Consider the following 72,089-nt stretch of genomic DNA (forward strand, 5'->3'; position numbering starts at 1 on the left):
CATCAAGGCATATGGATCACGGGCAGGGCCGCATCCCAGGCGGAAACACGTAGGCCTGGGCAAGGCGCTGACACCTGGGCAGGTGCGGGGCACAGCCCATCAGAGCTGAGGGGTAGGAAGGGACAGAACCACCCGTAGGGTAACGGCAACGGCCTGGCTTACCCGATGGGGGCAAGGGACAAGAAGGGACAGAACCACGCGAGGGGTAACGGCGACGGCCTGGCTTACCCGAAGGAGGCGAGGTAACAGAAGGGAGCTTGGTCCAGGGTGAGCAGCAGTACTGCCGTGATACACCGGGTACATTGGGAAAGTCAACCGACAGCGTGACAACGCGGGCAAGGCGAATAAGGCGGAACAGCGCGACCAGCGTACGAGAGAAGCAGGGGAACACGACCAGCTGGACAAAACAGATAATGAACAGGCCGGCAAACAGCGCAGAACAAGATATAGAGCAGGGCGGCTACAAGGGTAGAACCAGATCCGGACCGGCCGAAACAGGTACACAGCAGGATTCAGATCCGGTGGACCAGGTACAGAGCAGGTGCGACAACATACCGAGATTAGGAGGGAGGATGTACTGGAACTTCTGAAAAAATACATTAGGATAGATAAGTTCTCTTTTGTTGTCGGGAGAATCCCTGGGTGACTGTGTGAAGCGGTAAGCCCTACTTAATTGAGAACATTCTTAGAAACAGAATTTAAGAGAATTCGGAGATGTATTACCTGATTTGGAAGAATCAGTATGGCTTTGTGAGGGGAAGATAATGTTTCTCGAGCCTGCTTCAATTCTGTGAGGATGTGATGGTCATCCTTCAGTTAATCATTTCAAAACGTTAGAAGACTTGGTATCCTGGAAAAGTTGGCTGGTGGATTCAGGAGCGACGCCCTAGAAGGCAGAGGATAGTTGTGAATGGAACGTTTCCTCTCTGGATCCTGGTGCCCGTGTTGTCCTGCAGAAATTTGTTCCGTGAGCATCGAATTTTAGTGCTTTAAAAATTATGTAAATAAGGAGGTGGAATGGTGGTTTATTGCACATGCAATGATGTGCAAGTTGGTGGAATTATGGATGGTATAGAAGGTTGTCACAGATTACAACAGGACAGCTACAGGACGCAGAGCAGCGCTGAGAAGTTACAGATGGAGTTCAACCCGGAAAGGTACGGAATGATTCACTTTGGAAGGATGAATTTGAAGGCAGAGGTGATACTGTTAGGGTCCGGTCCGGTTCCTTCAGCCTACCGTCCTTTCCCTGCCTGCATGGGGAAAACCTGTCCAGAACACCAGCCTAAAATTCCTTCACATTTCCGTTGTGCATTTCCCAGGACGTATCCGTTCCTGATTGACACGAGGTTGTGGGGACACAGCGGGGCATTGAGATTACTTGGTGACCAACGCAGGCCTGTGTGATTAGTGTATGTAACCCTTTTATGAAAGGAGGGTGCTGGACCCCTTAAAAGTTGCCAACCGACGCAACCGATCGGCAGACGGCGCAATAGCCGCTGATCTACATATCGCCCTTACTCATCCGGAGAAGGATGCTTAAGTGAGATTGCTATTATTGGACTATAGTTCAGTATTCAACACCATAATTGCCCCCAGGCTCGACAGGAAACTCAGAGGTCTCGTCCTTGACCCCGCCTCTCAGATCGCCAGAATATTGTAAGAATGGGTTCCCTCACCTCCACCCCTCTGACTTTCAACACAGGGGCAGCTCAGGGCCATGTACCGAGTCCCCTCCCTTACTCCCTGTATACCCATGATTGTATCGCCACCCACAGCTCCAATCTGTTAATTAAATTTGCCGACGATAGTACATTGATTGGACTAATCTCAAAAAATAACGACGTGGCCTCCAGGGAAGAAGTTATCTCTCTGACACAGTGACGTCAAGTAAACAACCTCTCCTTCAATGACGCAAAAACAAAGGCGCTGGATGTTGATTACAGGAGGAATAGTGACGGGCCAACCCCTATTGACATCAATGGATCTATAGTTGAGAGGGTAAACAGCTTTAAGATCCTTAGCATCCACATCACCGAGGACCTCACGTGGTCTGTACATACCAGCTGTGAACTGAAAAAGTCGCAACATCTGAACGAGTTTAACAGAGGTTTATGAAAATGATTCCGGGAATCAATATTTTGTCATATGAAGAGAATTTGACGGGTGATAGAATTTGAATATATCGAATGTCCCCGATGGGCTGGATGATGTCGGAATGCGTCCTGTGGTGGGAGATTCTTGGACCAGAGGAAACAGTTTCTGAATAGCGGGGCCACCATATCCAACGCTGATGAGGTCAGCCAGAGTGTGGGGACAGGCAGCTGTAGAGGCCGAGACTTTCTGCTTATTTAGGACAGAGATTGATAGATTCCTGACTTGTCAGGACATGAAGGGATACAGGGTGAAAGCAAGCGATTGGGTCAGAGACGAAAGTTGGATCAGCCATGATGAAATGGTGGTGCAAACACGATAACCTATCTCTGCTCCCACGTCTTTTAATCGTGTTTAATATCTATCCCTCAGTTGTATTCTATCGGGCTGATCTGGTTCATCAACTACCAGCTCTATGGCAACTTTCATAACTTTGCTCTGCACGGATCCTGACTAAAGTTCATATTTATATCTTTAGAATATAGTGAGGCTATTTAATTAATTATGTTACCTTTAATGATGAAGGAGCGATCGAATGTCTATGCAAGGTTTGTCAAATAATGATGATGATGGATGATGATGATGAAAAAATAATAATAATAATAATAATAATAATAATAATAATAATAATAATAATAGTTATATTTTACTCGTTTCTTAGATCAAGCTGGTACAACTTGAGGTACAGCCATCACGAAGCACACTCATTTCTCAGTTTGCAAGGAAATTGTGTTCTCAAATCGCTGGGATGTCTTCTATGGACTGACATGAGTGGTTCACTTGATCTTCCATAGTGACCATTTCCTCATGTTTCTGGATTATGCTCTCATTTGAGTTTAGTGATCTGTATTTTGTGTTAGTTCTGAATGGGGCAAATTTTATATTAGTTTTACACATGCCGGCATGCAGTGCTCAATTCTGGTTTCGTTAAGAAAAACATATCCTGAGGAGATTTTTATTAATTAACACCTCTCCCCTTCTCCCAGTGTCACCGATGATGTACCGCTTTTTTATTCTGTCTCCCCTGCCCACTACACCTCTTACCCTGACTTATCATCTTTTTCAGAAAAAGCCAGTAATTCAAGAGTATCGTGGACAGAAGAGAGTATGGATGCTATTATTAATGAGAAAATGTGCTTTGGCAGCACAGGAAAATGCCATTGGGCCAGTCTAGTCTGTGCCAAGCCATTAATCTGCCTAGTTCCAGCAACCTACATTCCCTCCCATCCAAACATCTCTGAAATGTTGGAAGATCAATCGTGCCATTGCTCTGGCAGCACATTCCACATTCCCACCGCCTCTGAGAGAAGAAATTCCCCCTCATCTTTCTCTTAAAGAATGAGTAATGATCTTTCAAGAGTGTCTCTATTTTGGAAAGCTTTTGGCGAACTAGGAAATTTCAAATGTCACCCCACACTTTTAGAAGGAAGGGAGGCAGAAGAAAGGAAATTATAGAACAGTTAGTCAGTGGTTGGATTCCATTAAGGATGATTTTTAGGAGTATTTAGCGCATGTTAAAGTAGGCCAAATTCAGCTTGTTTTTCTAAAGGATATATATTGTCTGCAACTCTCTTGGAATTCTTTGAGCAAATAACAAGCAGAATAGACATAGGAGAGGCCGTGGATGTTTGTCTTCTGGATTCTCAGATGGTTTCTAACGACTTGCTGGACATGAGGCTGCCAAACAAGATCACAACTCATGGTATTACCGGAAAAATACTGGCAAGGATCGAAGATTGGTATACTGGCATGAGATAAAGAGTTAGCACAATGCGTGCCTATTCTGTTGGCTACCGGTAACCAATGACGTTCCTCTGGAGTCGGTATTGAGATTGCGTCAGTGCATTTTAAAATGAACAATTTGGATGACAGAGTTGGTGGCTTGGTGACCGACTTTGTAGTTGCTACGAAGATAGGAGCCGGACAGGGAGCTTAGAGCAAAGTGGGTGTCTGCAGAAGGACTCAGACAGATTTGAATAACAGACAATGAAGTGGCAGATGAAATACAGTGTAGGGACTGCGGTCTGTGTCAGGTACTCAGGTTCGCTCAGCGTAATGTTGCACGAACATTATTAGCAAAACACTCTGACGCGATATGGGTTTCATTTTGTTACAGACAGAAATGCCAGTTTGGTTCTACATGTAAACTACATTTCCACATTGATGGAGCAGTGTGCTGGCACCCCTCGCTATCTGTAAAAACTGTGTCGGGATCCAAAGGTGTATTCAATATGGACTGTGCCTTTAAAAAGAGGGAATGGGTGTACACCGATTCAGAGGGAGAGAGCACCGAACAGCTCGTGAGTCTCCATCGTTACGGAAGGGCGTAGCTGTGTAATGGACAGCTGGTGTTCAGCATACTTGGGATGTATACAAGCTCAGCTGGCTGTTCAGACCAATACACAGACGCTGAAGACACGGACAGAAATACAAACGAAATAGGCACTGGATGAGCTTTCAGTTCCCACGGAAGGGTTTTACTCGCAGTGTGGAAAAGGGGGGACCGGTGGAAGGCTATCGGTGTGTTGAACCCTTGCCTGGGTTGATAGCTTCACCGCGTGAAGATGCTAACCTTTTGTGTGGTCACAGCTGGTAAAATTAACAGGACTTCGGAGGACAACAGAAAGATCGACGACATCGGCTTACTTGGAAAACAAATCACTTCTCGCTCTCTCTCTCTCCTCAATTCTACTCAACTTGATATCACGAACTGAACTGACTTCATTCCTATACTGTATCATTTACCAACTAAGCTTGAAGAAGTTTGGTGTTTTCTATTTACAGATTTATATATGCATAATCAAGTAAAGTCAAGTCAGTTTTATTGTCATTTCGAGCATAACTACTGGTACAGTGCATAGTAAAAATGAGACAACGTTTTTCAAGACCATGGTGTTACATGACAGTCCAAAAACTAGACTGAACGACGTAAAAAAAACAGCAACAGCAACACAGAGAAAATACAATAGGTTACAGACCTACAGAGGACTGCATAAAATGCATAAAACAGTGCATATATTGCAATAAACAATTAACAGGACAAATAGGGCAAGGGGTCTGTGCAGGCTTCGGGTACTGAGGAGCCTGATATCTTGGGGAAAGAAACTGTTACATAGTCTGGTCGTGAGAGCCCGAATGCTTCGGTGCCTTTTCCCAGACGGCAGAAGTGAGAAGAGATTGTATGAGGGGTGCATGGGGTCCTTCGTAATGCTGTTTCCTTTGCGGATGCGGAGTGTGGTGTACGTGTCCGAGATGGCGGGAAGAGAGACCCCGATGATCTTCTCAGCTAGCCTATCAGCTGAGGGGTCTTGCGATCCGAAATGGTGCAATTTCCGAACCAGGCAGTGATGCAGCTGCTCAGGTTGCTCTCCATACAACCCCTGTCGAACGTGATGAGGATGGCGGGAGGAGAGTGGGAGATAAACTTCCCTCAGCCTTCGCAGAAAGTAGAGACGCTGCTGGGTTTTCTTTGCTTGGAGTTGGTGTTGAGGTACCAGGTGAAATTTCCGTCAGGTGACACTTTCGTGCTTTTTACGATCTCCACAGAGAAACCGTCGATGTTCAGGGGGGAATGGTCGCTCTGTGCCCTCCTGAAGTCAGCAACCATCTCTTTAGTTTGTTCACATTAAGAGACAGGTAACAGGTCTCTGCACCAGTCCGTCAGTCGCTCTGCTAGCATGTTTGATTTGTTCTGGTTTTATATTGCTATATCACGTAGGTACTAATAAATAGTGTTTTGTTTGTAGCAGATTTCAGAGAGACATTGATCGGATGCAGGAGTGGGCTGAGAAGTGGCAGATGAAGTTCAACACAGAGAAGTGTGAGGTGGTACACTTTGGAAGGACAACTTACAAGGCAGAGTTCAAAGTAAATGTCAGGAAACTTGGTATTGTGGGAGACCAGAGGGATCTGGTGTTAAAATTTAAGGTGGGAGGCCGGGTTTAATGGTCGGCACAACACTGTGGTCTAGAAATCCTGAACTGTGATGTACTGTTCTATGTTCTATGCTCTAAAATCAGACTCCAGTGTGTTCCATTTCTGATGGTTCTTTTGCCTCGTTACGGGGTATGTTAAAAATTGGGGGCTCGTCCGGTATTAATAAAAAAAAAACTTGATTGGAGCCATTCTAAATTTGTTGGATGCTTAATTGAGTGATTAGTGGTTTATCCTGAAGGGGAATAACTCTTTATATTTCCTTTCGTGGAAAATCAGCAGCAATGGAGATTGAGGTTGGTACGTTTCGTTGGAGCCATCCCCTGAAGTATGAGATGGTGCTAAGAGAAATGTGCATTTGTGAATTACTCATAATCTAAAACTTAAGGTGAGCACTAGAATGAGGACGTACATAATACAAGCGTTAATAGCAAAGCAATATACATCCAAGGGAACCGTTGAAGAGAATATTTTGGAAATGCTGTTTAAAGTAAACCTACTGAGGCTAAAGTTCAGCTTCGGTTAGAAAAATTAAAGGGGTAGGATGGGAAAGTGGCTGAGAACCAATCAGGGTCTGATTAGTCAGCAGACGAGTTTGCTTTAACCCATGAGGTTAAGTTTTTCCTGAATGAGAGCCTCGAAGAGAGTAGCTGGGGTAATCAGGGTGAACTGGAATTTGAATTTGGGGCTAGTAATGAAAGCGCAGAAGTGGCAGATTGCCCGATTTTCTGTGTTTAGGTTCTTGAATCAACTGTGAATTTATAGGGTATTGCGCCTTGTCTTGGAACTCAGTTAAGGCCTGAGGTGTTGAAAAGGAATACAGTCCTTTTGTGTCCGCTGGACTTGGTTCAGTGAATAAGGGGTTAACCTTGTTAGCAGTGGAGATTGAGGATTCTCAGTCAGCTGAGTTAGGCAGTGTTCTAAATGTTGGTGATGAGATGAAAACTGGTGAGGTGAATGTTATTGAAGATATTGAGAAGGGTGCTGTCTCCGGACTTTTGAATAAAGTACCTGTGAAGTGTAGATTGGGTTGAAGACTTTTGACCTTGCTGACAGAAACAGCTCTCTCAGATGCTGAGACAGTACACGTAGGTTCGCTTAACTATGTTTTTGAATTTAGATAAACAACGTGGTGATGTTGTTCAAGTTTGGGAATTGGAGAGACAGGCTTCGGAGACCTCTCAAAACAAAGGGAAGCGTTGTGTTGACCAAGAGAGGCCATCGGCAGGTGTTCTAATGGAAACATATAGAACTAATGATCTTGGAGATAGAATTAATGACTTGTTTGGAGCAAAGGATTTCTTTGAAATTTCAGCGAGTGGGCTTAGTTTAGAAAACACGAGTGAGTAGTTACCTACTGTGCAGGATAAATTTCAGGCGGAACGTGAAAGCCCTGTTGGGTCTGAGCACGTGATGGTTAAATATTCTGTAGTGAAGTGGAAATGAGAAAATGTGTGATCAAGCGCCATTTTGAAGATAACGGGGTTTTGGTTTTGCAGGAATCTGGTATTGTAACAATGTATGTGAAAGGTAAAGACAATGGCATGGTGGATTGACTGTCCGGACGTTAAGTTTAAGAATGAAATAGAAAATATTTTATACACTTCTCTAGTCTGCTATATATTAATCATGTATGTATTGCTTCATATTCTGTAATCATATGTTTGACAACAATTTGCTCGCTGATCAAACTTTATTTTTCTCAACAGGAGGGAGGTGTTGTGACAAGATGCTAAGCGTTATTCAATATGAATGTGCCCTCTAAAAAGGGAGAGAGTGAGTGTACACTGATTCAGAGAAAGAGAGAGAGAGAGAGAGAGAGAGAGAGAGAGAGAGAGAGAGGGAGAGAGAGAGAGAGAGAGAGAGAGAGAGAGGGAGAGAGAGAGAGAGAGGGAGAGAGAGAGAGAGAGAGAGAGAGAGAGAGAGAGAGAGAGAGAGAGAGAGAGAGAGAGAGAGAGAGAGAGAGAGAGAGAGAGAGAGAGAGAGAGAGAGAGAGAGAGAGAGAGAGAGAGAGAGAGAGAGAGAGAGAGAGAGAGAGAGAGAGAGAGAGAGAGAGAGAGAGAGAGAGAGAGAGAGAGAGAGAGAGCACCGAACAGCTCGTGAGTCTCCATTCTTAAGGAGGGGCGGGGTCATATAATGGGTAGCTGGCGTTCAGCATGTTTGGGATACATACAAGGTCAGCTGGCTTTTCACACAGACACACGGACATCACGGACAGAAATAAAGAATAAGTAGACACTGGATGAGATTTCACTGCCCTCTAAAGGGTGGGTTTTGCTCGCAGTGTGGAAGGGGGTGACCAGTGGAATTCTCTCCGTGTGTTTAACCTTGGACTGGGTTGATAGCTTTACCGCGGGAAGACAGTACCCTTTTGTGCGGTCACAGTCGGTAACGTTAACAGGTCTTCGGAGGACAACGGAGCGTTCAACGGCATCGGCTTACTTGGAAAACAAATCACCTCTCTCTCCTCAATTCTACTCAACTAAATATCACGCACTGAACTGACGTCATTCCTATACCATCGTAAGACTGTATCATTTACCACCTAGGCTTGAGGAAGTTTGGGGTTTTATATTTACACACTTATATCTGCAGAAACTCTGCTAACCTGTTGGATTTATCGGTTTTTCTATTACTGTATTATATATAGAACATAAAACATAGAATAGTATACCACATTACAGCCCCTTCGGCCCACAGTGTTTTTCCGACCCGCAAACACTGCTTCCCACATAACAACTAACACCCTCCCCCACATTAAGTTCCTCGATATACGTGTCTAGTCGTCTCTCAAACATAACATAAGAACATAAACATAAGAGATAGAAGCAGGAGTAGGCCAATCCCAAGATATCCTTGGGGTTTTCCTTTACCCTACTCACCAAGGCATTCTCATGCCCCCTTCCTGCTCTTCACAGCCCATTCGTAAGCTCCTTTCTTGCTACCCTATATTCCTATAAGATTCCGGAACTTCAGATACGCAGGGGTGATAACTCTCCAACGGCCAAAGACCGACCATTTCCGAAAGGTAGGACCACTCGGACACGTGGAGATCTGGAACATGGGGATCGGAATATGATGAGAGGCATTGACCGTGTGGATATTCAGAGGCTTTTTCCCAGGGCTGAATAGGCTGCCGGGAACAGTGGTCGAGGCGGATACGCTTGGGTCTTTTAAAGAGACTTTTGGATAGGTACATGAAGCTTAGAAAAGCTTAGAAAAGAGGGCAATAGGTAGGCCTAGTCATTTCGAAGGTAGTGACATGTTCGGCACAACTTTGTGGGAAGAAGGCCTTGTATTGCGCTGTAGATTGTCTATGTTCTCTATGCTTCTATGGAATACCTTGCCAGTGTAGACTGTTTTCCCGGATAACCCCTTTTCTCTTCATTGACTGTTCATGGAGTGTTCTGGTTTCCAGTAGGGTGCACATAGGATGAGAGTGTGTAAATCTACGTGCTTTTAGTAGAAATTATAAAATATACTTGTTGGTAAATACAGATTCTCTGTATCTCATTATTCGTTGTTACAACGGATGAATCATCTCACAGTGGCGTCCATCATTAGCATTGCCCACTAACAGGATGTGCCTCTACACAGGGTCACCATCGGAAAGGACTTTCAGAAGCCTGGAAGCTCAGGCTCAACGATTCAGGAACAGCATTATTTCCCCGCTGCCACGTGTATCTCGGTTTTGTTTTCTCTATATTTATTTATCCTGTATTTCATTGTACTGTTACCAGAGAGTTAACAATTTTGCGACGTATGTCTGTGATATTAAATCTGGTTCTGATTCTTTAAATGTACCTTTGAAACCTTTGATTCTGATTCAAATGCAGGGGGATGTGTTGGATTGAATTTACATTAGTTTAAAGCCTTTCAGAACCTCATGTACTGTGCTGTAATATTCTATGTTCTTTGCTTCATCGAGCTCCATACTTGCTATAGTTCAGTGAATCGATTAATTATTTAGAGCTACAGCTCCTTGCTTTTCCAGAGTGTTCTTAACCGTCGGATAAAAAAGTGCAGGAGAATTTAAAAAACAATAGGCCATAAATTTCAGTACCGACCGCTGGATGATCTCGATAGCTTTGTTTGCAAGGGATTCGCCAAGAATTATGTATTGATGAATTGCCCTCCGTGTTCAGACTACGCTGGTCATGGGATATGAAGGGAAGTATCTGGAAGAGTCAGGACTATTAGCAATAGTCTGTATAGTCCTGTGCGTATGTCTGACTCATCTCACTGAACTTTACGAGGTAGTTACCAGGAATGGTGTAGAAGGCAAGGCAGTGAATGTCGTCGATCAGGGACTTCAGCAAGGAATGTCTCAAGGTTCCATTCGGGAGGATGCTGGAGAAGGTTCAGTCACTTTGCTTTCATGATGAACTATTAAATTGCTCTCACCATTGTCTACTTTGGGAAACTAGAGTGTGGTAATAAAGGGTGTCTCTTTGTTTGGGGACTTGTGACGAGTGGAATGCCGCACGGATCGTTGCTGTCATCGTTGTTTGTTGTTTGTCATCTATATTAACGATCTCGATAATGATGTCGTTAACTGGATCAGCAAACTGTCGGTGACAGCAGCATTACCTACATAGTTGACATCGAGGATGAGTACCAGAGCATGGTACCGGAAACGGGATCTGGAGCAATTGGAACAATGGTCTTAAGAAAACATCGGATTTAACACAGACAAGTGTTAGATGTTGCACTTTGGGAGGACCAGCCAGGGTTGGTCTGACACAATGAGAAATAGGGCACTGGGGAGTACGATAGAACAAACGAATCTGGGAATGAAGGTCCATAATTCAATGAGTGTTGCACCACAGTTAGACAGGGTTGTAAAAAAAACTGTTCAATACATCTCATGCTTTCTGGTCATATCCCCGTGTAAGGTAAATAGAGGGGAGCTCTGCCCTGTCGTTCTGACATGCTGACCCGCGGAGAGATCTGTCACCTGATTTGTTCCCTTTTCTAATATTCGATCCGGTCTGGGCTGTTCACGCGACTGTTTTTCTTTTTACATTGACATGAATCCTTCCAGCACATAACTGAGAGATTATGCCAGACCTTTTACCCAGGGAAGGTGCCAATGAATATTGTGGAAGTTTCACTTACCCGTGCCAATACCATTACACAGGTCAAAGATCCGCTTCCCGATCGGTCCCTCACCGTTCCCGTTTGCAGATCTTGTTTTTTTTGGGGGGGTGGTAAACAGGTCGGCGGCTATACAGAATACTCTAAATGGGGTGATCGAGCCCTTCATGTCTCTGTGTTCGCCTCCCAGTCTATTAACAAACAAACACTCCACGTTGTCCTCCCTTTCTGCAGCTGCGATACTGTCCCTGGTTCCTCATCGCAGTCCCTTTACACTCTGTTACCCGAGCCTTTCCATTCTTCAACATCTAAAACCCGGAAAGTCCTGAAGCCATCCCTGCCCTTGTGACAGTCGAGTGTCTGTGATAGTTTGAAACATTCTTCAATCAGAGTAACAATCACGCCAGCAGCATTGAGCGTTTGTATTGCTACCTACCTGAACCGTATGAAGCAAACAATCTTTTGCCATTTCAGCAATTTCCGAATGACCAGGCATATAATTGTTTGAATTAATGACATTTTTGCTAAACCTGTTCATTGAAAAAACAGCTTTATTGAAAATTCCGCTTACTTACCACTAAACACGGGTGTGATCTACACAGATAGCCATTCAATGTAAACACATACGTTATTCCATTCCTCAACTCTTCCCTGAATTTCCTCTGCGTCAGTGCATAGATACAAGTATTGGTGCACATGCTGAGTATTTCCAACATGAACCCAAATTGCTGTAGGATGTATACCGGGGAACTCAAATATCTGTTCTCGTAAAAATAGTTTTCCACTTGCCATTTCAAGGAATGGACTAAATAGGCCATCCAAAATAATATGAAATTTGCTGATATAGAAAACAGCAAAATCATCGATTTCCTGCGGTTTTCCACTTCGGCATCTTTCTGATTGTCGCCGCTGTGTCGAAGCTTTCTGCGGACTATATTTGCCACAACGATATGTCTTACAGTGAACCCGTTAAACAACAGGATTAATCCGATTGGTAGCAATGGTGTTAAAATGCTCTCCAGTAATTCGTATCCTCTCCACACGTCTGAAGTAGCGTATTCATGTGTGAGGGCGCACCGCCACGGCGTGTTGTCAATGATGGCGTAAGGTTCAATGACAAAGTATAACGGGACAGATTTTCCGCAGCTCACTATAACCACGGTCACCATAACCACCGTTGCTGTTCTCTCGGTGCAGTATCGCTCCCGCAGCTTTCCGCAACATATTGCGATGAAGCGATCGAAGGTAAAACTTACCGTAAACCAAACAGAACAATCGATCAATATGACCCGAAATACAAGTGTCAGAGCGCATACAGGAGTGATGAGCAGGGTTCTGGAATAATTGTGGATATAGTTGGTCTGTTCCACTAAAGCAACAACGATAACCACCATCAGATCCGCTGTTGCCATTCCAACCAGGTAACGGGTGATGCATTTGGAGAGTCCGCATTTTCCCCGAGATAGGATCACAATCGCCGTTAAATTAACTGCAAGAAATTTGAATAAAAAATAAATATCGTCAGTGACAACTCACTGAACAACCATTATAAAGATGCTATGCAGAATATGGTTTAGCTGCAACTGATCAATGACCACTCCCCCCGATCCCTGCAGGGTATGGTCTGTGGAAGTGGAAAGCGGGAATCCAGTGGGTGCGGTCTCCGTCGCTGCACTCCGGCTGGAGGACAATGACGGATGTGAGTGTCAGTGGATTGGCGACCTTCCCACAGTTTAGAGTGAGGCGTCCGAGTTCCACGACTCACGGACCGGTGAGTAGTCGATCGTTCCTGTAAACATCATTTCCATCATTAGATGTGAAGTAACAGACGGGATTATTTGTAGCGGTATCAAAGTGGCATCATGGAGATAGAAAGCACGAGTTCTCATTTACTGACTTACAGAAGAACAGACCTACGTGTCGAAAATAGACTGGGCCGTCATTTAAGTAAGCTGGCATGTAGTTATATGATTGAAGTGTCTGCTCTGATAGAGACTCGGGTCTGGAAAAGCGGAGAGCAGCGTCACTTCAGAAAGCCTAGCGATGCGCAATTATGAAACCGTGACGATATCACCAACTTAGTTGACAGAAGAGGAAAACACTCCGATCAAAAAATGAAAAATGGCAATAAAACCGTTAGATGCCTGAATCCTCCATTCCGGAAACACGTTTCAGCCGACGGTAACATCTGCGCTCAGTAAGAGTGCGGATACCGCAGCAAAGTTTCGAAAGCACTATACATAAAGTGACCAGCTCCGGCATCTTACCGGGGACACCAACCGCTACAAGTGTGGGATAGAATATGCCCGCGATGTAGTAAATCGCCGCATATCCCATATTCCGTAAGAAGAAGCGTTCAGTTGTACGGAGCGTTTCAGCTGCTCAGATGGACTGGGGATCGGTTTAGCAGACAGAAATTTATTGAGTTGAGAGCAATTCCACTGAGTCAATTTGCATGGCTGTCACGTCAGGGACATTAGTGACAACCAACTGCACAAACACTTACATTAAACTATTTTTACTGACTGTCCCCGTGACATTAATTTGGCTCCTAAAGGGATATTGCTATCTATTTACTTTAAAACAAAACATAATGTGAATTATCCACGATATTTTCCATGATACCTGGCTTCAGGTATTTAAATATGATTTTTTTAATATCCGTGTTGTTTTTTTTAAATTTCTTTCTTTTTTGTAATTTATCTTTTTTTATTGAAGTGTGTTGCTTTTAAAGTTGGCATGCATATTGAAGTCAATTTATTTTGTGACATTTGACGGAGCAGATTCGCTTCTGAAATTGAGGGAAGGAGTTTGTTCTGGCAGGTGAAATGGAGAACACTCGTTTATTAAAGGGTAATATCCGTTCATTCTTTTCTTTCGTTTGTTCCAGTCATTCCGGGCGGTGTGAGTGGTGGAATAAACAATGACAGCTGACATGTATTACAATAACACTGCACTTATATTCGTCCAAACAATTTAAAAGATCCACAACGATATTCCAGAGACCTGTGGTCAAAAACGGAACGAGTCCTCGGGAAATTAGCGGCGGCTGTGAACAATTTGAAGCAAAATGTCTTCCAACGTACTCATGGGCCGTTTGTCATGACCCTTACCTCTTCCAGTGAATGACTTGTACAGCCCATACCTGCAGTCGATTTAACTTTAAAGATATTCTCAAACCAGCCACAATTCTACCAACATTTCGCCATCCTTTCTTAGTTTGAACAAAAGTGACAAGTTAAATCAGTGACCATACCGCAGGGTTTCAGGCTGCCATTTATTTGCCACGAAGTTGTCTGTTTTTCTCCTGATTTGCTTTCCGGTATATTGTCTTTCATACAAACATAGAAACATAGAAAACCTACAGCACAGCATAGGGCCTTCGGCCCATAAAGTTGTGCCGAACATGCCCCTACCTTAGAAATTACTAAGTTTAGACATAGCCCATATATTTCTCTAAGCTCCATGTACCTATCCAAAAGCCTCTTAAAAGACGCTATCGTGTCCGCCTCCACCATCGTCGCTGGCAGCCCATTCCACGCATTCACACTCTCTGCGTAGAAAACGTACCCCTGACATTTCATCTGTACCTACTCCCAAGCACCATAATCTTGTATCCTCTTGTGGCATCCATTTCAGACCTGGGAAAAAGCCGCTGACTATCCACACGATCAACGCCTGACGTCACCCTGTACACCTCTATCAGGTCACCTCTCATCCTCCGTCGCTCCAAGGAGAAAACGCAGAATTCCCTCAAACTGTTTTCTTAAGTAACGGTCACTATATGTTTGTCCAGAACATCGACGTGTTCAAGCTCACCTGTCAATCACACTTCCTTCTGCTCCTGCAGTGCACCGCTCCGTGCCGATTCTGGTTATTGGAGAAAGTCTTATCACTCTGTTTCCATTGTGGAACTCGTACTGACATGCGGCCCTCGGTTGACTCTGGAAAGTGTCACCTCTGCCTTTAATTCCATTCTCAAAGACACACAGACACACGGAGGACACGGAGAGATATACAGAAGAAATAGACACTGGATGAGCTTTCACTGCCCACGAAAGTGTTGGTTTTGCTCGCAGTGTGGTAAGGGTGTGACCGGTGGAATGTTATCGATGTTTTTAACCCTTGACTGGGTTGATAGCTTTTCCGGGTGAAGACTGTACCATTTTGTGTGGTCACAGTCGGTAACGTTAACAGGACTTCGGAGGACAACGGAAAGATCGACGGCATCGGCTTACTTGGAAAACAAATCACCTCTCGCTCTCTCTCTCTCTCTCCTCAATTCTACTGAAATTAAAATCACGAACTAAACTGACGTCATTCCTATACCATCGCAAGCCTGTATCATTTACCACCTAAGCTTGAAGAAGTTTGGGGTTTTATATTTACAAACTTATATATGCATTAACTCTGCTAACCTGTTTGATTTATCTGGTTTTATATTTCTATAATACGTAGATACTAATAAACAGTTTTGTTTGTAGCAATACCAGACTCTAGGTGTGTTCCATTTATGCTGGCTCTTTTAACCCGTTACGGGGCACGTAACAAAACCGTTCCAACTCCTACATCGCACCGCAATTCTGTAAACCCCTTCGACCGCTACAGCACTCGGCATCTCTGCAAGACCTCCATCATCCAGCCTGGTGCATTCAGATGACAGCAGACCCGAGAAAGGTACAGTCGTGTCAGATTGAATGGTTCATAAAACACTGTTGGCCTGAAGAAATTACAGTCTGATCAAGGACAGGGATGCAGACAAACCAGCTCTCTCAGTTTCCCCCATTTTGTGGATTACGAACTTATTCTGGCACTGGAATAATTTAATCAGAGGAACTGAGTGTGGACACAGGGAGCTTTAGGTAATGATCTGCTAACCCTGAGACCATTCTCAAACAAGTCGCCATTTGTTATGTGAATGGCGTGGACTCTGAACTGATACTTGACTCTGGGACAATCTAATCAGAGCAATAAACCGAAGACAACGCTCAGAGGAGCAGTTACTTGTTATGTAAAATGCCAGACATATCAAAGAAACAATCTGTAGTCCCGTTACCCTCTGTCTGGGTTGCCTCATGTAACTGATTTGGACCAGTCAGGGTGTAAAGAGACGAATACACAAGGCTGGGGTGGGCAGAGCCACGTACAATATGTTGGTTGTAGCTCTGTACAATGATCAGTAACCAGGTGACCCAGGTAGGTCAGGTGACCTTGAGCCAATGGTTTGGGGATCCAATGGTTCAATTGATGAGGAACAATATAAGATTCTTCAGCTTCAAATAGGCAGGGGAGATAACTCACCAACGGCCTGAGACCAACCATTAGCGAAAGGTAGGAGCACAGGGACACGTGGAGATCGGGAACATGAGGATCGGAAAATGATGAGAGGCATTGATCGTGTGGAGATTCAGAGGCTTTTTCCCAGGGCTGAGATGGTTGCCACAGGAGGACACATGTTGAAGGTGCTGGGGAGTCGGTACAGCGGATGGGTAAGTTTTTTTTTACTCAGAGAGTGTGAGTGCGTGAAATAAGCTCCCGGCAACAGTGGTGGAGCCGGATTCGATTGGGTCTTTTTACGAGACGATTGGATCGGTACATGGAGCTTAGAAAAATAGAGGGCTATAGGTAAGCCTAGTCAGTCCTAAGGTAGGGACATGTTCTGCTCAACTTTGCTGGCCGAAGGCCCTGTATTGTGCTGTAGAGTTTCTATGTTTTCTATGTTTCTATGGAATGCTTTGCCAGCGTAGTCTCTTTTCCCGGATAATACCTTTTCTCTTCATTGACTGTTCATGGAGTGTCTGGGTTTCCAGTAGGGTGCACACAGGAAGATAGTGTGTAAATCTACGTGCTTTTAGTAGAAATAATAAAAGATAATTGTTGCTAAATACAGATTCTCTGTAACTCATTGATCATTGTTGCAAGGGATGATTCTTGTCTCAGTGGCGTCCATCATGAACATTGCCCACTAACAGGACGTGCCCTCTACACAGTGTTACCATCGGGAAGGAGATACAGAAGCCTGAAAGCTCAGGCTCAGCGATTCAGGAACAGTTTTTCTCCCCGCTGCCACGTGTATTATCTCAGTTTTATTTTCTCTGTATTTATTTATCCCGTATTTCATTGTTCTGTTACCGTAAAGTTAACAATTTCATGACGTATGTCTGTATTAGTAAATCTGGTTCTGATGTTTTAAATGTACCTTTGAAACCTTTGATTCTGATTCAGGTGCGGGGGTGGGTGTGTTAGATCGAACTTACTTTAATTGAAAGCCTATCAGAACCTGGTGTACTGTGCTGTAATATTCTATGTTCCGTGCTCGATCGAGTGTAGCGTTTCTTCCTATAGTTAAGTAAGTCGACTAATTCTTTACAGCTTTGACGCCTTGCTTTTCCAGACTACTCTCAATGCGTCGGATAATAATGTGCAGGAGAACTTAAAAAAGAAGCCATAAAATCAGTGCCGACCGCTGGATGATCTCGATAGTTTTGCTTGGAAGGGACTCGCCAAGTATTATGTAATGATGAATTGCCCTCGGTGTTCAGACTACGCTGGTCATGGGGTATGAAGGGAATTATCTGGACAAGCAGGAACATTAGCGATAGTCAGTATGGGCCAGTGCATAGTAGGTCATGTCTAACCAATCTCACAGAGCTTTCCGAGGTAGTTACCAGGAGTGGTGTTGACGGCAAGGCAGTGGATGCCGTCTACAGGGACTTCAGCAAGGAATTTCTCAAGGTTCCGTAGGGGAGGATGCTCGAGAAGGTTCAGTCGCTTGGCTTTCATGATGAACTATTAAATTGCAGTCCCATTGGCTACGTTGGGGAAGCTAGAGTGTGGTAACGGATGGTTGTCTCTCTGACGGGGGACCTGTGATGAGTCGAGTGTCTCAGGGATCGTCGCTGTGCCCGTTGTTATTGGTAATCTATATCAACTGTCTGGATAATAATGTTGTTAACTTTAACGGTGTATAATTGGCCGATGTCAACAACATTACGGGTGTATTTGACAGCGGGGAAGAGTACAGGAGCATGAAGCAGGATTTGGACCAGCTGGAACAGTGGGCTGAAAATGGCAGATCGGATTTAACACACACAAGTGTTAGATATTGCCCTTTGGGCGGACTAGCCAGGGTTGGTTTGACACAATGAGAAATCATGTACTGCGGAGTACGATAGGGCAAACGAATCTGGGAATGTAGGTCCATAATTCAATGAAAGTTGCGGCACAGGTAGACAGGGTCGTAAAAAAAGATTTTCTAACATTTGCCTTCAAAGACCAAAGTACTGAGTATAGGAGTTGGGTCGTAAAATTGCTGTTGTTTAAGGCTTTATTGTGGCCTAATTTGGAATATGGTGTGCAAGAAAGATGAAATTATGATTAAAATAATTCAGAAAAAAATTACACAGCTATTGCCGGAACGGACTGATTTTGTTTAATTGAAAGAAAGATTACATATGTCAGCACTTTATTCCCGAGCGGATAGAAGACTGAGGGGAGATTTGATAGAGGTATACAACATTATTATGAGGCGTATAGAGAGTGTAAATGCAAGCGGGCTTTCTCCACTGATGTTGGGCGAGAATACAATTAGAGATCATGGGTGAAGTGTGAAATGTGAAATGTTTAAGAGAAACATCAGAGGAAACGTCTTCACTCAGAGGGTCGACAGAGTGTAGACAGTGCTGCCAGCACAAATGGTAATTGAGATTCCGATGCCAACGTTTAAGAGATGATTCGAGAAGTACACGGATGAGAGGGATATGGATGGGCACAGTCCCGGTGAGATCGATGGCAGTAGGCAGTTTAAGTAATTCCTCAGTGACCTGACGGACTGCAGACCCTGTTTCTGTGCTGTAGTTTCCTATGGCTGTCTGACTGTGTATCTGGTTTAGAATTTCAGTGTCTCACAGCACCGACAAATCTAGAAAGTCGTTGGTACTGTTCTATCCCTCTGTCCTTGAAACACTGAAGTAATTTGGATGGTTATTCTGTATTCTCCAATTGCCTGCGATGGGTTTGAAGGGAGACAAGTGTGTGCCCGATTATTTGCTTTGCCTTCGCTGCGTTTTTAGTTTGTGTAGTTTTGTATGTTTCATTTATTATTGATTTCAGAGGGAGACACGGATTCCACACCGGCCATGTGGATTCAGGGTTAAATGGATCGAAATATGAGCGTATCTACACCCGATACGATAAAACCACGATTCAGAGGTAAATTGGCATTTGGATAAGTTGGTGTGAACTTGAATTGGGAATTCGGATTGCCATTTTGGACGGCTGGTTCTTGGCAGACTCGCAATAGAGTTGTGAAGTGTACCGGAGTTTTGACTCTCCATGTGGAACACGGCTGCTCTTTGTCTCCCAGGCAGAATTCACTCTGTCTACTACATCATCTGCCTTCTGTTAGGAAGACAATTCTGAATCAACGCAGCAAGGTTTCCCTGGATCCCTTGCCTCCTGACTTTCTGAATGTGTCTACTGTGGGGAACTGATCAAACGCCTGACCAAGATTGATGCACCCACATCGACTGTCCTGATTCTTCTGTTTCTTTAATATTCACTTTTTCAAATAATCCAAACTGACTCATTAAGCACAACATGCCATGTTTTCTCTCGGTAACCAGACGACGATTCTCCAAATACTCATAAATTCCTTCTTCAATAATCGTCTGCAGCAGTTTACCCACTACTGATGTAAGACTCCCTGGTCTATAATTCCAAGAAGTACCCCTATTATTTTTCGTCAACAAATGATTAACATTTCCCACCCTCCAATCATCTAGTTCTACTTTCGTGGCCAGCGAAGACACACATATTCCGTCCAAAAGATCAGCAATATCTGAGCTCGCCTTCCAAATTTACCTGGATTATATCTCTTCCGGCACCGGGAATCATGTATCATAATGTTTTCTAAGTTTCAATCGCATCCTCTTTCTCAGCGTCGGCATGTTCGAGCATACCTGCCTTTTGACGCTGTGTTCACATTGATCAATGTATTCAGTGAGGAGCTGCACCGCCTCCGTCGACACCAAATACGCTTTCCTCTTTTACCTCTGATCTGCCCATAATCTCCCCAGTCTCCTCCTGTTCTTCACAGTGCAATTCGCCAAGGATTTCTCAATTCCACGTATTACTCTGTTAAGACCATTGTTAAATTCCTTCCTGTCTACACGGTGATTCGCTATAGCCTTACCTGATCCTTTCTTCTGTTCTGTAAATATCGCTCTTTCTTCCTCTTAACGTGTTGTTCCAGCTTTCTTCACTCTGGTTACTTTACACTGTCGTCCTTTCCCTGCGTCACTGAGCCAAGCCTATACAGGACCCCGTTGGGGGGAGAGAGGATGGAGCCTGACCGCGGGCCAGAGTGTTCTCAAGTGAGGGGGGAGCCCAGTGAGGGAAGGAGTGAGGATCTGACGGGTAGACATGGGGAGTCCGAGGCAGTGGGTTCTCAAGTGAAGCGGGAGTCCAGTGAGGGGGAGGGTGGGGTTCGACAGTAGAGTCCCCCTTGGTGTCTGAGGCAGAGGGGCACGGAGATCTCAGAAAAGTAGACACCCCCCGGAGCCAGGAGAACCGAGTATGATCTGAACTGCACCTGGGTCTTGTGCCTTGCAGGAAGCACCGGGGAACTCTGGTGATGTCATGAGGGCTGGACTTTTGTTAGTGGGGGGTAATGTACTGCGTATGTAATTGAAATGGCTTCTTTGTTATGATAATTGCTTTCTCTTGCAGTTGGTTTAGGTTTAGAATTGCTGATAGTGGGGGATTGTATTCATTTGTCTTGTTGTCTGGGAGGTGGGTTTTCGCGGTTTTATTTCGGGGAGAGGGAACGAAGTCGCCGAGGAAGGTGTACGTGCGCGGCAATGCTCGGTTGACCGCTGCGGGTGGCCCCAGGTGCGAAGACCCGGAGGTTGGAGGAGAGCCAGGGGGGGTCGAACGGTTCGATAGCTGAGCTCCAATGATGTGCACCAAATTGACCGAACTCTGATAAGTTTTGGCACGTTTTATTTTATTTCCTTTTCCTTCTTATATACTGTACTGTACTGCAAGTGTAGATCCAAGATGGCGGCGCGACGCAGCTTGCAGCGGCCACTCCGGAGCTGATTATCTCTTATTTGTGAAGTGGGGTGCCGTCCGCAATCACACTCGATAGAAAACGGACGTGGAAGCACGGAGAAACACCGGGAAATTCCAGGAAGATCTTCTTCGTTGCTGCTGCTGCTGTGAGGTCCGGGACTCTGCTGGGAAGAACAGGCCCCCAGTCCTCGGGGTCGCGTTGCCGATGGCCGTTGGCGGGGCCGTCTTAATACGCTCGGCAGAGGATGGTGTTCGGAGAAGCTGTGCCGGAGGGGACGGTGGTCAGCTCGGCGTCCTTTCGACGGACTCAGGTCGCTTTCGCTGTGTGCTGCGTCTGGGAGGCTGAGTCGGGCGGCGCCGTGTAAGTCCATAGCGGGGGTATTCCCTTCTGCCGCCGGCGTGGGATGGCGAGTCTATCGGGACCCTGGGGACGTGTGGAAACTGTGGTGATTTATTTTGAACATTTTTAAATCTTGGGCTATATTTACTATGCCCATTGTCTGTTTTTTTTAAAATATATCAATTATGCTATTGTTTGCGCTGTTGTAACTATACGTTGTGGTTATGTGGTTTTGTGCAGGTCTTGTAGATTTACTTTCTGGTCTTGTTTTGTCTGGTCGATTTGGGGCTCCTTTCCGGGAAACGCGCTGGACGGTAGCGCTCTATTCATACGCAGCATCCTCTCCGGACTCCGGATTGGGGATTACCAAACGTTGCGTGGATTTTATGGTGTAGTCTGTTTTGTCGTGTGGTTTTGTGATATCATTCTGGAGGAACGTTGTCTCATTACCCTTCACCCCCATTGTCCATCATGTCTGTTCATCACTCATAACACGGACAAAAATCGGGGATCAGCTATAAAATATTCGATTATAGAATATTTTTTGTGAACATTTGGAAAAAAAAAGAACAATCTCTATCATTAGGAGATGAATGTCTCCAAATTTCAACCAGGCCAAAATCAATTAAAAAAGAGTTAACAAAACGGAAGCCCCAGTTTGGTTGGACTCTTGTCAATCAACGGATTTAAACAACAGTTGAAATCACGCCACATTAACAACATATGTTCAGTCAAATCCGGCAAGAAAGGAAAAACCTTTTTTTAAAAACAGGATCATCCATATTAGGTCCATATAGATTAACCAGGACCATTTTTTCTCTAACAAATTGCTCCTTTAACAATTAAAAATCTACCATTAATATCTGACACAATGTCTTTTGGATGAATAAAATATTAGATGTAATAAAAATAGATACTCCCTTTGTTTTATTCTGACAAGTAGCTTGAAATTGAAGGCCCGTCCACATGTAAAAAATCTGTTCTGATCGCTCGTTCTGATAGGCGTTTCTTGAGCAAAAATTATACCGGGTTGGAATAGATTAATGATTTTAAAAGTCCTCTTGTGCTTATAGGATGATTCCAACCACATACGTTCGAACATAACGTTTACCTGTTTAATTACCAGAGAAAAAGGAATATCTAACTCATAAACACACTCATACCAGCGAGGACTAATCAAAACTGTCTGTGATAAATATAACAATATACAAAACATGTATGCTCCGAACTTCGTAATGGGAAAACATATAAAAAGGTAAACTAAAATTAATCCTACAATTAATCTTATAACTCAAAACCAGTCCCTATAGAAGGAAAAGAAGAGAAAGACGCCGCCAGCTGCCCATTTTATAATATTAATTTTTAAAGCTTTCCATAATTCCCCCCGTTACAAAAAAACCCACACTGTCCTGAAATAGGAAAGCCCTACAGAGCGAAATAACAGTTTATACTTAATCCTTAAAAATAAGCTGGTGAATGCAGAAGCAGTCTCCCAAAGCGCTAAAACAATAAAATTAAACAAAGAGAAGAATACTACGTAATCTCTCATGAAGAGAAAAATCAGCGCCAATTTTCATTTAACTTACACGACCAATGAAAAACATTTTTTAGAAATAAAAACTCTTTTTCTATCTACTGAGTTCTCCCAACTATGCATATATAAGACAAAATCTTTAAGAACTATGAAAATTATCAAGTAATTAATGAAATAAAAGGAGGATAGCAACAAATAACCTAACCGGTTAACAATGGACCCGCTGTGTTAATTCGCTCAGTAGACCAAACAGATTTCGGAAAAGCCATTCATCACACATCATCTTAAAGTGGACCATCGATCAAGGAACAATTTAAGAAAAACTGAAATCTTCAAAGCTTATTTTCATTCTCAAATAGCAATTATTCATTAGTCCTAAAACTCGGCTGCAACCGAAATAGAGTTAAGAGAGAGTCCAATGCCTCTTTGGGTTTAAAAAAAAACAAGTGGAGTCGAATCTTGGGAAATTAATTTTAAACGGGCTGGATAGTGAACTGATGGGAATAATCCCTTATCATGGGCTATCTTCATGGTTGGAACGAATTTACACCGCAAGGCCATAACATCCAGTGGATAATCTTCATAATAATGAACCTCGGAAACCTTGAATTTAAAAACTCTGTGTTTCCTTGCATATTTTATGATTTGGTCTTCAACTTTGAAACGAATGAAACAGACCAAACTGACCTTGGCTTATTCGGATCCCGAGATTTCAAAGTCAAAATTCTACGCGCTCTTTCGATATCGGGAGGTTGAGGTAAATTATCGGAAACAGAGATTGAAACAATATCACTTTCCCCCTCTCTTCCCTTCCCCTCCCTTGCCTCGTGTGTATACTTCTCTCTACAGTGTAGCGTTCTCTACTACTTGCTCCTCTCTTTCCTCACTCTCCCCCATCTTTCCCCACAGCTGCAGATCCCTGTAACTCTCTCAGCCCAACCCCCCTTTCGCAAGGCACACACTCAGCCTTCATCCTCCTCTACATCCCATCCCACTACACGCCCATAATTTTCACTGCATCACTCCCTCCTTCACTCTCCCCTAGTCTCCTACCTCTCCCCTGCTCTTCTCGGCCCCTATTTCTTCCTGGCACCATTTCTCGCTGTTCCTCTTCCCCGCATGCTTTCTCCCTCCTCTCTCTATCCCATGCTACTGGCACTTCGTTGCTATTCTATCACTTCCCAGTTTTTTAATTCACCTCCTCTTTCCCTCACGCTCTCACACCTATCTGCTACGTTCATTCTCTCCCATCTCGTTACCCCTCTCTTGACCCACTGCTCCCTCCCTCCCCTTATTTCCCTCTGTCACCTTTCGTCTTTCACACTCCATCATCTCTCTCTTTCGTTTACTCTCCCTCCGCATCTCTCTCCCTACATCAATCTCTCTGCCCTTATATTCCCCCCTCTACTGTTCCCCCTCTTACAACCGTACTGCCCCGCAACATCCAGCCCCTTCCTGCTCCCGAGGCTCCGAGCCTCTCTCTTTCTTTTCCAGTCTCCTCTTCCCTCTTCCTCCCAGCTCTGCTTCCCGCATTCCGCCCCCCCCCCCCCTTCTCACTCTCTGTTTCTCCCTGTCTCTCTCACTCTCTCTCTCTCTCTCTCTTCTAACGTTTCCACTCCGGACTCCCTTCGCTGCCACCTCTCGCCTGCTACACATTCTTTCTCCCCGACGCAGTCCTGCCAATCGCTCCGCAATTTTCTCTTGGTCTCTGCACCTGTGGCGAGAGTGTTGCCGATGGGTTATTTGGGGGATTGGCTCTGGGCGGTCGGTCCAGAGGACAGTGGTATTATTTCGGGGAAGGAGACGAGGCCGTGAAGACAGCGCACTGCCGTGTGTTAGTTTGTCGATTGATACAGTGCTGTGGGGAACGGGGGGGGGGCGAAGGTAGTGGGATTAGTTTTCGATCGAGTGTCAGTGCGTGTGTTCCGTTTTATACGACGACATGGTTGGCTCAGTCACTGTGGGCCGAGGAACCTGCTCCCGTTCTTTACCTTTCTCTGTTCCATGTAGGTCAAACAGAAGGCAGAAGTTTATTTTCTCAGAGCCAACATTTCTCTGAATGATAAAGAACGTAAACATGATAAACATGGACACGTTTTCTACCCAGGACAAAATATGGTCCACTTCACCCAAAAAAGCTGATGATGGTTCCTCATCGGGAGTGGAAATAAGGTTACAGGGAGATGAGCTGTGATTACAATTGAGAGAGAATCGGAGTGAAGAGGGCGCTTTACTCTCGGTTTATATGCTCAAACGATGGACAAGAGTCGCACTGACACTGGGTGAAGTAACGTGAGGTGGGGAGTCGGGTCTGTTGGTGTTTGAAAAACAATATGCCCTTTGCCGGAGGAATGCCACTCGCAATTTGTAACTCTTAGTAACATCACAATTTCCATTGTTTGCAGTTTCAACATTAATTCACTAACTTAACCATAATGTCGCAACCCGGTGTTGCACTTCTCTGACGCAATTGGATTGTAAATAAATTAAAAGGTGTTTATTTTTAAACCAGTTGAAACATGTCCCTTGTGGAGTCGGTAAGTGTTTTTAAAACCCCAGGTATGTGCAGCCTTGACTTTGCATTCCGGGGGATCGCCTGTGGCACACGGGGACAGATCACTCATCAGAGAAAATGTCTACATTGTTTGAAAGGTACCGACATGTGGACAAAATAGTGAGCGTGTCCATTGTCGTCATTGGAGTTCCTGGTGAGTGAGCACAACTATTCGTATCTGGCACTTCATTCTGTTAACCGGTGTGATCCGATTTTTGGTCATTTTACAAGTTTCCCGCTGGACATTAGTGTCAGTAATATCCGCCAGTGATATCAACAATGCCTATTCAACATCTTTATTTTTCATATTTAATGACAAACGGAACTAAACCCCTGTCTCTCCTCAGACTCACGGAATCGACCCGAACGTTGTTCTTCCATTTGATGGAATTTTGTGCGGAGTGGACAAAATGCTGCGGACATGCAGCTCTCCGGGAATGTGAGACTAGGAATGTTATACATTGTGGTGTTGACCATTTGTGAGTCATTGACCGGAATTAATATCTGGTTTTCAATGGCATCCTGTCCAGAGTTGTCGCAGTGTTGGGAGCCGGGACTCGTCGCGGAAGTTGTGATTGGGAAATTGTAATGACACCTTGTCCATATTGTCCCAGTGTTGGGAGACGGGAATCATCCGGGAAAATGTGACTGGGAACTCTTAATGGAACCTTGCCATGTTGTCCCAGTGCTGGGGACAGGCAGCTCTCCAGGAAGGAGAGACGAGAAGACTTTCAGTGGTACCGTCTCCAGAGTTGTCCCAGACTTGGGGACGGGCAGCACTCCGGGCCTTTGTGACTGGGAGGGGTTTGCATTTTGAATTTATCAGTCTCTGAGTCACTGATCAAATTGAACCCCAGGTCCTGCGTTTCACTGCTCCCTGTGGAACCTGTCACAGTCGTATTTTATTTCCTGTTTGTCAATAACTCGTGAACTCGAGTCCACGGATCTACTGACGGGGGTTGTCGAAATGAGCTGCGCTGGAGAAGTAATCCATTAACGGAGCCACTCGGCATCTGGTTACTATGTTGTCCCGGCTTTCACTCAGAGACCCGACGTAAACTGGGGCGCTCATTTCCGCCCTGAAGAAAGGTCTCGGCCGGATAATTTGAGTCTATTCCAATGTGGCGATTGTTGCTGAGTTCCCCGGGAATTTGTGTGCGTTGTCTCCCTTTAGATACCATGACAGCATAAGACATTGGAGCAGAAGTAGTCCATCTGTCCCATCGTGTCTGCTCCGCCGTTCAGTCAGGACTGATACTTTTTTCTCCTACTCAACCCCAGTTCCCGTCCCTCTCTCCGTAGCCTTTGATGTCCTGTCCAATAAAGAACCTATCGATCTCTGTCTTAAATACACCCAGGGACCTGTCTTTCCCAGCTGCATGTACCACCATTGGCTGAAGAAAGTTCTCCGCATCTCAGTTTTGAAAGGGCGAATCTCTATCCTGAGGCAGTGCCCTCTTGTCCGAGTCTCTCCCGCCATAAATGAAATTAAGTTTAATAATGCCCGGTGTCTGTCCCCTTCTCTCTCCCTGCAGTGAATTTATTGGCGATTGTGATCCTGTCCCGTGGAAAGTGCGGCCTCTCTACCTGCTCCACTCGCTACCTGGTGGCCATGGCAGCGGGAGATCTGCTGACGGTAGTCAAAGAGGTCCTTGGACGTCAAGTCTTAGATTATTACTTTCCGTGGAATTTTCTAAGGATTTGCCCTGCATGCAGGTTTATCGAGGTACTGAGACTCACAGCCACATACTGCTCTGTCTGGTTCACCGTCACCTTCACTTTTGATCGGTTTGTCGCCATCTGCTGTCAGAAGCTGAAAACAAAATATTGCACCGGGAAAACTGCGGCTGTGGTTCTGACAACAACGGGCGTGCTGTCCTTTCTGAAAAACGTTCCCCGCTACTTCCTCTGGGAACCCAGAGAGATAATCAACAACGTACCGTGGCGCTGTAGAGTGACAGCCAACACTTTCACTGATCTCGGATGGGTAGTATACGATTGGCTAGACATAGTTTTAACTCCATTCATCCCATTCGCTGTGATTCTGCTTTCCAACGCTCTGACGGTCAGGCACATTGTTGTGGCCAGTCGAGTCCGTAAGGGGCTGAGGGGTCAGAGCAAGGGGGAGAACAGCAGAGACCCGGAGATGGAGAGCCGGAGGAGGTCTGTGGTTTTACTCTTCACCCTCTCCGGCAGCTTCATTCTCCTGTGGATGACAAACGTTGTAAATTTCATGTATTATGAGATCAAAGGAATAGGATTTAAATTCAATGATTCCGAAAAAATCTTTCACATGGTCGGAGCCTTGCTGAAGAATTTCAGCTGCTGTACGAACACATTTATTTACGCGGTCACTCAGTCGAAATTCAGGGAGCAGGTGATCAGCGCGGTGAAATATCCGGTCACCTCGGTGATTCAGTTCATTAATCAGGCCGCGCACTGAGCGGAGTCTGGAGGCGGCAGCAGTGTCTCCAGTCCGGGCCCCACATCCTCACATTCACCGCCTGATCTCTCATGTGTTATTTCCCGGGGAGGTGTTCAATGGACCGGCAGTACTTGGACTTTAGGAGCAGCAGAGGATGGAAAGGTGTGCATCGTGACCGTGGTAGAGAGATACGTGATTCTGAAGGGGAGACAGTGGCTGAACGAGGTTGGGAAGCGAGAGTGGTTCTCTTGTGGGCTTGGAGTGATTGGGAAAATCACTCAATCCAAAATTGTGTGTGTGTGTGTGTGTGTGTGTGTGAGAGAGAGAGAGAGAGAGAGAGAGAGAGAGAGAGAGAGAGAGAGAGAGAGAGAGAGAGAGAGAGAGAGAGAGAGAGAGAGAGAGAGCGAAATGTGGTCAAAGTGGCAAGTGTACAGAAACGGTTTATGTTTATGTTTGTGCAGTCGGGACATAGTGCTCCGTGTCATTGTAGTGGTGAGTCTGAATTCTGGGATGAGTACGCAGTCAACGCAGGCTCGCAGGATTTTACGAATAAAACATGTCTGTGACATTTCAGTTCATAACAAAAGTCGGAGACCTTCACTTTGATTCCAAAGAATCCAAAGCCAGTCGCTCTAGACATTTGTCATTAGGCCAGGCACAGCCTCGTAAAGTGAACACAACAATACCATGATAGAGTTTGTGAATGACGTCGAGCATTTCCTCCTACGAACAGCTTGTGTCATTTGCCTCAGTTTACATTGCCCCACAAATGTTCCGTGACAGGGGGACGTTGCGACAGAGGGGACAACCATTGCTGTACAACGCTCATATTTGGGATCAGAGCACAGTCACTATCCAGTCTCATCCTGACTCGAGTCCTCCCGTCCCGGTAACAAAAGTCCCGAATCCTTACCGCGCCTGACTAGGTTAATTACGTCCTTTCTGTGGCGGGCGACCAGAGTTTCACTCGGTTCTCCAGCTGTGGTCTCACCAAACCAGAAAGGGACAGAACGGGAACAGGCCTTTCCGATCACTGCGTGTTCTGAACCAACTGAACTGGTAATTTCATTCCGAGCTTAATCAATCTCGTCTGCCAATACAGGGTCCACATCTCTACATGTTCCTTATATTCGTTTGGATTCTAAACTCCTCCATTGCCTCTACCTCTACCATCGCCCCTGAAATTCATCCCAGACACTCACCAGTATGAATGTGAAAAAAAGATTTGCATCGCACATCTCCTTTTGGTCAGGTTTAACATGACTGTGTTTTACAAGTTTTTTTCCGCATTAATCGCGGGAAAGGATACAAAATGACACTAAATTGGAAATAAATAAATAAATAAATAAATAAATAAATAAATAAATAAATAAATAAATAAATAAATAAATAAATAAATAAATAAATAAATAAATAAATAAATAAATAAATAAATAAATAAATAAATAAATATTGAGAAAACAAGTGCCTGCGTTTGACCAATCTCCCTTCGGACAGGAATTGGCTCGAATATAACCGCTGTCGCTTTGCACATGCGCTGAAGGGGCTTTTTCCCTGCCGTTGATGAGTGTGACTGAACCTTCACTATCTTGCGAGCACACAAAACTATGAGGAGAAACAAAACGTTTTTTAAGCTTGTATGAGCATGTGGCCACTAATGAGGTCGTGTTCCAGTCTCTTCAAGAGCTTTTAAGCGGGAGATGTCTCCAGCGTCTGGCGGGATTTACTGCACATTATTGGGATGGAGGAGATGAGTGAACTGCGGATTTGACCAATGAATTTTGGATTGTCCCCACCCACAAACAAGATTTCAGAAAGACAATAATTAATGTTCTTGTCAATTTAGAGCAGAGATGGTTGCTCTTGACAAACATAGACCCATCTCACGTCAGGGGTAAGTGAGTTACTCGACGGGATTCTCAGGGCGAGGCTGTAGAGTGATCGAACAGCATACAGACAAACTGACCCAGGGAAATTATAGACCAGTATGTTTCACATCGGTAGTAGGTAAATTATTGGAAGGAATACCAAGGGATAGGCTCTACAAGTATTTAGATAGACAGAGATTTATTAGGGAGAGTCAATACGGCTTTGTGCGTGGTAGGCCATGTTTAATAGATCTATTAGATTTTTTTTGATGAGGTTACAAGGAAAGTTGATGAATGGAAGGCAGAGGACGTTGTCTACATGGACTTCAGTTAGGCCTTGGACAAGGTCCCGCATGGAAGGTTATTTAGAAAGATTCAGTCGCTAGATATAAATGGAGAGGTAGTAGATTGGATTAGACAATGGCTCAATGGGAGTAACTAGAGTGTGGTAGTGGAGGATTGCTTCTCTGAGTGGAGGCCTGCGATAGTGGTGTGCCACAGGGTTCAGTGCTGGGTCCATTGTTATTTGTCATTTATATCAATGATCTGGATGATAATGTGGTAAATTGTATCAGGAGATTTGCTGATGATACAAAGATCGGAGGTGCAGTGGACAGTGAGGAAGGTTTTCAAAGCTTGCAGCGGGATCTGAACCAGTTGGAAAAATGGGCTGAAAATGGAAGATGGAGTTTAATACAGACAAGTGTGAGGTATTGCACTTCGGAGGGAAAAGCCAAGGGAGAACATACAAGGTAAATGGTGTGGCACTGAGGAGTGCAGTAGAACAGAGGGATCTGGGAATACAGGTACAAGATTCCCTAAAAGTGCCTTTACATGTTGATAGGGTAGTAAAGAGAGCGTTTGGTAAATTGGCCTTTATAAATCAAAGTAATGAGTATAAGAGTTGGAATGTTATGGTGAGGTTTTATAAGGCATTGGTGAGGCCGAATCTGGAATCTGTTTGCATTTTTGGTCACCGAACTACAGGAAGGATATTAATAAGATTGAAAAAGTGCAGAGAAATTTTACAAAGATGTTGCTGGGACTTGAGAAACTGAGATACAGAGAGAAGTTGAATAGATTAGGAATTTATTCCCTTGAGCGTAGAAGAATAAGGGGAGACTTGATAGAGGTATATAACATTATGATGGGTATAGATAGAGTGAATGCAAGCAGGCTTTTTCCACTGAGGCTAGGTTAGAAAAAAATCCAGTGGACATGGGTTACGGGTGAAAGGGAAAAAGTTTAAAGGGACCATTGCGGGGTGGGCTAGGCTCCTTCACACAGAGACTGGTGGGGTTGTGTAAAGAACTGCCAGATGAATTTGTAAATGCGGGCTCATTTCTAACACTTAAGAAACACTTGGTACATGGATGAGAGGTGTATGGTGCGATATGGGTCAGGTGCAGGTCAGTGGGACTAGGCAGAAAAATGCTTCGGCACAGCTGTGAAGGTCTAAAAGGCCTGTTTCTGTGCTGTAATGTTTCATGGTTCTATGGTCCTTGTCCCTTCCATTCTGTGCCGACCCGCTTTCCAGCCTCCTCCTCTCGGCCTGCACCGGGACATTAGCCCTCTACGCCGCTTCCCATCCGTACACCTACCGAGACAGGAACGAGACGAAGAGAGAATAGAAAAGCCGTTCGGAGAGACACATCTAGCCCACACCGTGCAGAAAGGAACAGCATCCCGATCGCCAAACCCTGCAAACCCCCTCCTCCGCACCAAACAGAACAAAAATATCACCTCAAAACCCACTCCCCTCGGAAATTAAACGGGAAACACGTAACATAGAAATCATGAGTGTGAGAAGCAGCTTTGAGAGTTAGTGGGCCTTTTAATGTTTTCTTCTTTTCCTCTTGATAACTGTTCGCTAAAGCTGGAATTAGTAAATATATTTACGTTATCATTATATGCGGTGTATAATCTGCTATTCCTTGCCAATGCACAACGGCATATGGGTAATATTTACACTGTCTTTGCTCAAGTCGGGATTCCGTTATTGGAAACCTCCCGGATTTCTGGTTTGCTGGGAGAGAAATCACACCCCACTGGACCTATACTGTTTGAGAAAGGTGACAGTCATGTGACTGCCAGCAGAGCCGACTGACGGCGAAGTTTCTATACAAGTGGCAGAGAAAAGAGGATAGATGTGAGATGTCTACACTGGAGAGGTTGTAATGGGGCACCGCTCCCCCTCCTGCCACTGTCCACCCCTGCTCCCACTAACCCCGCCGCCTCCTCTCTCTGACTCCGTCTCTCATCCTACAAACCCCAATGTCTCAGTGATACTCCTCCCACCGATGTTCCTCTGGTTGGCCTTCAGGGGTGAGCGGAAAACTAAGCGGTTTCGATCAGGGGCCACAAAAGTTCACCCTCCATATCACCGGGGTGGACGAGGGGACACAGCGAAACGAAGTTCATTTTACTTACCACACTAAACTGAAATGTAGATTAATTTTGGATATGGATAGTCTGCACAGTGATATGTACAGGTTCAGAGAGAGGGAAAAGGTATTTCGGATGTAATACAACTTTGGGAATGAGAGATTCTCCACTTTGGAGACTTTCAAAGAAGGGGGATTAAGTTCCATATTTTCAGAGTAGTGCTGAAGCAGCAGCTGGATTACCGTATGCCTTTCTGTCCTGCTTACTTGAGGAAAGATCGATCACAGGACAGGCCCTTCGGCCCAAGGTGTGCTGACCATTCAACTTACCCCTCCATCAACTTAGCACTTCTCTCCAACACAGTATATATCTTTCCATTTTGCTTTCATACACACGGAGAACCAGAAGTCTCTGAAATTCCCCCAGTGTAGTTGCCTCTTCCTTACTCCCCGTTAACGCGTTCCGTGCATCCACCAGACTCTGTGCAAAAATCCAATCTGCGAGAACCGCTGAAAATGTCCCTTAATTACTTCAACAAATTTCCTCTGTTCATCATGATTTCCGCCCTGAGGAAAATAGTTCTGTATGTTTGCACTATCGGTGCCTCTGATCACCTTGTACATTCCTGTCAATTCACCTCCCATTCTCCTTCGCTCGAAAGTGAAGAGCCCTAGGTCGCTCAAACTATCCTCACAAGACATACTCTCTAACTGAGGCAGCATCCTGGTAAATCTCCTCTGCACCCTCTCTAAAGCTTCCTCATCCTTCCTCCGGCAAGGCGATCAGAACCCAGGACTATGGACGGTGTAATCGCACTGATGGGATTGTACTGCTGACCCACAAATAGCCCCAGGGACTGTGAGGAGAAGACACAATGCGATTCAGGGAATACCAGTTGGTCATGAGGCGTTTCACCCACTCTACAGTAAACTGGGAGATTCTTAGTACAGCGGCTTCAGCTGGGGCTCAGTCGGTTCAGTATATGCTTAACAGTTTATTGAATCAACATGTGGACTGTCCAAAGACAGAAGGGGCCGTACTGGACCTGGTGTTGGGTAATGAGCCTGGCCAGGTGACTGACCTCTCAGTCGGGGAGCAGTTCGGGAACGGTGATCACATCTCACTAACCTTCAGACTAGCTGTAGATAAGGACCGGTTTGGTCCTTGCCGGAGGGTTTTAAATTGGACTTGGACAAATCAGGCCAGAAAGGTCTATTTGTGAAGACCTTTGCTCAGCCAACTCCACCTCAGACATGCGGAGAGTGTTTGACGACCTATAGCACAGAGTACAAGAATGTTGTTTTCCCCTTGTTAGGAAGGAAGGGGATGGGAAGATAAGACATGCTTGAATGTCCAGAGAGTTGATGAATGCAGTCAAGATGAAAAAGGAGAAGTAGGTAAAGCTTCCGAAGTCAGGATCAAAGGAAGCCGGTGAGGAGAATAAAGATGCCTGGAAAGAAGAAACGGAGGGAATGAGGAGAGCCAGGGGCGACCAGGAAATGTCCTTGACAAGTAGGATTCAGGAGAATCCCAAGGCTTTTCATAGGTACATCAGGAGTAAGAGGATAACTCGGGAGAGGGCGGGATCACTCAGGGATAAAGGGACATTTGCTTGTCTGCGGAAAATGTCCGTGAGGCACTTCATGAGTACTTTGCTTCAGTATTTACCAAGGCAAAGGACATGGAGGCCCGGGAGATCAGTGCTGAGTGTATAAACACGTTACGGTGTTTACAGATCAAGCAGGAGGAAGTGTTGGGCCTCCTAATGAGTCTTAAGGTGGAGCACTCCAGGGCCTCATGGGATGTACACCGGTTATTGAAGGAGGCGAGGGACGAGAGTGCTGCGGTCTTGACCGACATGTTCGTGTCCTCTGGGCACAGGCGAGGTCCCGATGACTGGCCATTATCTCTATTTGAGAAAGGGAAAAAGTGAAATTATGGGAAAGACAGACCGGAGAGTTTCACATCAGTTGCAGGGAATTTGCTGGCGAAAATTCGTAGGGACAGTATGCAGGGGCGTTTGGAAACCCATGGAGTAACTAGGGAGAGCCTGCATGTCTTTGTGATGGATATAAAGGACCCGGATGAAAATACAGATGGAACAGTTGTTAAGTTTGCGGATGATACCAAGTTTAGCGGAGTTGTGGATCGTGTAGAAGACTGGCAAAGAATACAGCGCAATATGGATCAGAGGCAGATTTGGACACAGAAATGGCAGTTCGAGTTCAACCCACATAAATGTGAGGTGTTGCACCTGGGTGGTGTAAGTACAAGGAGACTGTGTACTGTTAAAGGCACGATCCGTGTTGCAGAGTGGAGGGAACTTGAGAACCAGCTTCATAGCGCCTAGAAAGTGGCTACACATGTCGATAAAGATGTTAAGAAGGCTTATTCAATGGTTGTTTGTATTAGTTGGGACATTCAGTTCAAAAGTCAGGAGGCTATGTTGCAACTTTATAAAACTCTGCTCAGCCCACATCTGGAGTATTGCAAACAGTTCCGGACTGTATTCCTTCTTCCCCCATATGAAGGATGGTCAGGCTTTGACGGGGGTGCGGAAGAGGTTTACCAGGATGCTGTCTAGCTTAGAGTGAGTGTGTTAACGTGAGAAGCTGGATAATTGTGGGCTGTTTTCTCTGGAGCAGCGGGGACAGAGGGGAGATCAGATGGAGGCTTATAAGATTATGAGAGGCGTAGATGGACAAGACAGGGAGTGTCTTCCACAGTACTGAAATGTCTGATACCAGAGGGTGTGCATTGGAAGTGAGAGAGTATAGGATTAACGGTAATGTGAGAGGCAACTATCGTTACTCAGAGAGTGGCGGATACCCGGAATGCGCTGCCCGATATGGTGGTAGAGGCAAAAATATTAGAGGCTTTCAACAGACATTTGGGTTGTCTCATGGACATCAGGTAGACGGAAGGATATCAACATTGTGTCAGAGGAAGAGATAAGTGCTTCTTTGTATTTGATTTGATTGTTAGCTTGTCAGCATAACATTGACGGCCGAATGGCTTGTTCCTGTACTTTACTGCTTTATGTTCTATGTTATACGCTCAGAGATGTTCAACGTTCAGATCTCAACACAAAACTCAAGAGTGGTCTAACCACACTTTTCTGTAACATTACGTCACGGAAAATAGACTGGCGTTGGAGATTGTGGGGACGAATTGATTGTGGAGACGACGGCGTTATACTTATGAATGTCCTGGGAGGAAACTGACTGTACTTCAGGAGAACGAGAGGGGATCATACGGGTGCATATCAAACAATGATAGAGAGATGGGAGAAACAGGGTCAGGTAAGTCATTACTGGGAGGTGAGACTGCAGTTTGGGGACATAACCTCCAGATTTTTGGGAAATTGCTTTAGGACGGAGATGCGGAGGACGTGCTTTACTCATAAGAAATCCACTGCCCAGGGAAGTTGTAGAGGGTACGTCAATAAATTGACCCTCAGTGTCACCTCATTAAGTACATGAGTGAGGACAGGTGTGGTCCTTTGCTACTGTCACCCATCTGCTACCAGCTTCTACGTGTCAAAGAGCAGGGAGGAACTTAAGATGCTCCAAACGGCGACTCCTTTTTCTTGCATCTTCGAAAACAGCTTTATTTCTATCATTGATTGGTCTTTTAATACCTTTTCAGGGTGTGGGGGTATTTCTGAAGACCCTGACCTGGAGTTGCACTCTGACTTCAGTTCTCTGCGGGAATGAGAACCGCAAGCGGGGAGTCACGACCGGCCGAGTTTTGAAATCCCATGGACGCTGCCTGGAAGACGAGAGCGCCTTCAGGGTTCCGGGATTTCCCGACTCCGGGAACGTGCTGATTCTGGGCTCTTGCCCCTGACTGAAGCGTCGAGGGAGAACACGGAACATCGGGAGCAACGGGTTGAGAGCCAGGGGCTGTGTGCACGGAGAGCTGCGAACTTTTGATACCGATACCCCTAGCTCAGAGCTCGGAAAAAGCGACTCAACAGACTTTTCAAATTGTGAATCAGCCAGTTGTTTGTTATGTCTCCCCTCTCGCTTTGACACGGAGACACCTCTTATTAGGGAGACAGAGAGCCTATGGTTTGTCGAATTATCGGGTGAAGGACTAGTCTTCGGGATACTGGAAGTCTGTGTCTTTATTGATGCTTTGCTGTGGGCTTGAGCGCTCGGTGGAGGGGCGGGGGGCTGATGCTTCCATTTACTGGTGGTGGGATGGGGTGTCGTTGCTTTTCTGCTTGTGCGTGGGAGTAGGGAGCTGGGGATGGCTGGGGACTTTGCGGTTGTAACGTGTTATCCGTTACTGATTTTTTGTGACCCTCTGTTTCCGTAGATGTTCGCGAAGAAAGAGAATTTCAGGATGTATATTGTATCCATTTCCCCGACATTAAATGCACCTTTTGAACCTGCCTACCGTCTGTGAGTTCAGAGATGCTCTTCCGCGCACCGCCGTTACACATTTGTTAGTTTGAGCTACTGTCATGCGTCACAATGCCAGGAGATTATTCGCTTCAGAGATTCTCAAACCACCCCTTCTGTCAGCATCAATCATTCCACGGTCAAAATCAGTGAAATTACCATAAGACCATAAGATAAAGGAGCAGAAGTCGGCCATTCTGTCTCTGGCACTTACTTCCCATTTTACCCCATCCTCATTCTCCATCATCTCTTCGGTCGCCTATCTTTTTCGCCCATCTCGTTCCCGCTCCCTTGACCCCGCTGGTTCCACTCTCCTTCTTTCCTTCTATCACCATTGCTCTCTCTTACTCCAGCATCTCTTCCTTTCGCTTTCGCTCCCTCCACCCACTCTCCTTTTCGGTTTATCACTCTCCACCCTCTCTCCCTAGAGGATCTGTCTCTGCCCCTTCATTCCCCATCTCACATTCCCCCACTCACCAACATCTCGCGATCTCACTCCCCTCACACCTCTTTCTCTCCTCTCTCCCTTCTTTCACTCTCTTCTCACTCACTCTCACTCCCCTCGCTTCTGTGTCTCCCCTCTATCACTTCTCTCTCCACTTTTTCTCCTTGTTCTCTCTATTCCCCTTCTCTCACGCCCTTCTCTATCACACCCCTTCTCTCTCTCTCCCCCCCCCCTCTCTCTCTCTCTCTCTCTCTCCCTCTCTCTATCTCTCTCTCTTTCGCTCTCATTCCTCCCATGTGTCTCACTCGTTTCTCCCTTCACCCCTACTCTCTCACTTCCTGCACCCTCTTTTGTCCACCACGCCCTTCTGCCCATCACTCCGCAGTTTTCCCTTTCTCTCTCCACCTGCGGCGAAAGAGAGTTTACGATGGATTATTTTGGGGATTGTCTCTGGAAGATAGTGCAGAACAATGGGATCCGTTTAATGATCGATACAGTGCTGTGGAGAGCGAGGGGATAGTGGGATCTGTTTATGACGTATATAGTGACGTCGTCAGACAGAGCAGAGAAGTGGGAGTAGTTTAGAACTCGTACAGTGCTGTGAATAAGAGGGGGCGCTGGGATTAGTTCGGGGCTGATACAGCACCTACGGAGAAAGAGGGAGCAGTGTGATTAGTTGAGGGACTGAGAGTGCTCTGGAGAAGGAGGGGGCGGTTTGATTAGTTTAGGGACCGATAAAGTGCTGTGGAGGGCACACATGCACAAGTACACTCTCTTATCCGCCCCTCCAGCTCTCCGTCGTGGTCTTTGACACACAGTCATTCCCTCAGACTGCTGACTTTGATGGCCATGCATTAGGTTTACGGGTGGGTCCTGGAGGAATCCCCAAATATTCTGACTGTGAGGGAGCCACAGAAGACACTTGACAGCTTGGTGGATATGAAGGTGTTTATTCATCGCCACAAATAACTATTTTCTTGGACACACTCTCGGCAGAGACTCTCAAACTCAAATTACGTCACGAGTTTTTGATCGTGTTGACAATGGCTACAATAGGTGATTCAATACAGTAACTTAAGCTACAATGTTACAATTAAAGGTGTTGTGTCTGACAAACGGATCCTTTGAAGTACAGATTTACAGTGGAACACTTTGCGATTGATGAGATGGCTTTGAAGGTTCAATCGCTTTTGTCCGTGCCAACTAATCCACAGAGATGATCAAAAAGCTTCAGAGAACTGAGATCCCAGAAGCCCAGGATTACTGATGTGACGGTTGACACGTGGACAGTCAGGGAGTGTAGGGTGACTGATCAAGTGTTGGTTGGTGGGTTCTCTTTAATATGACGTCATGTTTGGCGCAGTCAATGTGGTCTGAAGTGTCTGTTCCCATTCTTCACCTCTGTTCTATGTAGGACAAACGGAAGGCAGAAGTTTATTTTCTCAGAGCAAACATTCCTCTCAGTGGTGGTGAACGTAGACTTCTTTACGACACAGGACAAAGTTTGGTACACTTCACTCGAACAACCAGAAGATGGTTTCTCCCGTCGGGAGTGGGAGATGAGGTGACGGTGAGATGAGCTCTGATTACAATCGGTGGAGAATCGGACTGGAGAGGCAGCTTTACTCTCTGTCAATCTGCTCAGCCGATGGACAAGATTCGCACTGACACAAGGTGAGGTGGAGAGTTGGGTCTATTTGTGTGTGAAATAACATTCCCTTTGCTGGAGGAATGCCACTCGTAATTTACAACCCTGCGTAACGTCACAGTTTCCATTGTTTTCAGTATCAGAGTTAATTCACTCAGTTAATCACGATTTTGCAACCCGGGATTGCATTCGGATGACGTAATCAGTTTGGAAGTAAATCAACAGATGTTTATTTTTAGATCTATTGAAACCTGTCCCAATTGAGTCGGTAAATGTTATTAAAACCCCAGGTATGTGCAGCCTTGACATTTCATTCCTGGAGATCTCCTGTGGCACACGGGGACAGATCACCGACCAGAGAAAATGCCTGAATTGTTTGATAGATACATACGAGTGGACAAAATACTGAACGTGTTCATTGTCTTCATTGGAGTTCCTGGTGAGTGAGCACAGATATTCGTGTTTGGCACTTCTGTCTGTAAGCCGGTGTGAGGTTGTTTGAGTTCATTTTACAAGCTTCCCGCTGATTTTCGTGGCAGTAATATCCGTTAGTGATATTGAGCTTGTCTATTCAATATTCTGAATGTTCATATTTGATGACAAACCGAACTAAACCCCTGACTCTCCTCTAACTCACGGTATCGACTCGAACGTTGTTCTTGCATTTGATGGAATTTTGTTCAGAGTGGTCCCAATGCTGGGGACAGGCAGCTCTCCGGGAATGAGAGACTAGAAATGTTTTACATTGTGGTGTTGACTGTTTATGTTATTGACCGGGGTGATTGACACCCTCTCCAGAGCTGCCCCAGTGTTGTGAGCCGGGAATCCTCCGTGAATGTGTGACTGGGAAGTTTTAATGGCACGCTGTCCATGTTGCCCCAGGAGGGCGGGCAGCACTCCGCGACGGTGTGACTTGGAGGGGTTTGCATTTTGAAGTTCTCAGACTGTGTTACTGATCAGATTGAACCCTTGTTCCAGTGTTTCTCCTCTCCCTGTGGAACCTGTCACAGTCGCATTCAATAATGAATAACCTGTTTGTCAATAATCGGGTCTGATCTCCTGCACCTGAGTCACGGATCTACTGACGTGGGTTGTCAAAATGAGCTCCGTTGTTGAAGTAATCCATTAATGGAGACACTCGGCATCTGGTTACTATGTTGTTCCGGTTTTCCCTCTGAGACCCGACCTCAAGCCGTGCCCCGTATTGCCCTGAGGAAAGGCCTCGGTCGCATACTTTGAGCGTCTGTTCAACGTGGCGACTGCTGCTGAGTTCCCCCAGCATTTTGTTGTCTCCCTTTGCATACCTTAAGAACATAAGACAGAGGAGCAGAATTACACCATCTGTCCCATTGTGTCTGCTCCGCCGTTCAATCATGGCTGATCCATTCTGCTTCTTCTCCTCAACCCCAGTTCCCAGTCTTCTGCCCGTGACCTTTGATGCCATGTCCAAACAATGCCCGGTGTCTGTTCTCCCTGCTGTGAATTTACTGGCGATTGTGATCCTGTCCCGGGGAAAGTGCGGCCTCTCCACCTGCACCACTCGCTACCTGGTGGCCATGGCAGCGGGGGATCTGCTGACCGTAGTCATAGAGGTCCTTGTGCGTCAAGTCTTAGATTATTACTTTCGATGGAATTTTCTGAAAATTACCCCTGTGTGCAGGTTTATCGAAATACTGAGGCTCACAGACACATACTATTCTGTCTGGTTCAACGTCACCTTCACTTTTGATCGGTTTGTCGCCATCTACTGTCAGAAGCTGAAAATAAAATATTGCACCGGGAAAACTGCGGCTGTGGTTCTTACAACAACCGGCGTGCTGTCCTCTCTGAGAAGCGTTCCCCGCTACTTCCTCTGGGAACCCGGACAGATAATCGACAATGACCGGTGGTTCTGTGAACTCACGGCCAATACTTTTACTCACCCCGGATGGGTCGTATACGATTGGCTTGACATAGTATTAAATCGGTTCATCCCTTTCGCTGTGATTCTGCTGCTCAACTCTCTGACGGTCAGGCACATTGTTGTGGCCAGTCGTGTCCGTAAGGGGCTGAGGGTTCAGAGCAAGGAGGAGAACAGCAGTGACCCGGAGATGGAGAGCCGGAGGAGGTCTGTGGTTTTACTCTTCACCCTGTCCGGCAGCTTCATCCTCCTGTGGATGACGAACGTTGTAAATTCCATGTATTATAAGATCTCAGTAATAAGATTCATGTATTTCAATGATTCTGAATGGATCTTTCACATGGTCGGAGCCTTGCTGAAGAATTTCAGCTGCTGCGCGAACACATTTTTTTACGCGGTCAGTCAGTCGAAATTCAGAGAGCAGGTGATCAGCGCGGTGAAATATCCGTTCACCTCGGTGATTCAGTTCATTAATCAAGCCGCGCACTGAGCGGAGTCTGGAGGCGGCAGCAGTGTCTCCAGTCCGGGCCCCAGATCCTCACATTCACCGCCTGATCTCCCCTTGTGTTATTTCCCGGGGAAGTGTTTAATGGACCGGCAGTACTTGGACTTTCGGAGCAGCAGAGGATGGAAGGGTGTGCATCGTGACCGTGCCCCAGATCCTCACATTCATCGCCCGATCTCCCTTTTCCGGGAGGACTATGTGCTTCGAAAAGTTTAACGACGGTGTTCCCAGGTGGAGGGAGGCTGTGGGGGGACGATTGGCCGGGCTGTGGCTTTCACACTCTACTGGAGTCACCTGCTTTGTTTCACAGCGGGGCTGCATATGGAAAAGGGGATGAGGGCTCAGTTAATATATGCCTGTACGATTCTTTTTCAATAAAACGAGTCCGAGTCGTTTCAAGTGTTTAACAAAATCCGCAGCACTTTGTTTCCATTATGGAGAAACCAAATAGAGTCGCTTTACACTCTGTTCGCTTGATCAGGCCCCACCTCGGAAAGCGAACAGAATTCAACGACAGATTTTGTGAATGATTTCGAGCATTTCCGCCTACGAACAGCTTTTGTCATTTGCCCCATTTTGCATTTCCCCACAAATGTATCGTGACCGTGGGAGCTGTAGTGGGGGAAAGGACAATCAGTGTTGATTCACGCTCGGATTTGGAATCAGAGCACAGTCACTATCCGGTCTCCTGCAGACTTGAATCCTCCCGTCCCGGTAACAAAAGACCTGACTCCTTAACGCGCCTGTCCAGGTTATTTCCGTCCATTCTGAGTCGGGCGACCAGAGATTCACACGTTCTCCAGCTGTGATCTCACTGTGGTTAAAGTGAAAGAGTAACGACAATATTAACCAGGATGTTGGCAGGAGGAGGGGGACTGTGCTATCGGGAGCTTGGCCAGGCTGGGGTTTGATGGCCCAACTGGAGTGACATGCTCAGGGGCCGGAGTTGGGAAAGGGGAGACAATTAATTTGTATTTTCATAGTTTTGCAATCGGCACTATGTGCACCGTGCGATTGCAGTGGCCAGGGTCCGAATTCTGGCATGAGTGCACAATGTATGCTCGTAAGATTTTGGGAATAAAACGAGTCCGAGTTATTTTATGTGTTTAACCAGAGTCGCAGCCTTTTTCTTCCATTACCGAGAAACCAAATGTAGTCGACCTACGCTCCCTGTACTTTTCCCTCCCACTTCGGAAAACGATCACAATTCAATGACAGAGTTCGTGAATGATGTCGAACACTTCATCTTACGAACAGTTTGTGTCATTTTGCCCCACTTTACATTTCCCCGCAAATATTTCATGACACTGTGGCTTCTAGCAACAGAGGCTAAATTCATTCTTTCATAACCCTTTGATTTGGGAACGGAGCACAGTCACTATCCAGTCTCCTCCTGACTCGAGCCTCCCTTCCCGGTAACAAAAGTCGTGAATCCTTCCTGAACCTACCTAAGTTAATTACGTCCTTTCTGAGGCGGACGACCGGAGATTCACACGGTGCTCCAGCTGTGTACTGACCAAACCGGAAAGGGACAGAACAGGAACAGGCCATTCTGCTCACTAAGTTGTTCTGAACCAATTGAACTCTTCATTTAATGCTTAGCTGAACCAATCACGTCTGCACACAGAAGTTCGTGTTCCCTCCATTTCCCCAATATTGATGTGGATTCCAAGATCCTCTGTCCCCTCTGCCTGCACAATCACTACCGCAATTCACTCCAGACACCAACCACTATGAGTATGAAAAGAAATACTTGCAACGCTCTTCCCACGAAAAATTATGTGTCAGGTTTGAAATGTCTGTGTCTTACAGGTTGATTTTTTCCCACTTCAGTCTCGGGAAAAGATACAATATGACACTGAATTAAAAACAGACAAGTAAATAGGAAAGTAGGAGAGTCTGAAGGGCCCATGAGAGGGCCTTGGCAGGCAGGATTCAGGAAAACCCCGTCATTCTACGGGTATGTGAAGAGCAAGAGGATAAGTCGTCAAAGAATAAAACCTGTCAAGTGTGACAGTGGGAAAGTGTGTATAGAACCGGAGGAAATGGCAGAGATACCTAATGAATAATTTAATTCTGTATTCGCTATGGAAAAGGATCTTGGTGATTGTAGTGATGAATCACAGCAGACTGAAAAGCTCCAGCATGTAGATTTTAAGAAATCGGATGTGCTGGAGCTTTTGGAAAGCATCAAGTTGGGTCAATCGCCGGGATCGGATGGGATGCACCCCAGTCTACTGTGGGAGGCGAGGGAGGAGATTGATGAGACTCTGGCGAGGATCGGCATCACCAAAGGGGAAGGGAGCGGATCCGGAGGATTGGAGTGTTGCGGATGTTGTTCTTTTATTCAAGAAAGGGAGTGGAGAAGGCCCAGGAAATTATAAACTAGTGAGGTTTACCTCTGTGGTCTGTAAGTTGATGGAGAAGATCCTGAGAGGAAGGTATAATATGATTATGAAATCTCACCATGGCTTTGTCAAGGACAGGTCGTGCCTTACGAGCCTGATTGAATTTTCTGAGGATGTGACTAAACACATTGATTCAGGAAGAGCAGTGGATGTAGTGTGTATGGATTTCCGTAAGGCATTTGACAAGTTACCCCATGCAAGGATACTTAAAAGTAAAGAGGCATGTTATCCAAGGAGACATTGCTTTGTGGATCCAGAAGTGCATTGCCCGCAGAAGGCAAAGAGTGGTTGTAGCCGGTTCATATTCTGCTTGGAGGTCGATCAACAGTGGAGTGCCTCAAGAATCTGTTCTGCGACCATGACTCTTCGTGGTTTTTATAAATGACCTGATGAGGAATGGGTTAGTAAGTTTGCTTATGACACGAAGGTTGGATGTGTTGTTGGTAGTATGGACGGCTGTCAGAGGTTACAGAAGGATATTGATAGGATGCAGAACTGTGCTGAGGAGTGGCAGATGGAGTTCAACCCACATAAGTGTGAAGTGGTTCATTTTGGTAGGTCGACTATGATGACATAATATAGTATTAATTGAAAAAATATTGGCCGTGTGCAGGATCAGAGGGTTATTGGGGTCCGAGTCAATCGGTTACTCAAAGCAATTGCGCAGGTTGATTCTGTAGTTAAGAAGGCGTACGGTGTATTGTCCTTCATCAATCGTGGAATTGAATTTAGGAGCCGAGAGGTAATATTGCAACTATATAGAACCCTAGTCAGACCACACTTAGAGTACTGTGCTCAGTTCTGGTCGCCTCACTACAGGAAGGAATTGGAAGCCATAGAAATGGAGCAGAGGAGATTCACAAGGGTGTTGCCTGAATTCGTAAGAATACTTTTTGAGAATAGATTGAGTGAACTCGGCGTTTTCTACTTGGAGCGACGGAGGATGAGAGGCGGCCTGATAAAGGTGTATAAGATGATGGGAGGCATTGATCGGGTGGATAGTCAGAGGCTTTCTCCCAGGTCATGTGACACGTTCTGCAAAACGTCGCGACATCATTTCTCAAACCAGCCCATTAAAAATGCTTGTAACCTTGTTCACAATTTTCATCACACGCTGATTTCCACCCAAGGGCAGACTATGGGCTAATATTAAAATCACATTTCGATAAACTATAGGGAAAACTAGCTGGTGAACAACCTTCCATTCATCACTTGCAGGAATTGTAGGCAATCTCCACTTCCTCATTAAAACTCCTTCAACAAAATAATATCCTACTGGCTCCTTATCACCCTCACTATCCAGAAGAGCTTGTTCCTTTAATCTGATAATCCCAGGGTCTCTGCTCTGCTCTGCTATCATCTCCCTCCGAGACAGAGACAAATCTTCAGTGTCAGACTTACTCAAAGAATTGTGTTCAAACAATGGTTAGAAAGTTTCCGAAACATCCTCAAAACTCGAATCCTGAGCTGACCAGTCATGGATAACAACCGCATTCTGCACATCAAGCTTTTTTACCCACAGCTCGAGTTACAACACAGAAAGAATCTGTGTTTGAATACATCCGTCGTTCCTCAGACTTTATTGTCAAATGCACTTCAGGAAAAACTTGCCCGTCAGCCAAGTCATTTCCTAACAGTAAAGAAACATCATTCACAGGTAAGCTAGCTTGTAGTCCTACTTTACCAAGTCTTATGAAAAACCCTGACCTTAAATTTACTTTATGCAAATGTACAGGCGTAAGGGCACTCCCGTCACCTCGCTGTAGAAGTAATCCATTATCGGAGCCACTCAGCATCTGGTTACTACGTTGTCCCGGTTTCCCCTCAGTGTTCCGAATTAAAGTAGTGCCCCGTTTGCCCTGAAGAAAGGCCTCGGTCTCGTACTTTGAGTGTGTGTTCAACGTGGCGACTGCTGCTGACTTTCACCAGCATTTTCTGTGTGTTGTCTCCCTTTGAATAGCGTAAGACCATAAGACATAGGAGCATGAGTAGTCCATCTGTCCCATCGTGTCTGCTCCGCCGTTCAATCATGGCTGATCCTTTCTTTTTCTTCTCCTCAACCCCAGTTCCCAGCCTTCTCCCGGTGACAGTTGATGCCATGTCCAATCAAGAACCTATCAATCTCTGTCTTAATCACAGCTACATGTGGCAACAAATTGTGGCTAAAGAAATCACTCTTCTGTTCTGAGGCTGTGCCCCCTTATCCTAGACTCCCCCCCCCCAAGGGAAACATCCTTCCCACGTCTTCTTTTACCATTCAGAAGGCTTCAATCAGATCCCCCTCTGATCCCCGGAGACCGTCTCGACCCCGTCAGATGCTGAGTTTCCAGAGGTCTGGGCAGTCACGGTTAAATAAGTGACGGGAACCGGGATGAGCACAGATCGTTGTTGTTCATGGCGCTCATGTTTAACCCCGACGATTACCGTCACGTCGCCTTATCTCCACACTGAAGGTAGGTCGGAGACAGTGCGACCCATGTTTGGTGTTGGATGAGCAGCCGTTCACCGGATCCAGCGCTCCTAACATCTGGCTGAAACTCGAACATGTGTACACTCCCGGAGAATGAGTTTAATAATGCCCGGTTTCTGTTCTCTTCGCTCTCCCTCAGTGCATTTAGCAGCGATTATGATCCTGTCCCGGGGAAAGTGCGGCCTCTCTACCTGCACCACTCGCTACCTGGTGGCCATGGCAGCGGGGGATCTACTGACCGTAGTCATAGAGATCCTTTTGCGTCAAGTCTTACGATATTATTTTCCGTGGAATTTTCTGAGGATTACCCCTGTGTGCAAGGTTATGGAGGTACTGAGGCACACAGCCACATACTGTTCTGTCTGGTTCACCGTCACCTTCACTTTCGATCGGTTTGTCGCCATCTGCTGTCAGAAGCTGAAAACAAAATATTGCACCGGGAAAACTGCGGCTGTGGTTCTGTCAACGGCTGGCGTGCTGTCCATTCTGAGAAGCTTTCCCCGCTACTTCCTCTGGGTACCCAGAGAGATAATCAACAATGTACCGTGGTTCTGTGAACTCACAGCCAATACTTACACAGACCTCGGGTGGGTAGTATACGATTGGCTCGATATAGTTTTAAATCCGCTCATCCCGTTCATTGTGATTCTGCTGCTAAACGCTCTGACGGTCAGGCACATTCTTGTGGCCAGTCGTGTCCGTAAGGGGCAGAGGGGTCAAAGCAAGGGGGAGAACAGCAGGGACCCGGAGATGGAGAGCCGAAGGAGGTCTGTGGTTTTACTCTTCACCCTCTCCGGTAGCTTCATCCTCCTGTGGATAACGAACGTTGTAAATTCCATGTATTATGAGATCAAAGGAATAGGATTCAACTTCAATGATTCTGAATGGATCTTTCACATGGTTGGAGCCTTGCTGAAGAATTTCAGCTGCTGCACGAACACATTTATTTACGCGGTGACTCAGTCGAAGTTCAGGAAGCAGGTGATCAGCGTGGTGAAATATCCGTTCACCTCGGTGTTTCAGTCGATCAATAAAGCCGCGCACTGAGCAGAGCCGACAGGCGGCAGCAATGTCACCTGTCCAGGCCCCAGATCCTCATATGAAGCGCCGATATCCCTTGTTCTATTTCCGGGAGGGGTGTGTGTGTGTGTGTGTGTGTGTGTGTGTGTGGGTGTGTGTGTGTGTGTGTGTGTGTGTGTGTGTGTGTGTGTGTGTGTGTGTGTGTGTGTGTGTGTGTGTGTGTGTGTGAGTGTGTGTGAGTGTGTGAGTGTGTGTGTGTGTGTGTGTGTGTGTGTGTGTGTGTGTGTGTGTGTGTGTGTGTGTGTGTGTGTGTGTGAACGAGAGAGAGCGGAATGTGGTTATTTTGAAAGAGTGTCGAAAAGTTTAACGACGGTGTTCCCAGGTGGAGGGAGGCTGTGGGGGGACGATTGGCCGGGCTGTGGCTTTCACGCTCTACTGGAGTGACCTGCTTTGTTTCACAGCGGGGCTGCATATGGAAAAGGGGATGAGAGCTCAGTTAATATATGCTTGTACGATTTTTTCAATAAAACGAGTCCGAGTCGTTTCAATTGTTTAACAAAAGCCGCAGCGCTTTGTTTCCATTATGGAGAAACCAAATACAGTCGCTTTACACTCTCTTCGCTTGATCAGGCCTCACCTCGGAAAGCGAACACAATTCTATGACGGAGTTTGTGAATGATGTCGAGCATTTCCGCCTACGAACAGCTTTTGTCATATGCCCCACTTTACATTGCCCCACAAATGTCTCATGATAGTGGGACTTATTGCGACGGAGGGGACAATCATTGTTACTTCGCGCTCATATTTGAGATCAGAGCACAGTTACTATCCAGTCTCCTCCTGACTCGAGTCCTCCCGTCCCGGTAACAAAAGACCTGAATCCTTACCGCGCCTGTCGGGGTTCATTACGTCCTCTCTGAGGCGGGGACACGGTTCTCCAGCTGTGGTCTGGGTTAATTACGTCCTTTCTGAGGCGGCGACCAGAGATCCACACGGTTCTCCAGCTGTGGTCTCACCAAACCAGAAAGGGACAGAACGGGAACAGGCCGGTCTGCTCAGTGCGTTGCTCTGACCCAGTTGAAATGTTAATGTAATGCTCAGCTGAACCAGTCCCATCTGCCCGCCGAAGGTCCACTTCCCTCCATTTGCACAATATGCATGTGGATTGCAATATTCTCCATCGCCCCTTCCTGCGCATTCAGTCCAGGCACTCACCATTATGAGTATGGAAAAAAAAAGACGTGCAACGCATATCTCCCGAAAACTATGGGTCAGGTTTAACATTACCCTGTTATTCAGGTTGTTGTTTTTTTTCCGCGTCAGTCTCGGGGAAAGAAACAAAATGACTCTAATCTAAAAACAAATTTCCCTGCTGTCAGAGTGCATGAACAAACCTTCACTATTCTGCCGGCACACAAACTTATTTTAAGTTAGTCTAAGTACAAGGGCACCAGGTCGCGCCTGGACTCATAAAGAACATTAAGCGGGAAATGTTTCCAGCGCCTGGCGGGATTTATTGCACATTATTCAGAGAGAGGAGATGGGTATACTGGGTATATGACCAATATATTTGGGTTCGCCAAATCCCACTCCCCTCGGAAATCAAAAGCGAAATAAATGGATGAATAACACGGAACATAGAAATCTTTGTGAAACCACTAGCCACACTCCATAAACGCCATTATGTCCAATCATAACGCGGAAACATCTTCATTCGTCAACGAAAAGTGAGACATCACAGCATAACCCGACGCTCCTGGAGCAGCGAGAGGCGTGGCAGTCTCAATTTAATTGACAAGGTTCAGTAGAAGACCCCGGTAATGATCCGCCCTAGTTGAGATAACAATTAATCAATACAGGCGCCAGAGAAACGGAGAAGCCCAACGCTCTTCGACACGTGGCAGAGGCCAGGAACGGTAGGTGGCGCTGTGTCCACGGCAAAATCTGCCGGGATCTTATTGCAGGGCGGAGCAGGATCGTCAGGTCAGATGACCAACTCCTGCTCTGATTATTCCGTTTATTATGGAAAGGAGTAAGAGGAGAGAAAGAGGGAGGCTGGGGGCATACAGAGGGCAGAGATAGGAAGAGATACTGAGATCTTCGGAGGAGATCGACACAGAGGAAAAAGAGAAAGAGAATCAGCCGATCAGGTCCTGGGACAGCAGAGAGATCTCTGCAGATTAACGACACCAAACCGCTCAGCAGTAAACCGTACCCTCCACATCTTACCACCTCATGCAGCCCCTCCGCACAGGAAACACTGGCCACCCCAATAAGTTAACCGCCAGCATCGAAGGGAAAAGGAAAAGGACCCAACTGTACCAATGCTATTTTATTAGAGCGAGGCTTTTGCAATCGAACAGCCATGTGATGCGGGATTTCAACGAGCTGTAATGGCGGGGGAGGGGTCTTAGTGAATGAACCCTTGCGACTCTACTGACCGAATCGAATCAATGCAGTTTTATTTCAGCGACGTTTCTGCAGTCAACGAGCTGTGATAGTGGAAGCGGTGGGGGGCGGGGGTGTGGGGAGGGCGGAGTACTGACAGAACCCGTGTAATCCTATTCGCTGGAATGATGAGTCAGAGCTGATTAGGAAAGCAGTATGGCCAGTGCAGCTTAATCCTTCCCTCAAACCTCCGATGGGGAGTCGGTTTGGAAGTGGGCATTTTTCGATGCACAGTGAGATCCAGTAGATAATCCTCACGCTGATCTTGAACCACCTGGGTGAGTGGGGCGTCTAATCAATAGCCCGTCGTGTATCCCTCTCCCCACCCCCCGTGTTACAGCCGACTGATTGTCGGAGGGGTGTGCGATCACGGGCCGATGGTGCTGGGAGTTCAGGATCTATTTGTTGGGAGATCCGAGGAGAGGGGGCGGTGGTAGAAGCAGAGCGAGGTCGATGGGATGGTGAGATTGGGGCGAGTCCTCACTCTCTCCGGATGAGGGGAACCTAAGGGTCACCCCTCATGTAGTTTACATCGTGCGAGCAGGGGCGGCTCTCCACAACCCGGAGGCTGTTTTGAGTGTCTCTGATATCAGTATGTGATGCAGGGAGGGGAGAAGAGTTAGTGAGTGATTGTCATTTCATCGCCCCTCCCCACATCTTCCACCCACTTCTGCACCACTCCCCATCTCCGTTGCCCCTCCCTTCACAATGACTCACACGGACTCCCAGAACTCCTCTCTCCAGGAAGGAGTTCCGCGCCTCCGTCACCCCTCCATTTGCTCTGCACTTTAGTGTGTTGGGCGCACATTCCCTCCCCTAAACAGCTCCCCTTTACCTACACCGTCTCCGGCAACCACTATCTACCCTCTTTATCGACGTACAGTTTCTCTGTCTACGTCACCCTTCCCTCCATTAAACTCATCCCCACCCTGTCACCCCTTCCTGGCCAAGAGTCTATCCCACCTCCGTTAACAACTCCCTCATCAATACCCCAACGAAACCTCGTCAGCCACTCTCGCTCCTCCACACATCCCCGAATCATTGGCCGCCTCTCTGCTCATCCCCCTCCTTCCCCTAAACCTCACACCGCCTTCGCCACCCCCTCCTCTACACAACTCCAGGAGTCCATTACTGCGTCCTTGGCCAACATCTCTCCTGTCTCCGTCAGCTCATCCTCCGACCGAACCCCTCATAAATTTGTGACGCTCCTCGGTGCGGACATTGCCTTGATCAGGATTCATGGTGCCGAATCTTCCGACTGACGAAGATTCATCGCCTGACAGTTTCGGTTTGAAGGTCCTTTCCACGACAGGCTTCACGGCGGGACCGTGGGGAGCAGAGTCGAAACAGCGTGGAAGCTGCAGAGACCGGGAGCGAGACAGGAACAATCGTGTCAAGTGTCGGCCAGGATTAGAAATCGGGTCGCCGTGGTCCAGGCCCGGGAGCTGGGAGTGTGTTTCCGAGAGGGAGGAACGGCCCGAGGTTTGGATGGTAGAGGTCCGGGTTTCGGGACCGGTGACGAAGGGCTCAGCTCGCCGCTCCGCCAGGTTTACTGGTCCCTGGGCTGAACTCAGATTACCGTGATCCAGGCCCGGGAGCTGGGGGTGTGTTTCCGAGAGAGAGGAACGGCCCGAGGTTTGGATGGTAGAGATTACCGTGATCACAGCTCCGTGGCGACGGACGCTCGGGGTCTTCAGATGTTTGGTTATTTCGGCTGTTTGCTCGGATTGTCTGTTTTTCTCTTTGCTCTTTTCGTGTTCGTCCGTCTTTTTACTTCTTTATTTTGTGGCTGCCTGCGTGGAGACGAACTCAAAACTAAATGGTCTTGGACTTCGACTTTGAAACACCATCGGAGGAGAACAACAGAGAAAAACTATAGCACAGTCCAGGCCATTCGGCCCACAAGCTGTGCCGATCACGTACTGACTTTACAAATTACCTCGGGTTACCTGCAGCCCTCTATCTTTGTACCTCCTGGTACCTATCCAACAGTCTTTTAAAAGATCCTATCGCATCCGGTTCCACCATTAATCTCTGAGTAAAATTTTACCCCTGACATCCCCTCTGTACCTACTCTCCAGCACCTTAAAACTGTGCCCTCTCATGCTATTTTAGCCTTAGGAAAAATCCTCTGACTATCCACACGATCACTGCCTCTCATTATCTTATACACCTTTCATCCTCCACCGCTCTAAGGAGAAAAGGCCACGTTCACTCAACCTATTCCTGTAAGGGATGCCAATCCGGGCAACAGTCTGGAAAACCTCCTCTTCACCCTTTCATATAGTTTTCACATCTTTCCTGGTGTAATGAGACCAGTACTGAGCACAGTACTCCAAGTTGGGTCTGACCAGAGTCTTAAATCGCTGTAACATTACCTGTCGGCTCTTAAACTCAATCCCACCGTTGATGAAGGCCAATGCTCCGTCTACCTTCTTAACCACAGAGTCAACCTGCGCAGCAGCTTTGAGTATTCTATGGACTCTGACCCCAATACCCCGCTGATCCTCCACACTGCCAATATACTTACCATTAATGCTATTTATCATCATATTTGACCGACCAAACTGAACCATGTTACACTTATCTGGGTTGAGCTCCATCTGGTAATTCTCAGACCAGTTTTGCATCTTATCTATATCCCGCTGTAGCCTCTGACAACCCTCCAGACTATCCATAACACCCACAAACTTTGTGTCATTAGCAAACTTGCGAATCCATCCCTCTACTTCCTCATCCAAGTAATTTATAAAACTCACGAAAGGACTGGTACGCAAAACACAGACAGACAGTTACCAACACAAGGTAGCGGCCAACAGCCGGACCTACTCACTGAAGGCGTGAACACGGAGGCAGTTCCCAACACAATGTAGCGGCAAACGGCCGGACCTACCCAGCGAATGCATGGACAGAAAGAGACAGTTCCAAACCACAATAAACAGTTCCTCATCCGGACACTTCAAGGTTCCGGTCTTGCTCAGGCAGTAGGACTTGACAGCGATACAGGCAAGGTTGCAGGCAATGCTTCATAAGGAAGGGGATCGAAAGGGAACAGTCCAACAAATGAAGCTGAACCCAGGAGCTATTTAAGTATCCTGCCCAAAATGAGATTCAGGTGCCTCAACTACAGCACCAAACAGATTAAGGGAAAACCGGAAAACCCGGAATAACGATGAGCCGGACCATGAACCGGAATGTGGTCTTCACGAACCGGATGATGACACTGTTCCCAATTTATGCTTTCAAGCTTTGCTTGATAGGTTTATAGTTCCCCTTACTTCAGTTAAACGCTTTCCTAATTTGTCTGTTCCTATCGCTCTCCAATGCTATGGTAAAGGAGATAGAGTTGTGATCATTATCTCCAAAATGCTCTCCCACTGAGAGATCTGACACCTGACTAGGTTCATTTTCCGATACCAGATCAAGTACAACCTCCCCTCTTGTAGACTTATCTACATATTGTTTCAAGAAACCTTCTTGAGCACACCTAACAAACTCCACCCCATCTGAACCCCTCACTCTCGGGTCTTGCCAATCCGTATTTGTGAAATTAAAATCTCTCACCGCGACAACCCTGTTACTATTACACCTTTCCAGAATCTGTCTCCCGATCTGCTCCTCGATGTTCCTGTTACTAATGGGTGGTCTATAAAAATCACCCAGTAAGGTTATTGCCCCTTTCCGTTTTCTAACGTCCAGCCACAGAGACTTCGCAGAAAATCCCTCCATGTCTTCCACCTTTCCTACGGCCGTCTCACCATCTCTGATCAACAGTGCCATGCCCCATGTCCTTTGCCTCCCTTCCTGTCCTTCCTGAAAAAAACCTAAATCTAACTCTAAAATCTGAAGTCTCTGTAATGCCCACAACATCATAGCTCCCAGTATTGATCCACGGCTAAACCTCAACCGCTTTGTTCATGATGCGATTTGCATTAAAATAGGCACATCTCAGACCATCAATCTGAGCCCGTCCCTGGCTATCCTCCCTCTCGCACTCTCAAAACTTGCTCTATTTGTGAGCCAACAACCCTTTCCTTCGACTCTTCAGTTTGGTCCCACCCCCATTAATCCCAGTTTAAACTCACCTCAATAACCTCGGCAAACCTTCCTTCCAGGTTTTTGGTCCTCGCCCTTTTTGTACAGGTCACTCCTGCCCCAACAAAGGTGCCAGTGATCCAGAAATTTGAATCCCTGCCTCCTGCTCCAATCCCTCAGACTGGCATTTATCCTCCTCCTCACTCTATTTCTATACTCACTGTCGCGTGGCACAGGCGACTACCTTCGTGCTCCTGCTTCTCAACTTCCTTCTTAACTCCTTCTTGTGTGCTTTCAGAACATCCTCCCTTTTCCTGCCTATGTCGTTGGTACCACTGTGTACCACGATCTCTGGCTGTTCTCTTTCCCAGTTCAGAATATCGTAGACGCGATCTGAAACTTCGCCGACCCTGGCACCTGGGAGGCAAACTACCACCCGAGTTTCTTTCCTGAGTGCAAAGAATCACCTGTCTTCCCCCCCCCCCTCACCCCGCAACTATAGAGTACCCAATCACGACGGCCTTTCTCTTCCTTTCCCTACCTTTCTGAGTCACATGGCCACTGTTGCCGCCCCAAGGTAGGCCATCCCCACAAACAGGTACTCAAACAGGAATATTTATTATCAAAGTGTACAGCCACAGGGATACTCTCTAGCCTCTGACTCCTGCCCTTCCACCTCCAGACTGTTACCCACTTATCTGTCTCCCCAGGTTCGGGAGTGACTACCTTCTTATAGCTTCTTTCCATCACCTCCTCACTCTCCCCGACCAGACGAAAGTAATCGAGCTGCATCTCCAGTTCCCAAACGTGGTCCCTAAGGAGCTGTGTCACCCGGACATCTCACAGCTGACACCCAGTACAGAACACCGGACTCATAGACATACTTCTGGCTTCTATTCCTCACAGCTAACGTACCCGTTATCGCTGAAGCCCGAATGAGTCAAAGACCTACCACTCTGCCTCAGATGATTGTGTCGATGACCGCTCTGAGAGGGAGTGTTTCCCTTCTCTGCCTGAACCTTGCCTGCTGCTGAGCTCACGGTTTTTGCTCCGGTTATAACCGCTGATAGGCCACGTATATGTTGTTTGGACCAGTCAGAGTTGAAATACACAGATACACAAGGCTGGAGTGGACAGTACCACGAAACAATGCTGGTGGTAGCCCTGTATAATGACCAGTACGAAGGTGACCCAGGTAGGTCAGGTGACCTTGAGCCAATGGGATGGAGACGTACCAGTTTAGTTAATTTGGACCGCAGGAAGAGTAGGGCCGATGAGCCTCAAGACACCAGAGATCAAGCATTGCGGATAAGGGGGACCCCACAAGGAACGCCTGGCCTGCGCAGGCTCCTTTCCCGGGCAATAGCCTGTTTCTTCATAGACTGCTCTGCGATGGTCAGGAATTCGACTAGGGTGCACACTGGGAGATAGCTTGCGAAACCATGTGATTTATAATGGAGGCAATAAAGTTACTTGTGGACAAATACTGATTCCCTGTGCTTCACTGACCATTATTACAAGGGGAGATTCATGTAACAACACAGAGTCCGTGGAGGTCTGCAGAGGCAAATGTGAAAGTGTAGCTGTATGTGTGCGTGTGTGTTTCTATCTGTGTTTCTAAGTAGGTGTGCGTATCAGTGTGTTGTGCACATGCGTGTGTCTTTTTATGTTTGTATGTATTTGTGGCTAGGTGTTTTTCTGTCTGGGAGTCAATGTGAGTGTGTGTGTCTGCTTCTGTGTCTGCTTTTGTGTGACTGGTTGTGTCTGTGTGTAGCTGTTAGTTTGCGGGACTGTGTGTGGACGTGCGCGTATGTGTGTGTGTTTGTCGGATTGTGTTTGTTCTCGTTCTGTGTCTCATCCTGTCTGTGTTTGTCCTTTCAGTTTCTTTGTATGTTTCTCTTTGTGTCTGTGTTGCGCTCTGTGACTGTGCGATGGTGTATTCCAGTGCGTGTTAGTGTGCGTATCTCGATGTATGTGTGTCGGCATGTTCGTGTCTTTGTGCTGGTGCCTGTTGACATACGTGTGTGTGTGTGCGCGCGCATCTGAGTTTCTGTGCGCGTTTGTTAGTTTGTGCGTGCATGTGTACATCTGCGTCTGCCTCTGTATGTTTTCTTAAGCCATTGTGAGTGAGCCCATGTGTCTCTGAGTCTCTCTGTGTGTATGTCGAACTGTGTCTGTGTTCGGAGATGTGTATGTGGCTTTGGGTGGTTATCTGTGTCTATGGTGTGTGTGTATGATGAGACCATGTGTTGGTGTTCACGTCTGTGTGTGTACTTGTGTGAGCGAGTGTTTCCGTGTGTGTCGGGGTTAATTTGTATGTATGAGGGAGGGAGATACATGAGCAGCCATTCCACGTCGTACAAACAAGGATCCACACACCTGACTGTCCGGTTTGGTCCATTGTCTCTGCCTCCTCCTGTCTGACTGAACTCGTGTCCGTGTACTCTGACTTCATTTTACCCGCCTCGGTAGAGTGCAATCCCGTCCACATCCATGTCTCTGCACATGGCATCGATCTCTTCAACAACTTAAAATATCTGGACACGATTGCTTCACTGGGCATGGCTGAACAATACAGAAACCCTGCCACCTTCTCCACCGCCCCTCCCCACTAAACAAGAAGGTTTTAAAGAGCTCCGCTTCCTTCTCGACAACAGATGCAACGGGTTCCATACCAACTCCCGTTATTCAGTCACAGAACACGACAATAAAGAAACAGACGCTTTTGCTCCTTTCCACCGTCCCGAGACTCAGGACTGAACCAGGACCGGAGCCCAACCAGACCCCTCATGTGCTTATCCAAACTCTTCTTCAATTCAGCCAAACCCACATCCACCAATTCCGCCGGCATCTCGTCTCGCTGTCGCGCCGCCCTCGGAGTGACCAACTTGCCTTCAGATTCCCCTGAAATTTTACCTTTTTTACCCTAAACATGTGACCTCCTGTTCCCGTCCTACCCAACCTCACAGGAAAAATATCCTGCCTGCATTTACCCTCTCAAAAGCGCTCTGAATGGGTGATACAACACGATTTCACAAGTAACAATCGCATAACACATTTCAATAATTTTGAGACTGACACATTTGATGGTTCAGACGCTGATGTTAATTCGCACAGATGGTCAAAAAGCTTCTGAGATGAGAGACCCCAGAAGCCCAAGGTTACTGTTGTGAGAGTTGACACGTGTACGGGCAGGGGGTGAAGAGTGAAGGATCAGCTGCTGGGAGATTACATCCGTTCAGTGTGGCGAGATGGTTCGCGCGGACTCTGTAGACAGAAAGACCTGCTCCTGTGATTACCTTTCTCAATTCCCTGTACGTGTCAGAGAAATAGAAGGCAGCAAGATTTCCTTTCTCAGAGCAAACATTTTTCTCAATGGCGACGAACGTAGACATGTTCCACACCCATGACAAAGTCTGGTACATTTCACCCGAACACAAACAAGCTGAGGACAGCTACTGGTCATCGGGAGTGAGATCTGAGGATGGTTACCGGAAATCGGGAGTGAGATCTGCGGAGGGTTACTGGAAATCGGGAGTGAGATCTGAGGATGTTTACTGGCAATCAGGAGTGAAATCTGAGGATGGTCACTGGTAATCCGGGGTGAGATCTGAAGATGGTTACTGGTAATCGGGAGTGAGATCTGAGGATGTTTACTGGTAGTAGGGAGTGAGATCTGAGGACGGGTAGTGGCTATCGGGAAGGAGATCTGCGGATGGTTACTGGTAATCGGGAGTGAGATCTGAGTACTGTTACTGGAAAACGGGAGTGTGATCTGAGGATGGTTACTGATAATCGAGAGTGAAATCTGAAGATAGTTTCTCCTAAATTCAGTCGGTCTCCTGAACCGATGTCCAAGATTGGCATGACATAATATTAGGTGTTGATGTGGTTCTGTTGGTGCTTGGAAAGGTATACCCTTTGTTGGAAAAAATGCCACTCGCTATTTACAACACTGAGTACCGTCATAATTTCCATTGTTTGCAGTTCCATAATTAATTCACTAAATTAACTATAGTGATGCACCGCGGGGATTCCACTTGTGTGACATAATCGGTTCGAAAATAACTTAAGCATCTGTAATTTTAAATTTGTTAAACTCGGTCCCTGTGGAGTCGCAAAATGGTATTAAAACCCTAGGCATGTGCTGCCGCAGCACCCCATTCCGGGAGATCGCCTGTGGTACACGGGCACAAATTACCGGCCAGACAGGATGCCTGCATTGTTGGATAGGTTTTTGAGTGTCTATAAAGTATCGAACGTGTTCATTGCGGTCATCGGAGTTCCCGGTGAGTGAGCGGAGCAATTTGTATTTGGTATTTATGTGTGTTGACCGGTGTGAACTTGTTTATGGGAATTTTACGAGCTTCCCACATGGTGATCACAGTTAGATCTCCGGGAAGGATGTGACTGTTTTTTTTTTAGATGCCATCTTTTCCAGAGTTGAGGCAGTGCTGGGGACAGGGGCCTCCCGAGGAGGGTGTGATGAGGAGAGTTTTATTGGCAACGTTTCCAGCCCTCTCCCAGTATTTTTGACAGTCTGTTCTACGGCAAGCGGTGACTGTGAGAGATGCAGTCGGACTTTGCCCAGTGCTGGGGATAGGCCGCTCTCTGCGAAGGCGTGACGTGTAGATTTTGAGTGGAAGCGCCTTCCGGAATCGTCCCGGGCTTGGTCCGGGCAGCTCCCCGGAGAGATGTGAGTGGGAGAGGTTACGTTGCGAAGCTCACTGTTTCTGAGTGACTAATCTGATTGAACAGCTAGTCCTGTGTTTCACATTTCCCCCTGGAGTCTGTCACAGTCCGACTCCCTGCCTGCTGGTCAGCAGTTGGGTCTGAGCACAGGAATATGTGTCCACGGATCTACTGACCTGTGTCAACGAATTGAACTGCGCCGTGGAATTAATCCATTGCTGGGCACTCAGCATCTGATCACTAAGTTGTTGCTACATCTCCGCTGAACCGTACGAGTGTTTCCTCCAGAAATCTGTAGGTTTGCTTGCATCTCGATCCCTTTCCGGCCCGGTTCGCTGCTGAGTTTCCAGAGGCCCGGTTAGTCACGGTTCAATTTGTCAAAATGGTCGCATCGGCGACTGGAATCGGTATTAGTTCCGATCGTTGTTATTCCCGAGGATTACCCACGAATCGTCTTGTCTCCACTCTGAAGAAGGCAGGTTAAAGATAATGTGACCCGTGACGTTTCTTAGACAAGCAGCCTTTTCGCTGATTCTAGCACTCCAGAGATTTGGTTGAAAACCAATCCTGCGTTCATTCCAAGAGAAAATGTTCAGTAATGACCAATCTCTCTCTCTCTCACTCTCTCTCTACCACCCCTCCCCTCCCCCATCCCCTCCCCCACACTCTCTGCAGTGAATTTAGTCGCGATTACGATCCTGTCCCGGGGGAAGTGCGGCCTCTCTACCTGTACCACGCGCTACCTGGTGGCCATGGCAGCGGGGGATCTGTTGACCATTGTAATCGAGGTCATTTTGCGTCAGATCATATACGTGTATAATTACCTTTCGTGGATTTTTCTGAACATTACCCCTGTGTGCTGCGTTTTCGAAGTACTGAGGCAGACAGCCACATACTGGTCTGTCTGGTTCACCGTCACCTTCACTTTTGATCGGTTTGTCGCCATCTGCTGTCAGAAGCTTAAAACAAAATATTGCACCGGGAAAACTGCGGCTGTGGTTCTGACAACAACCGGCGTGCTGTCCTTTCTGAGAAGCGTTCCCCGCTACTTCCTCTGGGAACCCACACATATAGTGAACAATGTACCGTGGTTCTGTGAACTCAGGGCTAACACTTTCACTGACCTCGGGTGGGTAGTATACGATTGGCTCGATATAGCTTTAAATCCGTTCATCCCTTTCGTGGTGATTCTGCTGCTCAACTCTCTGACGGTCAGGCACATTGTTGTGGCCAGTCGTGTCCGTAAGGGGCTGAGGGGTCAGACCAAGGGAGAGAACAGCAGAGACCCGGAGATGGAGAGCCGGAGGAAGTCTGTGGTTTTACTCTTCACCCTCTCCGGCAGCTTCATCCTCCTGTGGATGACGTGGGTGTTAAATTTCCTGTATTATGAAATCAAAGGAATAGGATTCATATATTTCAGTGATTCTGAATGGATCTTTCATTACGTCGGAGCCTTGCTGAAGAATTTCAGCTGCTGCACGAACACATTTATTTACGTGGTCACTCAGTCGAAATTCCGGGAGCAGGTGATCAGCGCGGTGAAATATCCGGTCACCTCGGTGTGTCAGTTGATTAATAAAGCCGCGCTCTGAGAGCGTCAGACAGCGTCTGCAGTACGGGTACCGGCTCCTGACATTCACCGCCTGATGTCCCAGCTGTTAATCCCGGGCGGATTGTCTGGGATCAGTGCACAGTCACTGTAAACGCGTAGGATTTTGTGCAGAACACGTTGCCGAGTCGTTTCTAGTGTTGACAAAAATCCGCAGACTTTTACTTCCATTACGAACAAACCGAAAACCAATCGGCTTACACTGACCTCATTCCGTCGGGCAGGCGCCGTCTCTCAGACTGAACACACAATGGCGGTGTTTGTGCATTATGTCCAGCGGTTTCGGGTAGGAAGAGTCTGTGCCCTTGGTCACCCTTCACAGTACCTGGCAATTGCATCGTGACAGGGGGACCTGTGGTGGCGCAGAGAAGATTCGGCTTTGCATGACCCTGAGTTCTGGGCTCAGTTCCGAGTCACTCCTCCTGTCCAGAGCGCTCCAGTCCCGGCCACAACAGTCCTGACCGCTCCCTGCGCCTTCCTACGTCAGTCACTGTCCAGTCCCCTCCTGTCCGGAGCGCTCCAGTCACGGCCACAACAGTCCTGACCGCTCACTGCGCCTTGCTACGTCAGTCACTGTCCAGTCTCCTCCTGTCCTGAGCGCTCCAGTCCCGGCCACAACAGTCCTGACCGCTCACTGCGCCTTGCTACGTCAGTCACTGTCCAGTCTCCTCCTGTCCTGAGCGCTCCAGTCCCGGCCACAACAGTCCTGACCGCTCCCTGCGCCTTCCTCCGTCAGTCACTGTCCAGTCCCCTCCTGTCCGGAGCGCTCCAGTCACGGCCACAACAGTCCTGACCGCTCACTGCGCCTTGCTACGTCAGTCACTGTCCAGTCTCCTCCTGTCCCGAGCGCTCCAGTCCCGGCCACAACAGTCCTGACCGCTCACTGCGCCTTCCTACGTCAGTCACTGTCCAGTCCCCTCCTGTCCGGAGCGCTCCAGTCACGGCCACAACAGTCCTGACCGCTCACTGCGCCTTGCTACGTCAGTCACTGTCCAGTCTCCTCCTGTCCTGAGCGCTCCAGTCCCGGCACAACAGTCCTGACCGCTCCAGTCCCGGCACAACAGTCCTGACCGCTCACTGCGCCTTGCTACGTCAGTCACTGTCCAGTCTCTTCCTGTCCTGAGCGCTCCAGTCCCGGCCACAACAGTCCTGACCGCTCCCTGCGCCTTCCTCCGTCAGTCACTGTCCAGTCTCCTCCTGTCCGGAGCGCTCCAGTCACGGCCACAACAGTCCTGACCGCTCACTGCGCCTTGCTACGTCAGTCACTGTCCAGTCTCCTCCTGTCCTGAGCGCTCCAGTCCACGCCACAACAGTCCTGACCGCTCACTGCGCCTTCCTACGTCAGTCACTGTCCAGTCTCCTCCTGTCCGGAGCGCTCCAGTCACGGCCACAACAGTCCTGACCGCTCACTGCGCCTTCCTACGTCAGTCACTGTCCAGTCTCCTCCTGTCCCGAGCGCTCCAGTCCCGGCCACAACAGTCCTGACCGCTCACTGCGCCTTCCAACGTCAGTCACTGTCCAGTCCCCTCCTGTCCCGAGCGCTCCAGTCCCGGCCAGTACAGTCCTGACCGCTCACTGCGCTTTCCTCCGTCAGTCACTGTCCAGTCTCCTCCTGTCCAGAGCGCTCCAGTCCCGGCCACAACAGTCCTGACCGCTCCCTGCGCCTTCCTACGTCAGTCACTGTCCAGTCCCCTCCTGTCCCGAGCGCTCCAGTCCCGGCCAGAACAGTCCTGACCGCTAACTGCGTTTCCTCCGTCAGTCACTGTCCAGTCTCCTCCTGTCCGGAGCGCTCCAGTCCCGGCCACAACAGTCCTGACCGCTCACTGCGCCTTGCTACGTCAGTCACTGTCCAGTCCCCTCCTGTCCTGAGCGCTCCAGTCCCGGCCACAACAGTCCTGACTGCTCACTGCGCCTTCCTACGTCAGTCACGTCCTTCCTGAGAAGGTCGAACGGAGATGCAGCCAGTACTGCAGCTTGGTCATTCCGGTTCAGCACGGGAACAGGCCCGCTTTCTCACCGTGTTGTCCTCAACCAATGGAAGTGGAGATTTCATGCCTCATTGATTCCAATTCCATCTGCCTGCACAAGGGTCACATACCTCGATTGTCCGCCCACACATGCGGCACCAAATAGCCTCGATCACGTCTGCAAAATTCCAGACACACATCACCGTCAGTGTACAAAAAAACATCTAGAAACACACCTCTCTTTTAAACATCCGGAGTCTGTTTCAACATGACTGTCTTCTATAATACTGATCTCTTTTTCAGTTGCAGCGCAGGGCAAAGATACAGGGTTACTGGAAAATACAAAATAAATACATTGTTTTAAAAGCACTAATCAGGTAGTGTTCTTTCTTTAATTACATCCTCTCTGGGTTTGGACATTTCCTCCTGTGCACATCATGATAAAGATTCCCCGGAATCTCTCAACCCTATTGATATATTTCCTGTGGATCTGCGACCACAGCCCCACACGGTAGGAAATGGATGAGGCAATTAAGAGAGACTTCAGAGCTAAAGGAGGCGTGAGCAGGTTTGTGTGCAGTTAGACAACTGGAACGTAACATCATGATCTATGTTCTCAGTTCTTTGACTGTATGATAGGCCGTGTGCCAAGATCTTTCCGTACGACCCTCTCTACAGCCTTCTCTAATAATTATGGAAATGTCATCTCAGATGCCTCGGTCCCAGGCGCACCCCTCATTTCCCCGCCATTCACTGTGTCAGTTCTCCACTGGTCGGTCCTCCCAAAATGCAAAACCTCCAAAGTAAGTGTTTGTTCGGCACAGCATTGAGGGCCGAAGGGCCTGTTTTGTGCTGTACATTCTCTACGTATCTACCGCACCCTTGTCTGCATTAAATTCCACCCGCCACGCTCCAGGCCATGTTTTTTTTCAAACTGGTCCACACATGCTACAAGGTTTGATAACCCACTTCGCTGTTCGCTGCGCTCGGAATCCGGGTATATCTGCACATCCCGTAAACTATATTGCCAATGAAATCGAGATCTGTAGATATCCTGACCCTCAGAACGCCTTTCAACAATTTAACCACGACTGACGTCAGGCTCACCAGCCTCTGGCTTCCCTGCTCCTTCCTGGAGAATTTCCTGAACATCGAAACAACATTAGCCATCCTTCCAGCACCTTACCCTTGGGATCTGAACTATCTCTGCCGTCGCCCCTGCAATTTCCGCACTAGCCGCTCACAAATGCCGAGGTGACATCCTGTCAGGATCCGGCATCTATCTGCCAGGACTTGCCTCAAGTCAGCAAACGTCTCCTCATAGTACATAGTACACAGAACAGTATCGTTCAGGGACAGGCCCCATGGCCCACGGCGTTGTGCCGAAGCAGCAAAATTATAAATAAATAACTCAGGAATGAATTCCTCCTACACGCACAAAGTCCATAGCTGACCTTCCTTATATTCATGCGCCTATTCAAAACGTCTCTTAAAAGCCTCTAATGCAGTTGCCTCTACCACCATACCGAGCACCGTACTCTCTGAATAAAAAAGCTTTAACCCTCACATCCCCTTTCAACCTATCCCCTCTCACCTTCCCGGCATGCCCTCTGGTATCAGAGAGTTCTACTCTGGGATAGAGATCCAACTTTCTGCTGCATCTTTGCTTCCTGCAATCTAATAAACCTCTATCAGTTCTCGCTGCTCCGAAGGAAACAACAAGTTTGCCCAGCTTCCAAAGATAGCACACGTCCCTTTAAACCAGGCTCCAAACCTCGTCGGCACCGTCGCAAAAGCCTCAGCGTCGTTTCTATTCTGTGGTGAGCAGAAGGTATGCACTCATCCCCCATAATCTGTATCGTGCACGACCTCACTACTGTTTTCACCCATTTTGTCCAGGTGTCTGTCTCCCAAGCAAAGAGAGACGCAACAAGTCTCTAACACCTTCCCCGTCTGTTTTGGCTCCATCCGTAGCGGACCACTGTGATCGCTACGATTCTCGTCCTTTGCGTTCACCTTGATCTTCATGTGACTCTCGAATCTCCGGGGAATGATCTTTAACCAGTGTGCGTGGGAAAGCTCAAGCCTTCTCCAGCTCTAATTTCTCTCTTAATTGCTTCATGCATTTCCTATATGTCTCAAGTGACTCATTTGGTCCCAACTGGACATGCGTCCCCTTACTTCTTCTTAACCAGGGCCTTAACATCCCTCGAAGATCCGAATTCGTCAAAACCTTTGATTCTAACAGGAGCATAACGTACTGTGTACGTTCAATCTTTCACTCTTGTAAGTTTCGCGGCTGAACATCTAAATCCAATCCACACTGGCCTGACCTCTTCTGATTTCAGTCAGGTTTTTGACAAAGTACCGCATGGAAGGCACATCCAGAAATTTTAGTCAGCCGATTGTAATTAAAAAAAAACACCAGAAGGTAAATAAAACGCTATAAGGGTAAATATGAAATATGAAGGAAAGCTAGCCAACAATAACTTGGAGTACCATGCTCAGTTTTGGTCGCCTATCTACAGGAAGGATGTGGAAGCAACAGAAAGGGTGCAGAGGAGATTTACAAAGATATTCCCTGGATGGGGAGCATGCCTTATGAGAATAGGTTGAGTGAACTCGGCCTTTTCTCTTGGAGAGAAGCAGGATGAGAGGTGACCTGATAGACGTGTATAAGATGATCAGAGGACTTTGATCGTGTGGATAGTCAGAGGCTTTTTCCCAGGACTGAAATGGCTGCCACACGAGGGCACAGGTTTAAGGTACTGGGGCGTAGGTACAGAGGAGTATGATTGTTACGCAGAGAGAAGTGAGTGCGTGGAATGGACTGCTGGCATCGGTGGTGGAGGTGGATGCGATAGGGTACTTTAAGAGGCTTTTTGGTAGGTACATGGAGCTTACTAAAATATGGATAAGCCTAGTAATTTCTAAGGTAGGGACGTGTTCGGCATAACTTTGCGGGTGGAGTGGCCTGTACTGTGCTGTAGGTTTTCTATATTTCTATTTTTTTAACAATATTGAGGAGTCTAACAAAAGGTTTTTCAGATCTATGTAACGCCCTCGATAAGACACATGTTCTACGGCTAATGCTGTCGGGCATTTCATTTTGTAGTTTTGTGTAGAAAGGTGTGTTCTGCTGGAAATGTTTGGGTTTCAGTTAAATACAAGGGGACTGTGATATTCAACTTAGGAATGGTGTGTCAGCCAATCAGGTTGGTGAAAAGGGAGAAGACTCTAGAGATCGAATCGTGAGAGACACTGGTAAGTTTCGGGAGTTTTAACGGGAGCTAGAGAGAGGGGAAACCTCATGGGAGGATCCTCCAGAAGTTTAAGCTGCAAAGGATCCACAGTGAGTTGGCGTTTTGGATTCAGATTTGGATCCTCGTCGAGGACAATGGATAGCAGTGGATGGAATTTATTCCAGCTGAAATTCCGGAACGGGAGGTGTTTCACAGGGACCCGTAATGGGCCAGCGTGTGAAGTGCTGCAGTTTGGGAGGCCAAAAGCAAAGGGACAAGTTACTCTGGATGGAAAGCCGTTGAACAATTTTGTTGAGCCGACAGATTTTGGGGGCCGAGTCCATATCTCAGTCAAAGTGGCTGAAAATGTCGAAAGGGCGGCGACAGAATGCTTATGACATGCTTGTCCGCATCATTTGAGGAACTGATTTCTGGCGTCGCGATGTTATAAGAGCATAAGATGTAGGAGCGGAATGTGACTTGTTAGCTCATCGATCTTGTTCCGCCATTTCATCTTGGCTGATCCAATTTTCCTCTCAGCCCCAATCTCCGGCCTTCTCCCCGTATCCCTTCATGCCCTGACTAGTTAAAATCAATCAGCTGCTGCCTTAAATATACATAAAGACTTGACCTGTACAGCTGTCTTAGGTAACAAATTACACAGATTCACCATTTACTGAGGCAAGAGGTTCCTCGCCGTCTCAGTTCAAGCAGGACGCCCCTCTATTCTGAGAGTGTGCGCTTTGTTCTGAGACTCTCCCACCATTGGCAGCATCCCCTCCGTCCACTCTATATAGGCGTTTCACAACGCATTCTTCTGAATTCCAGTGAATTCAGGCCATCAAACCCTCTTCATACGACAAGTCATTCAATCCGGGAATCACTAAAGCGAACCTCCTTTGAACCCTCTCTAATTTCAGCATCTCATTTCTAAGATAATGAGTCTAAAGCTGTTCACAATGCTCCACGTGAGACTTCACCAGTGTTTTATTCAGAGTCAACTGTAATATTTGCAGCGCCCTCCCTGAAAGAAAATTGATGACGCCGCCTCACCCCTATTTACTGGGAGGAGCTCAAGTGGATCACGTGACCCACCTGAGACTGACTGAGAGGTGTTTAATGCTGGTGCCTGATTTATCAGTTTGTCAGTCTTGATACTCACACTACCGGTTAGAATCAACTATCAGCGTCAGTCTTTTTGCTGTGCCAGTTTGTAAAGCGACTTACCCAGGGTAAAGCCTGTGGAAACATTCAGCTTGTTTTGTAGACTGACTTGCCTGATTCCCTCCTGAAGCCCTGGATCTTGTGAAGCAGTTTAAGTGCAGCCTTGTGTTATATTCTCTGTGAACCCGTTGCCCGTATATTATAGTTTGCATCCGAACAGGAGAATGTGCGAAAACCAATGCTGTCACTGTCTCTGCAGTTATACTCATACCCACTTGCATCTTGACATCAGCATTATCTGATTGCCTTCATATTCAATTGACTGATATGAATGATAACGTTGCTTTTGCTTTCCTTACCACCGATTCCGCCCGCAAATTGTCTGTTAAGGCATCCTGGACAAGGACTCCCACGTCTCCATCGTCTGAAGTTTTAGGATTTTCTCTGCCTTTAGACAATAACCAGTCCTTTCATTTCTTCTACCAAAGTGCATGGCCACACACTTCCCGACACTGTATTCCAACGGTCAATCCTTCGCCCATTCTCCAAATCTGACTCACCTTCTGAACCCTTTCTGATTCCTTCAACCTGCCCTCCCCTCCATTTGCCTTCATATCATCTGCAATGTTTTCAACAAAGCCATCAATTCCAGCATCCAAATCATTGACATATAACATCCGAGCTGATGCACAAACGGGAAGGAGACAAAGAATTACCTATAACTTTGCTTTTCTTTAGCGTTCTCTGACTGGAGCCGCGGAGATCTGAAGCCTCAAGATCACCACTCAGACGAAGGTCGAGTCTGCAGCACACTTGTAGGCGGCTGCATATTAAATGTCTACCGAGGCCGTGTCTGGAAACCGAACCCAGTCTGGTCCCCCGCTGTTGGAAAGATGCTGCTGCAGAGAAGGTGCAGAGGTTTACCGGGGTGCTGCTTGCATTAGCGGGCGTGTCTCATCAGGAGAGGGTGGACAACGTGGGTTGTGTCCTTGGGTTGGCGGAGGCTGAGTGGAGAGCTGATTGAAGCTTATCAGCGTCTGAGGGGCCTAGATAAAGTAGACGGCCGGTACCGTCTCTTTCCGGTGTGGAAACTTCTGATCCCGGATGACTAAAATGATAACGGCTGATTTCAAAGTACATGTGCGGGTGATCCTTTCTTTCACACGTGGAGCGCTTGGGTGCCGGCAATCTACAAGCTGCAATGGCGGTGGAGGCAATTATAGTAAAGGACTTCCAGATGTTCTCAGAAAGGGATATGCAGGAACTGGGCGGATATGGACACCTGCAGGCGGTAGGAATTGGTTTACTGGGGCATCTTATCACCAGTTTAATTACTGTGCTCATCTGGTCCATGTTCCTGGTTCTGAAATATCCTGTCTTCGGTACATCCAACTGGCAGCTCGTCCCATATATGTACCACCCTCTGGGTAAAAAGGTTGCCCCTCGGGTATGCTTTAGATCTTTAAATTGGGTACAGTTAAACCTCTCACTTTTAGCATACTGTATCTCTTGTGGCTTTGATGCCCCAATTCCAGAGAAAATACTACGCACATGCACCAGAACTTTGTCCGTCACATTCAGGAAGGTATCACAGCCTATAAGGTTAGACAAAGACTAACGGGTTGACATTAGACTGGTCGGATGATGAGAAAGGTTATTGAAGAATCATTATGTGAAAAGTAAAGGCAAGCACAGCATCAGTAATGTTACAGTCAGTGGGAATCAGCAGAACGCTGTGTAACAAATGCAGTTACGGAACGGAGCGGGACATCTTCACGGAGTTACTGTGGGTCAACGAAAGGACCCTCCTGGAGAGATCCTCTCCGCCGGCGAGGGGAGCGCTGACATCACTCCCTCGGGGGTGGGGGTGTTCTGTTGTGGAATGTGAATGAAGGAGCTTCATGATCCAGCTGCTTAGTCCATCAGCTGGTGAACAGGTGGCACCGGAGCGGAACATCAACCCTTGTGTGTTCATTGGCTGTAAGTAACGTCATTCATTGCACAACCCGCCTACCCGTGATGGAGAATTCGTGTTCCCTATAAATTAGCAGGGTATCGTGGTCCGAGTCACACGCTGATGTGAACTGCACAACGGGAGATAATTCAAACAATCGAATATGAGTGGACCGGCGATCCTACAGGTGAAAGACGTTTGTTACCCTGTTCTAGCGGTGTTTGGTTTACCCGGTAAGTCGTATTAATACAGTGTCTAACAGCTATTGGCCTTCGGCAGGACACTGTTATTTTTTATGAAGCATGATCCGAAGATGCGCCGCAATGTGTCCATTATACAAGATGCTCAATAGGCGCTGTATCGTTCCCTGTCCACACGGCCGGTGAGGAGACTTTCCTCTGGACACAGGAGGCCGTCTCCTCATGTCCGGTGCAAAGGGAACGGAGGGATGCCATCGCTGAAATAGCAGTAGTGTTTCGCTCAGGAGGTAATGTATTTTTCATCGTGCCTGTTGGAGAATAAAAGTGTACTACAACACAAAAAGTGGCCATTCGGCCCGCTATGTCAACCTGAACCTCTGCGGTCCTATCTACCGGCACCTGACTAATATTCCTCTACCTCCCTCCCACCATGGCCCTTTACAAGCTTATCTTACGTGGTACAACAGATCCCGCACTGTCCGCTCCGCGGGGAGCTGTTTCCACACTCGCAGCAACGTCAGAGTAAATAACCTCTCTCAGATTACCCCCGAAGTATTTCAACTTCGACGCGAATCCTATGATCGTTCAAAATAGTCTCACACAACCTGAGGGGAAAAGGCTGAAATGCATTTACCCCAATTATACCCCTAATGTATACAAAGATTTCTCATTCCCGTCAGTATCCTTATAAATATTTTGAACTCTGTCACGAATTTTGTTATAATTCCCGTAACAAGGTGAGTAGAAATTTAAACAATAATACGAATTCGGCTTCAATTACGTATTGTACACCTCCAGCTCAATAACTCCACCCCAGTGCTCAAAGTCCTGATTTGTGATGGCCGATGTGCAAAATGATCTCTGTGCCACCCGGTTTTCCCAGTGTTTTACTTTAAATGAATGACGGGTCTGTATTTACAGCTCCGTTTCTTTTATGCGGAGAACCTCACAGCCTACCATTCACCATGCAATGGTAACCTGGTTTACCCTCCTACAGGGCAGCACATGACCCAGGCTCCCAGTAAATTACGCGGGCTGTTTCTCTGCCCGTTTCCAGCTGGTGAAGATCACACTGCGAAGTGTTTTTCCGTCCTGCCTCTGCTCACTCTCAGACCACCGGACCAAACAGAAATACATCCGAACGCATTTCAGAAATAAGTTGTAAGATTCTCCTGTCATCCTCCTTTAATGACGTCTTTATCTGTTGTGTCTTTTTTTCTGTTGCAGCTAATTTGTTAACAATTATTATTCTGTCCCGGGCAAAATGCGGTCTTTCCAAATGCATCTCTGCCTACATGACGGTGATGGCGGTGTCAGATCTATCGGTCATTCACATCAATGTCCTTGTATTTGAGATTTTAATATTCCGCCTGTCAAATTCATTTCTGCATTATACGGAAGTCCTTAAAGCCACGATCTACGTGCTGGCGGTCACTCTGGAACTATCACGGTGGTACACGGTGGCCTTCACCTGTGATCGATATGTTGCCATATGTTGTCAGAAGTTTAAAACAAAATACTGCAGAGTGAAGACAGCCAGAATCCTGTCAGCTGTATTACTGGCGGGGCTTTGATTGGAGAATATACCCTTCTTGTTTGCATTTCAGCCTCAACGAATAATTGGAAATATTTCGTGGGGTGTCCGCCCGAAATTGGACATCTTCAACTCTCCAATGTTCGTCGCGCTCAGCAGATTCAAAACCTTTCAAAACCTGCTGTGCGCATTTGGTTTAATACTTCTATGTAATGGGATGACTGCCAGGCATATCTTAGTGGCCAGCAAATCCCGGCGTGGCTTCCGAACCCATAAGAGTAAGATTGAACGTGACCCGGAAATGGAGAACAGGAAAAAGGGCATCATATTACTGTTCTGTATATCGGGCAGCTTTATACTATTTTGGCTGCCGTCGGCAGTGACCAATTTTATCGCCAGCCTAAACATGTATTTTGATCGCGACTATTACTCTGCCCGATATATCGCTGCTCAAACCGGGACTCTGCTCACGAACATGAGTTCTTGTACAAACACGTGTATTTATGCAGCAACCCAAACTAACTTCAGGGCAGAGTTGAAAACGTTGATACTGTCTCCTTGGACGCTTATCCGGAAATTGATCAAGAGAAATGTCAGATCTCCTAAGGCTTTCTCCCATGAGTAGAACTCAGTTCCAGCTCGCACACGTCTTACAACAGGCAACATTTTGTTGAAGATCCGCGCTTTTAGTTTGATAATAAAATAAAAATTATCATTTAAAACATCCCGATGCTGGTAACTGAAAGTGTCTCATTGGTATCTGATGAATTAGCTCGAGGTAGGAATAGAATGTATGAATGTTTGGAATGGGCCGGATGGAACACAGTATTGAATTAGGACAAGCGTCATTTCAACGTTAAAGAGACCAGACGATTTGCATCCGACATTGGATCTCCATAAAGCAACAGATAGCTACGGTCAATAACATCCTTATTCCATATTTTCCGATCTGTCAAGTGGTATCATCCGAAACAGCGAATAAAAGGGGCAAAAACATTTCGAATACTGCACAACAGCCTCCAAAAACTTCAGCAGATATTGAGATTAGAAAATATTCTTTCTCAATAATTTGTACAAGAATACAAATTTTGGAAAGGCGTTACATAACCTTTCAAAAGATCCTGTGTTATTTTAGCTTATTTCGTGATCGGCAGTGCCACTCAGCTGTACCAGAACCTCCTCAATTGACCAGCCACCCCTCAGCAATAGAAGGCGATCTTCTATTCCCGATCCTGCAGACATTATATTCGATGTTACCCCGCGATATGCCTTGTTGCGGAAATCAGCCCTTACAGGAGTCAGAGATCAACGCCTAAATATTTGAGTACCTTCTATGAAAACTAATAACTAAGCACACGATTTATTCCTTTTGAAATTGACTTTATTAAATCATGTACAGATGACCCACATTCACTTTCTAATTAAATCTGAATATGGTTCATATTTCAGGGAAGCGATACTATCGCCAAAGCTCCACAGCACGCCCAGCAAACCCATCCCCAAAATGCCGGGACTTCATGAAAACTGATTTATTCAGGTTTTTAACATGCAACACGAGAAGCTGATTCTCGAGGAGTCTCAAGGTGGCGCTTATGGAGTGAAACAGTTTTAGGCCTCGCTCCAATCCTTTTACATTTTTCTACCTGCATGCACCCCCTAATTGACCAGTTTATACCTATACTAAAGGGGTTCATACTTATAAAATCTTTTTCATCTGTTTGAATCATTTTCAACCCGTTGAAATGTCCAAACAAAAGGAATCGAAACAGACGAGAGAACCGTTAACTCTGGAAGCAATTGCTAAACTTATGGACGAGAGACTTGAAAAACTGGAGAATAAATTAACCTCAAAGCTTTCTATGTTCGATGAAATTTTAAAGACAGTCGATGCAAAGCTTCAATCTCTTACACTGGATTCACAACAACAAGAAGCAAGAATTTTAGTTCTTGAAGATGCCGCTCGCCAGAAAGATCGCAAAATTGAACTCTGCAATAACTTCCCAACTTCCCAACTGCTGGATCGTTATAAATCTAAAATCACTGATCTTGAAAACCGCTCTCGCAGACAAAATCTC

Source organism: Hypanus sabinus, unplaced genomic scaffold (genome assembly GCF_030144855.1).
Source record: "Hypanus sabinus isolate sHypSab1 unplaced genomic scaffold, sHypSab1.hap1 scaffold_170, whole genome shotgun sequence".
Taxonomy (NCBI): Eukaryota; Metazoa; Chordata; class Chondrichthyes; order Myliobatiformes; family Dasyatidae; genus Hypanus; species Hypanus sabinus.